The sequence below is a fragment of the Miscanthus floridulus genome, chromosome 7 (genome assembly GCF_019320115.1).
Source record: "Miscanthus floridulus cultivar M001 chromosome 7, ASM1932011v1, whole genome shotgun sequence".
NCBI lineage: Eukaryota > Viridiplantae > Streptophyta > Magnoliopsida > Poales > Poaceae > Miscanthus > Miscanthus floridulus.
The window spans coordinates 13447439-13517469 of record NC_089586.1 but is presented as its reverse complement, the minus strand read 5'-3'; the positions used below and the strand labels follow the sequence as shown (position 1 = coordinate 13517469).

General features: G+C 46.5%; 6 protein-coding genes and 1 non-coding gene across 7 annotated transcripts; 4 read left to right on the top strand and 3 right to left on the bottom strand.

Annotated features, from left to right (window-relative positions):
• Positions 1 to 19158: 19158 nt before the first annotated feature.
• Positions 19159 to 20720, bottom strand: LOC136466554 (uncharacterized). Its single transcript, XM_066464998.1, has 2 exons — positions 20528 to 20720; positions 19159 to 19802 (listed from the first exon to the last, which is right to left on the bottom strand). Exons 1-2 carry the CDS (start codon positions 20612 to 20614, stop codon positions 19437 to 19439), a joined length of 453 nt encoding a protein of 150 aa, XP_066321095.1. The 5' UTR covers positions 20615 to 20720; the 3' UTR covers positions 19159 to 19436.
• A 1330-nt stretch (positions 20721 to 22050) lies between these two features.
• On the bottom strand, positions 22051 to 23626 carry LOC136466551 (nuclear localization sequence-binding protein-like). Its single transcript, XM_066464993.1, has 2 exons — positions 23467 to 23626; positions 22051 to 22818 (listed from the first exon to the last, which is right to left on the bottom strand). The coding sequence occupies exons 1-2, from the start codon at positions 23521 to 23523 to the stop codon at positions 22309 to 22311; spliced, it is 567 nt and encodes a 188-aa protein (XP_066321090.1). The 5' UTR covers positions 23524 to 23626; the 3' UTR covers positions 22051 to 22308.
• Positions 23627 to 38258: 14632 nt separating this feature from the next.
• On the bottom strand, positions 38259 to 39470 carry LOC136466555 (DNA-directed RNA polymerase II subunit 4-like). The gene is made up of 3 exons (XM_066464999.1): positions 39225 to 39470; positions 38700 to 39096; positions 38259 to 38612 (listed from the first exon to the last, which is right to left on the bottom strand). The coding sequence occupies exons 1-2, from the start codon at positions 39271 to 39273 to the stop codon at positions 38714 to 38716; spliced, it is 432 nt and encodes a 143-aa protein (XP_066321096.1). The 5' UTR covers positions 39274 to 39470; the 3' UTR covers positions 38259 to 38612; positions 38700 to 38713.
• A 1300-nt stretch (positions 39471 to 40770) lies between these two features.
• Positions 40771 to 40843, top strand: TRNAA-CGC (transfer RNA alanine (anticodon CGC)). Its single transcript has one exon. It is a non-coding gene; the product is annotated as a tRNA-Ala (tRNA).
• A 124-nt stretch (positions 40844 to 40967) lies between these two features.
• Positions 40968 to 44705, top strand: LOC136466547 (protein LPA3-like). Its single transcript, XM_066464990.1, has 12 exons — positions 40968 to 41454; positions 41605 to 41635; positions 42277 to 42369; positions 42463 to 42525; positions 42619 to 42730; positions 43167 to 43252; positions 43351 to 43409; positions 43481 to 43583; positions 43680 to 43740; positions 43936 to 44018; positions 44146 to 44226; positions 44340 to 44705. Exons 1-12 carry the CDS (start codon positions 41096 to 41098, stop codon positions 44397 to 44399), a joined length of 1191 nt encoding a protein of 396 aa, XP_066321087.1. The 5' UTR covers positions 40968 to 41095; the 3' UTR covers positions 44400 to 44705.
• Positions 44706 to 44839: 134 nt separating this feature from the next.
• Positions 44840 to 49905, top strand: LOC136466552 (uncharacterized). The gene is made up of 9 exons (XM_066464994.1): positions 44840 to 45095; positions 45569 to 45595; positions 47315 to 47394; positions 47613 to 47685; positions 48017 to 48074; positions 48559 to 48613; positions 49036 to 49060; positions 49237 to 49328; positions 49596 to 49905. The coding sequence occupies exons 1-9, from the start codon at positions 44973 to 44975 to the stop codon at positions 49624 to 49626; spliced, it is 564 nt and encodes a 187-aa protein (XP_066321091.1). The 5' UTR covers positions 44840 to 44972; the 3' UTR covers positions 49627 to 49905.
• Positions 49906 to 51624: 1719 nt separating this feature from the next.
• Positions 51625 to 59699, top strand: LOC136466549 (signal peptide peptidase 1-like). Its single transcript, XM_066464992.1, has 12 exons — positions 51625 to 51825; positions 52792 to 52890; positions 53011 to 53126; positions 53218 to 53369; positions 53453 to 53538; positions 54092 to 54219; positions 54344 to 54394; positions 55243 to 55329; positions 55439 to 55508; positions 56113 to 56249; positions 56347 to 56424; positions 59431 to 59699. The coding sequence occupies exons 2-12, from the start codon at positions 52851 to 52853 to the stop codon at positions 59524 to 59526; spliced, it is 1041 nt and encodes a 346-aa protein (XP_066321089.1). The 5' UTR covers positions 51625 to 51825; positions 52792 to 52850; the 3' UTR covers positions 59527 to 59699.
• The last annotated feature ends 10332 nt before the right edge of the window (positions 59700 to 70031 follow it).

The following is a 70031-nucleotide window of genomic DNA, read 5'->3' as shown; positions in this document are numbered from 1 at the left end:
GAGAGGCTGGGGGCAGAGGCCGGTATTTGGAGTGCCGATATATATATGCGCGCGTTGGCGGCGCCAAGACTGAAAAATGAGAGGGAGGGAGGTGCGCTAGGGGCTAGGGCTACGGCACGCTGCTGGAATTTTTTAATATTTTATTCGTTAATTAATTACAAAAATGCTACCACAAATATGAACAATTAGAGAAATCGATTAGCAAGGAAATCCGGAGGCCAAAATTGGAGTAATCGTTCCAATGGTTAAACGACCTCTTGATTTATCTAACGGAAGCGACGGCCGCGTAGTTTGTCTCGGTCCGTTGATTTTTTTTCCTGCACGCGCACCCTACCCCGTTGTAGCGTCCGCGTGTCTGGAGGACTCGTCTCATACTCGAGCCCACCCTATCCGCCTCGATTCGAGGCTGTTCGCCCCACCCCGCACTCGCACCCCCACCCATCGCGCCTCTACCACCGGCCTCGAGCGCGCTTCGTTCGCAGGACATCGGCGCGCCGCACGCCCTCGGCCGCCGGCCCCTAGCTCGCCGCGCCTCATTCCCTGGTGGCTGGTGCCCGCGCCGTGCCACCATCACTCCCTGCGTCCCTTGACTCTCCGAACAACATGAAAGATGTGCAACATTAAACACTCGAATGCAATATATATATGCAACACATGAAACATCTGGAATATACACTTGCAACATATATGTGAAACATATACAACATCCAGATAAAAACACTTGCAACTTGCAACATGAAAACACTTACTGCAACATAAGACTCAAAAGCTGAAACATTTAGAACATATTGTTGCAACATATGTGTGCAACATATGCAAAATCCAGATCAGAACGCTTGCAACATACGTCTGGAACTGACGAAGCATTTTGAACAAACCTCTGAAATACTTCCAACATGCCTCTGAAACACTTGCAACTTATGCAACATCTCCGATCTACTTTTACAACCCATATGAAACAATTGCAACATACCTCTCAAACGTCTGAAACACTTGAAACATACGCTTGCAACATGCGCTTTCATCGTAACATCTTCTTACTGAGGTTGCACATTGCGCGACCACAGCATCGACAGCGGCACGACCTTCTGGTGGGAACGGCAACATCGGCAGCACCCCAGCAGCACCTCAGCGCACGCCGGGGATGAGGCACGATGCGCAACCGTGGGGGTGTGGCATGCAGCGAGCTGGAGCGTGCGAGGCGGGGGATGGAGCGCGGCGCGGCGATAAAGGGGCGCGGTGCGGGATGGAGCACGACACTGGATTGGGGAGCCGCGCGGTGCAAGATGGGGTGTGCAGCGGGGAAGATAGCATCAACGAGTGCACGATGCAGCAGCACACGATAAGCGAGAGGGATGGGGAGATATTTTGGGAACCCAGAGAGTAAACAAACCTCTTGGATCGGTACACGTAAGCCCGGAAAAGCGACGTCCGGACAGACGGACTGACGCCCGCTCTTGAGCATTGGCTCCGTTCGCGTGCCCTTAAATTCGGCTTGATCCACTTCTTTTTTCATCCGAAATAATATTTTTCTCTCACAAATTCCTTCAGATTCCTCTAAAATTCCTCCAAACGAACGGGGCCATTACCGTTAAACTGATTGGAGGCCAAAGCCCAAAAGTAATCGCTCCACGACAAAACGATTACTGCTTACCGTTCCACGGCAGACGATTTAGTGCTAATTGTACTACCAAGGAACGACTTTTACAGTACAACCTAACAAGTTTTGTACCATTTTTACAAGAGCTTATAAAAATCAAAAAGAAAATGCAGAAAAATCCTAAAATCTCAAAATTAGTTTTGTTAGGTTACTTATATTTATATGTATGGATGAAAAATATAAGACTGCATGTTATGATACATATGATGTTTTATTTAATTAAAAATGTTTTAACTTATCCAAAAGTCATGAAAACTGTAGAGTAAATCACATCTGTCACTAGTTATATGTGGTAAAGGTTTTATCCACAGAAGAGATAACATGAGAGTGCAGAAAATACAGATATGTCTTGTTTAATATTTTGAAAATAGAAAAGTTGTTATTAAAAATGAAAAATATGAATTCCCTGCACTGTATAAGTTCAGATTTTTCATTGAAAATAGTCATGCTATACAATGCAGGGAATGCAGGGAATGTTATACAATGCAGGAAATGCAGGGAACATATTTTTTTTGAAACGAATAATGCAGGGAACATACAAGTCCCCTGGCATGAACTGGAGTCTGGAGGTGCATCTCTTTCGGAATTAAAAAGGTGCAGGTTCAGTCGGCATCTAATCTCAGGAGTGAAGAACGATTCAGTATTACAAACCATCAAATGGCTCAACTGCAAGCAGATAGATCACTACATATAGCAGAATACCCTTGCTACAAACAGTGAGCTTAACTGTAGGATGTTACTGTCATGTGGGGCAGCCGGTCCCCGGCTGCATGCAGCCAGGACGGTATTCCAGGGGGCTGAAAGAATCAAGATGCCCAAGAAGGAGGTGAATTGGGCTAATTCTAAATTTTCTTTTGTGCCTAGAAAAGTGTTTCTATCAAACTAACGCACAAAGGACTTGCAACCTATGTTCCAAACTTACTCTAGCATGGCAATTCTATGAATGTAAATACAAGTATTGAATTGCTCAAGGTAAATACCCAAAGTAAATGCTCAAAGTAAAGAGAGAGAGGAACGCGGCGATGTTTTGCCGAGGTATCGGAGAGTCGCCACTCCCCACTAGTCCTTGTTGAAGCACCCGCACAAGGGTGTAGCTCCCCCTTGATCCGCGCAAGGATCAAGGGTTCTCTACGGGTTGATTCTTCGATACTCCGTCACGGCGAATCACCCAAAGCCGCTCACAACTTGAGTTGGGTCACCCACAAGCTCCGCCGGGTGATCACCAAGCTCCCAATCACCACCAAGCCGTCTAAGTGATGGCGATCACCAAGAGTAACAAACACGAACTCTCACTTGACCACGCGAAGCCTAATGAGAAGATGGATGCACACTTGACTACTCTTGATTCACTAATGAGGCTACTCTCTTGGATTCTCAAATCTCAATCACCTCACTAGGACCTTGCTCTTCTTGGCACTCACAAACATGTTTCTCAGCTGTTGGAATGAGCAAAAGTGACTCCACACACGAGTGGAGCTTCTATTTATAAGGCAGCTTGAAAAAAGAACCGTTATGAGCTTCTGCGGGGTGACCGGACGCTCCGGTCGTATTGACCGGACGCTCCGGTCAGTTCAACCCGTGAACCAGTGAAAATGTGTTGACCGGACGCTGGCAGGGTCCGGTCAGCACTGACCGGACGCGTCCGGTCGCATTAAACCCTTACTGAAACCTTACTGGACTCGACCGGATGCTGAACCCTCACAGTCCGGTCAGTACGGACCGGACGCGTCCGGTCGCAGATTCCCTTCTCTGGAACCTTACTGGAGTCGATCGGACACTACCTTTCAGCGTCTGGTCACTTGACCTCTCCAGCGTCCGGTCGCACCGAACGCAGACTGCTGATCAAATGAACTGACCGGACCCTGCGGCCAGCGTCCGGTCGCACCGGGGCCAGCATCCGGTCAGCATTTGACCCTCCATTCACTTCCAACTCTCGAACATATGTGAATGAAGTTTGCTCCAAATGATCTTAGGCATTCATAGGAGCTACCTAGAGCTAATTTTAACAAGTGTGCACCACACCTAACTCACTAGACTCAACTAGGTCAAGCTACCCGTCCATACCCCCCTTTATAGTACGGCCAAAGAAAAAAACAAAGTCCTAAACTACTCTAAGTGTCACTCCAACTCCAATCGACATTTAGAACTAGTCATCCTTAACCTTGTCGTCCATCCTTTGAAAACCGAAATGATTTCCATCGTAGGGGCATGACCACCTTGATTGCTGAAGGGTCGAGATGGCGGACTAGAGGGGGTGAATAGTCTTTTCTAAAATTAATCGCGTCGGCTAACCGATATAAATGCGGAATAAAAACAATCGGTCTAGCCAAGACTACACCTCTCTATATATGTTCACTAGCACCTTGCAAAGATACTAATTATGCAACTAAGGTGCCGGGCTAGCTAGAGCTCTCCTAAACAATTCTAGGAGCAAGGTCACACAAACCTATGCCACTAGTACTTTAAGCAACAAGGAAGCTCCTACACATGCTAGTAAGCAAAAGCACAAAGCCAACTAAGCTCACTAGCAAAGCTCAATAACAAGGCAACCAATGCCTAATTAGAGAGCGCAAATACTTAGCTACACAAACTAAGCAATGTGACTAACAAGGTTACTAAAACCAAATTAGCCACGCAAGGGAGCTACTTCTATGCTACACAAGCAAGAAGATAATTAGCAAGCTACACAAGCTATCTAATTATAAGAGCAACTACACAAGCTTAATATGTATAAAAGTAATTGCAAGCTTGTGTAATGGGGATGCAAACCAACGGGAAGAACAAGGTTGACACGATGATTTTTCTCCCGAGGTTCACGTGTTTGCCAACACGCTAGTCCCCGTTGTGTCGACCGCTCACTTGGTGGTTCGGCGGCTAATTAGCATCACCCGCTAAGCCCGCACGTCGGGCGCCGCAAGAACCTACCCCTTGAGTGAGGGTAGCTCAATGACACGCTTTACTAGAGTTGCTCTTCGCGGCTCCCGCGGGGCGAGCACAATGCCCCTCACAAGCACTTCTCCGGAGCGCCGCACAAGCTTCTTGCGCGCTTCGACGGAGACCACCACCAAGCCGTCTAGGAGGTGGCAACCTCCAAGAGTAACAAGCACCACCGGCTCGCAACTCGATCACCTAGTGCCACTCGATGCAACCTCACGATGCAATCGCACTAGAATCGCTCACTCACACAATCGGATGATCGCTATCAAGTATGTGTATGATGGAGGGCTCCCAAGCACTCACAAGCATGGACACTAAGTCCCTTGAGGTGCTCAGCACCAGCCATGGCCGAAGGCCACTTCTATTTATAGCCCCAAGGACTAAACTAGCCGTTACCCCTTCACTGGGCAACGGTCGGGCCGACCCAGCGTCCGGTCGCCCACAAACGGCCACGTGTCCCGGTTCTAATGGTCACTTGACTTGACCGGACGCAGCAGCTTTCAACTGACCGGACGCTGAACCCCCAGCGTCCGGTCGTTTCCAGTAAGGTACCGACCTCGACCGGACGTGTTCGGTCACACTTGATCGGACGCAGCCAGCGTCCGGTCACACTCCAGCTTCTGCGTCAACGTACGTCAGCCTGACCGGACGCAGCTTGCCAGCGTCCGGTGCATTCAGATCCAGTGTCCGGTCAGTTGACCGACGCCAGCATCTTCGCGACTAACTCGTTCCCACTTCTAACTTCTTCATCATTGCTCCAAAGAGCCAACCACCAAGAATTTGCATCCGGCGCAATAGAAAATAGGCATACCATTTTCTCGAAAGCGCCGAATCCCGAGAGGGACCCAAAACCCATCTCACCCCTGCAAACACCACCTCCTTTGTAAATGTGCCAACACCACCAAGTGTACACCATCATGTGTATGTGTGTTAGCATTTTCACAATCATTTCCCAAAGGATGTTAGCCACTCAACTTGCCACGCCACTCGATCCTAGCGACAATGCAAAGTTAGATCACTCGAGTGGCACTAGATGACCGATATGCAAATAAGTTTGCTCCTCTTGATAGTACGGCCATCTATCCTAAACCCGGTCATAAACTTCTCTACACACCTATGATCGGTGAAATAAAATGCCCTAGGTTATACCTTTGCCTTGCGCATTCCATTCCATCTCCTCCAATGTCGATGCAACACATGCACCAACACGATCAACAATGATATGATCCACTTCATATCATCACATGATCATATTGGTTCATTGATCTTGACTCTACTTGCTCTTCACCATTGCCATCGTCCATCGGTGCCAAGTCTTGCTCAAGCTTCACTGCCACGTGGTCCATCACTCCAAAGCCTTCGACTTGCCCTTCACGCTTGCAACCGGTCCATCAAGCCAAGTCTTGTCTTGATCTTCTCCACCTTGATCACATGACTCAATGTCATGTCTCATGTGCATTTAAGCTCCTTCATCATCACATGTGTGAGCTTTGCAACATCTCCGAGCCATTTTCACCTTCATGGCATATGTTGCTCATACACATGTACCTGTGGACTAATCACCTGTGTATCTCATATAAACACAATTAGTCCACCTAGGTTGTCACTCAATTACCAAAACCAACAAGGACCTTTCAATTGCCCAATCGATCTCCATTACCATGACCTAACTTAATTACATATGCAAAACACATGTTAGTCATAGTAATCTTGTATTGTCATTAATCACCGAAACCCAACTAGGGGCCTAGATGCTTTCAATCTCCCCCCTTTTTGGTGATTGATGACAATACCACCTCGAGTATGTGAAAGAGTGAGGTTTTTTACGGGCTTGGTTCATATAAGCTTTTGTCGATAAGAACAAAAGTGTTAGTCAAGCTTATATGACCCAAGCCAACACAATGTACTCAAAGGATATGAATTAAGCATGAGTACGAGTAACAAAGCTCATTTGCATCGGAGTATAAACGTGGAAGCAAAGGCAAATGAGCATAACACAAGTGATATGACATATACATAATGTAAAGTAGAGAGCACACATGTCATATATCACAATCACGTAGATAGCACTATCACATAGATATAATAATATGCATGAAAGTAAACACACGAATGCATAAGTAATAGTGTATCACACAAATAAAACTCCAAATGTATATAAGCTAATACTAGATAACTAGCTCCCCCTGAGTCTACATACTCGAACCCTCTCCCCCTTTGGCGTCAAACACCAAAATCTAAGGGTCGGTCGACGGGGCTACAGCGGATGAGTTGGGCGCTAAAGTACGTGGAGCAAGCTAGAACTAGGCACCATCATCATCTAACCCTGAACTCTGAACAGACTGCCCCTCTGTAGTAGGAAGTGTCACTAAAGCAGTCTGGGTCTGAGCTGGGGCAGATGCTGCCTGTGAAGCTGCTAGTACATTTGTCGTAGGATCTGAAGAGGCGATAGACGAGGGGAGCCTCTAAGTAGTCACTGCGACTGGGGCTGCTGTAGAAGGACCGGCGGTATGCATATGAGGCGGTGTAGGCATGCCGATCAACTCGCTGAAAGATGCTCCAAGACTCCTAGAGACTGACGTGTCAGGCACAAAAAGCGAGGGTGACTGCTCCGGTGAGAAGCCCGTGTGATATGGAGTGAACTATGGGGCAACCACTGGTGAGGACAACCACTAGGACACCTGAACTATAGGTTAAGCAAACTGAGCTGGAGGCTATCCCTGACTCTGAAGCCCACTGGGCTGTATAGCTGGAGTCGTCGAAGTGGTGGCAGGCTGAGCAAGCTGGGGCGAAGGCTATGGTAGTGGGGCCCCAAGTGTTGTCACTACATGCTGCATAAATCCCATAAGCTGCTGCTGCATGAGTAACTGCTGCTGATGCATCTGCTGCTGCTGCTGCTGGAGGAGCTGCTGCTGCCGCTGAAACTCGTCCTGATGAGCCTGAAACTATGCAAAGTTGGCAGCAGTCTCCTGTGCTTGTCGTGCCTGATCCTGCTGCATCCGCTTAAGAATGGCAATTAATGTGGGGTCCGTCTGCGGTGCTGGTGGAGCTGAGCTAGAACTACCGGCCTCTGCATCATGTCTGCGTGGAGGCATCTGAGGTATCGGCAAATAGTCATCATCCGAACTATTACTAGACTCAGTCATCCCCTGCTATGCCTCAAGCTGCTCCTCCTCTGTAGTGGCTATGCCTCTAATGATCTTGTCCTGCTGAGCTGCTGACTCTGGAACATCTAGACGACAACTGGGCTAAGCGGGTGCCTGTGGAGTGCTGTGCCTGATCCTCTGTGCCATGTTATATGCGGGAAACTCTGTGGTGGCATCCTTGTACTCTACAACCAACTCAGGGGTCCTGACCTGCACACACTTGAGTATCAAGAATGTGACCCAATGTGCATAAGGAAGCTGTCTGCGACCCTTGAAGCCCTCAGCAATAGTATCCTCCATCTCTGATAGAAGGAGGTCACAAATGTCGAACATGGTCTGCTGCATCAGGGCATTAAGGAGCCAGAGATGTAGGCGAGTTAGACCCTCTCTGTAACCCAACCTGGGAAGTAGTGTTCTCCTGATGATGGCCTCTAGCACACGAGCTGTAGGAGTCAGGTCACTGGGGTTCCTGCTCGATCCCTCACCAAAGGGCTCCTTGAAGCAATGTCACACTAGATCTGTAGGGGGCACCAACCCTCCATGAGGATGCCTGGGAGGCTCCTGCTGTCCATAACATACCTCATGCAATTTGATAGGCTGATCCTGTAGCCTCAGTATCTCCCGGGCCCTGAAACTCATCACCCTGTAATCTCTGCCATTGAATGCAAAGTGAATGAAGTTGTAATGCGGATCAACGTAGAGTGAAGCATAAAACTGCCGGACCCAAGATGTTACATATACTCCTATCCGACCAATCAGATCTGCGAGCCCTAGCAAATATGACAAGTAGGGGCGGATGTGCTCTCCAGCTACTGCCACAATCGACTCTAAACTACAGACTCTCTGAGATCTGAACACTGCCCCACTGTTGAGATAGGCATTATAGAAATCCTCCTGGAGCAGCGTGTAGAACCCCTCTGCTGCTCTCTCATCCCTCCTCGGAGGAAACCACACATCGAACTCAACAAACCTCAACCGGTGAACCTGTTTGGCTATGGTGGCCCTCAAGTCGAGGTGTACCACTGAAGGTGGACCCTGTGGTCTGGATGGTGGGTGTGAACCCCTGCGCTGTGTAGCTAGCCTCGCTGGAACTACAGCACTGGTATGACTAGAGCGGCGTAGCTGGGGTGCTGGCCCTCCTGAGTCTCCTGAGCTGACTGAGGCTCTACTAGTGGGGCTGCTGCTGTGCCTCCTGCTGGGACTCCCCCTGAGGTCGAGCCTCCTCAATAGCCAGTCGATGTCCTGCCATCATGACAGTCCCAGGTGGACCACCATGACGACGCTCAGCCTCCTCAACTGCTGCCCTCTGTGCTGGTGTGAGCTGTGGATCTGCTATGACAACACCACTACGAGCACCTCCTCTCTCGGCACACTCTGCGGCCTCTGCAACAGCTGCTGCTCTCACTGTCTCTATGTCGAGGTACTTGCGCTTCTTGGATGTCACCTGCTTCGTTGCCTTGCCTTTCGATCCTACAGGCTGGCGAGGCGGGGGCCTCCGGTCATCATCACCTGGGCCACCATCAACGTTCTTGGTGCGAGCCATCTAATCTGATAAGAGGATGAACTGCCGCTGATGAAGATCAACTGTCAAACTGACACTCCCGAGGCTTGGCCTCGATCCTTACTCACGAGCTTGGCTCCAAGTTGACTGCCAACGGTCACAAGAACCTCAACGGCACTGACTCACTGCACGATGGAATAGATGGATATACAAATAAATACGATATATCTAATAGATGCGAAAACCTAGGAAGCAAGCAATATAGGTACGAAATTGAGACGATGGGCAAGCTACCTGACGAACCGGTGATCCGAGAAAAAAGGAGAGGCATCTCGCTGGGGAACCTCAGAACTGACTAGGGTAGATCGAAAGCCCTGAATGCGATTGGAAATCAGTGCATTGCAATTGATCTAGCTCACAGGCAAATCAAATTTGGATCAAAGGTCTGGCCTTACCAACGATGGAGGAGCCAAAGGTTAGGGCTTGGATCAACGGCCTTGAGTGGCGCTCGGAGCCTGGGAGCCGATGGTCACACACACGGGCGACGACGGTGTGACGCTCGGCTGCGGCGGCGCGGTTGCGATGGAGCGCTATCGTGGGAGGCTCGGTGGTTGACAGAGCCAGGCGCATGGTCGCGGGAGACGCACAGGTCCGGCTTGAGCGCACGAGGGGGTTGCTGGCATGCGTGGCTAGCGAGGGCGCAGAGCAGGGGCGGACGGTGGTGGCGCGAGGCTGATGGCGACGCTGGCATGGGAGGTCACGGCGAGCTGCGGGGAGGCGACGGCTATGGCAATTAGGGTTAGGGGCTGAATAGATCAGCAAGGCACGGTCGATTGAAATAAATAGGTCCCCCAACGCGACAAGAAAGGAAACAGAAAAGAGTCCTGAGACCGCGCGAGATCCACTGACCAGACGCGTCCGGTGGTAGCGACCGGATGCTACCACCCAGCGTCCGGTCGATTCTAGAGAGGTCCAATTCCTCTGGAATCAGGACCGGACGCGTCCGGTGGTCCATGACCGGACGCAGGCAGGGTTCGGTCAGTACAGCCTATTCCTTCTCCAAACGACCGAACGCTGGATCCCTTCCTGACCGAATGCACAAACGCAGCGTCCGGTCACTCCTTCACCAGCAGTTCACCTCCTGTGAACTGACTGGACGCTGGACAGCAGCGTCTGGTGCAGCGTCCGGTGCACCTTTTCCAGCAAATCTTCAAAGTTCCTTCGTGCTGCCTGTTCCCAATCAAGTTCCAACTTGAATAAGATCCAAATGAACACCAATTGGGACTGATGTGAGTGACCTCTCTCAAACCCTCATATTTTTCAAAATATTTTGCCTTAGGTTATAATTCTTTTTTAGGAAAATAGGCAATAAGAGGGCAAATGGAACAAAACGACAAAACAACATCCATGTATATGCAATACTATGTAAGTAAATCTAGTTGCTTGTCAAGTTTGATCCAAGGTTAAGCTTCTTCACACGCTTTTCGACGGTTATCTTAACCATGTTAGACAAGCCCTATATGCATTGCCAAAAATTAAACATGTTGTATATTACAATGAATGCAAGGGACAACACAAGCTCAATTTTTAGTGAAGTTGCTAAAGTCAAGTACATTGAGCTCATTCCGCAATCTACAAAATGTAGCCTCATCTAGCGGTTTAGTGAAGATATCTGCTAATTGATCTTCGGTTCTTATACCTTCTAGTGATTTATCATTTTTAGCAACATGATCTCTTAGAAAGTGATGGCGGATATCTATGTGCTTGGTGCGAGAGTGTTGAACTAGATTATTTGTAAGTTTTACCGCACTTTCATTATCGCACAAAAGAGGTACCTTTTCTAGAACTACACCATAGTCTAGCAAAGTTTGTTTCATGTATAGTATTTGTGCATAACAAGCACCCGCGGCAATGTATTCCGCTTCGGTGGTGGACAAAGCTACACTATTTTGTTTCTTGGAGGACCAAAACACAAGTGATCTACCAAGCAAATGGCACCCTCTGGATGTGCTCTTTCTATCAACTTTGCAACCGGCATAATCCGAATCGGAATAGCCAACTAACTCAAATATAGCTCCTTTGGGATACCAAAGACCAATGCTTGGTGTGTGCTTAAGATACCTAAGGATTCTTTTTACGGCAATTAAATGTGTTTTCTTCGGACTAGCTTGAAATCTAGCACACATACACACACTAAACATGATGTCGGGCCTAGATGCGGTTAAATATAACAAGCTACCAATCATAGAATAGTAGAGAGTTTGATCAACCAGGTTACCTCCCTCATCTAGGTCGAGATGTCCATTGGTAGGCATTGGTGTCTTGATTGGCTTACATTCATCCATCTTGAATCTCTTGAGAAGATCTTTTATGTATTTCTCTTGAGAGATGAAGATGTCTTCTTTCATTTGCTTGACTTGAAAACTAAGAAAGAATGTAAGCTCACCAATCATGGACATCTCGAACTCCTTCGACATCAATTCACCAAATTCTTTGCATGAGTCTTCATTTGATGATCCAAAGATGATATCATCAACATATACTCGATAAATGAAGATATACCCATCAAGCTTCTTGGTGAATAGTATGGTGTCGACCTTTCCAATGGTGAAGCCCTTCTCAATGAGGAAGTCTCGAAGGTGCTCATACCAAGCTCTTGGGGCTTGCTTGAGCCCATATAGTACCTTGGACAACCTATAAACATGATTAGGATATCTAGGGTCTTCAAACCCGGGAGGTTGATCAACATAGACTAGTTCATTAATAAAGCCATTTAAAAATGCACTTTTCACATCCATTTGATATAGTTTCATTTCATGATGTGATGCATATGCAAGTAGGATACGGATGGCTTCTAATCTTGCAACCGGTGCAAAGGTCTCTACAAAATCCAAACCTTCAACTTGAGAGAACCCCTTTGCAACTAGTCTTGCCTTGTTCCTCACAACAACACCTTGATCATCTTACTTGTTGCGGAACACTCACTTTATTCCAATGACTCTTGCACCTTTTGGTCGCTCTTCAAGAGTCCAAACTTTATTGCGAGTGAAGTTGTTCAACTCTTCATACATGGTATTGATCCAATCCAGATCTTTAAGAGCTTCTTCTACCTTGGTAGGCTCATAGCAAGAGACAAAAGAGTGATGAGTAATAAATGAAGTAAGTTTTTGAGATCGAGTTATTACTCCCTTTGATGGACTCCCTATGATGAGATCTTGTGGATGATCTTGTGGGAGAGGTGTATTTCTTCTATTGACCACTTGGGGAGGAGGTTGTGGAGCATCAACATCTTATGCTTGTACCACTATTTGCTCATGGAAGATATGAGTATCTTTATTTTCTATTCTCCCATCTTTTTCACCATCTTGTGGCACACTTGATGAAGAGGGTTGGTTAATGACTTGTACATCATCTTTTGGCTTGATGTCTCCCACCGGAATATTCTTCATAGCCTCCCTCAATGGTTCATCACCTACATCATCAAGATTCTCATGTGCTCCTTGGGAGCCGTTAGATTCATTGAATTCCACATCATATGTTTCTTCAACCAAGCCGGTGGCATGATTAAATACTCTATATACTTTGGACTTCAATGAGTAACCAACAAGAAAACCAATATCACAACGTCTTTGAAACTTCCCTAGGTGTTGCCGCTTCTTATAGATATAGCATTTGCAACCAAACACCCTAAAGAAGGAGACGTCCGGCTTCTTCCCATTGAGCAACTCATAAGGTATCTTGCCAAAGAACTTTTGAAGGAATAGGCAGTTTGATGCATAGCATGCGGTGTTGATTGCTTCCGCCCATGAAGCTTCGGGGTGTTGTACTCATCTAGCATTGTTCTTACAAGAGTGATCAAAGTCCGGTTCTTCCTCTCAACTACACCATTTTATTGAGGAGTATAAGTTACGGAGACTTCATGCTTGATCCCAACTTCATCATAATAGGCTTCAATATTTGTGTTGTCAAATTCTTTCCCATTGTCACTTCTAATCTTTTTGAGCTTCACTTCAAATTCATTTTGAGCTCTCTTGGCAAACTTCTTGAAGCAAGATGCAACTTCGGATTTGTCATGAAGGAAGAATACCCATGTATACCTTGAATAGTCATCCACAATCACAAGACAATAGAGATTTCCTCCCAAACTCTTGTATGTTGTTGGTCCAAATAAATCCATGTGTAGGAGTTCTAGCACTCTTGTGGTTGACATGAAAGCTTTGGTTGGATGAGTGTTGGCAACTTGCTTGCCGGCTTGACATGCACTACAAAGCTTGTCCTTCTCAAACTTCACATCATTCAACCCTCTCACCAAATCATTCTTCATAAGCTTCTTGAGTGAGGTCATCCTAACATGAGCAAGTCTTCTATGCCATAGCCACCCAAGTGTTGTTTTGGTGAATAGGCAAGTCTTCAAATTTGCATCTTCGGAGGTAAAGTCCACTAGATATAAGTTGTTGTATCTAAATCCATTGAATATCACTTGATTGTCATCTACCTTGGATACAACAACCTCCTTCTCGGTGAACAAGCATTAGAAGCCAAGATCACACAATTGTCCAACAGATAGTAAGTTGAAGCTCAATGAGGCAACATAGAGCACATTGGAGATGGAATGATCATTTGATATTGCTACTTTGTCCAATCCTTTAACCTTGCCCTTTGAATTATCACCAAATGTTATTTTCTCTTGTCCATCTACCTCTTCATCTAGTGAGGTGAACATACGAGGGTCACCGGTCATATGTTGAGTGCAACCACTATCAATAACCCAATGACTTCCATCGGTCTTGTAGTTCACCTACACATAAGAGATTCAAGCTTTAGGAATCCAAACTTGTTGAGGACCCTTCACCTTCTCAATAAGTGACTTAGCCATCCAAATCTTCTTAGGCCTACTCTTGTTGGGGGGGCCTAAGAACATGACTTTCATCTTTCCACTAGAATCTTTTCTAAGCATGTAGTGAGCATTGAAAGCAAAGGGTCTAGCATGCTTGGGCAAGGGTTGTGGCGATGGAGTTTGACACTCATGAGCAAAGTGGCATTCTTGTCCACACTCAAAACATCTCTTTGGCTTTGGCTTTGGCTTTGATTGTTATTGTTGAGCTTGAGCCTTCTTCTTCTCTACACTTGCTACATATCCAATGCCACTTCTATCCATCTTTATGACGGTGTTCATAAGTAGCTCACTTTGGAGGTGCTTACCTCTAGCAAACTTGCTCAACCCAATCTTGAGATGCTCTTTCTCCAACTTGAGCTTCTTATTTTCTTCCTTTAGAGCATCATCTTTCTTCTCTTCCTTGAGCTTCTTGTTTTTTTCTTTGAGCTTCTTATTCTCAAGGATCAACTCTTTGTCATGATCAAGAGTTTCTAGCACAATGATATTGTGGTTTTTCATCTCTTCAAGATCTTTCATGAGCTTCTCATTATCACTCTTGAGCTTGACATACTCATCAAAGTCATTGCACTCAACCACTTGCTTGCCTTTGCTACTAGATCCATGCTCAATGCTCTCAACAATTAAATCATCACATGAAGTAGCTATATCAATCTTGACAACATGGTTAGTAGCATCATGTGGCTCATTTGGTAAAAATTCTTGAGCAATGACAAGAGTATCATGATTAATCTTAAGAGCAGTGTATTCATCTTTTAGCTTGTTGTGACTAGTGATGAGCTCAGTGTGCACCCACTCAAGTTTATCATGTTTATCTTTAAGCTCTTTCTTAGAAGATTTGAGCTCCTTGAGTTTGGATGATATAGCATCATTAGTTTCTCTAAGCTCATCATTAGCCTTTTCCAATGTATCACACTTAGCTAGGAGTGAATCATTTTTAGCATCAAGCTTATCATTTGTAGCTCTACTCTTTCTAATGATCTTAGTGTATTTTCTTAGTATTTTGACAAGATCATCATATGTAGGTGAATCATCATCATCGCTATCGCTATCATCATCACTAGCTTGCTCATCATCACTACTATCATCACTCTTAGTTACCTTGCGTTCACCCTTGGCCATAAGGCATAGGTATGTAGAGGATGATGGCGATGGTGGCGGTGAAGATGCAAGATCAATAGCAATGGCGGCCACCTTCTCATTGTCACTATAATCATCGGATGATCCACTTGATGAATCAATGTTCGTGAGCCAATCACTGACAATGTAGGTCTTTCCACTCTTCTTCTTCTTGTGGAAGTCCCTCTTCTTGCCATCTCTCTTCTTGTATGGCTTGTTCTTTTTCTTCTCATCTTCATCTTCATTGCTTGAGTCATCTTTCTTACTCTTGTTCTTGTTCTTGAACTTGTCTTTCTTGGGCTTCGTGCATTGATGAGCTAGATGGCCAAGTTCGCCACAATTGTAGCAATCCATCTCGGAGATTGGCTTTCTTCTTGAGCTAGTGAAGAACTTCTTCTTCTTGTCATCAAACTTGATGCCACTCTTGTTTAGCTTCTTTAGCATCTTGGCGGTCTTCTTCACCATGAGAGCAAGACTTTCTTCATCATCTTCTTCATCACTTGAGCTCTCATACTTAAGTCTTGCTTTGTCCTTATCTTGGCTAGCTTTGAATGCTAAGTCCTTCTCTTTCTTCTTTATGGAGGATGAGCCATCTTGTGGGGTGATGTGCATGTACATCTCATGAGCATTGATCTTTCCCAAGATTTATGTCGGTGTAGCGGCGGAAAGATCACCTTGATGTAGCACGATCACGATATGCCCATATTTGTCAATGGGGAGGACACTCAAGATCTTTCTCACAACGTCGGATGGTGACATTTGAGTAAGTCCAAGCCCATTGACTTCCTCTACAAGAATATTTAAACGAGAATACATCTCATTAGCACTTTTTTTGGGAAGCATCTCAAAAGAATTTAGCTTTTTAATTACAAGATGATAGCGTTCCTCACGCTCACTCTTGGTTCCCTCATGGAGCGCACAAACGTCCGACCATAGTGCATGGGCGTCTTTGTTGTTCCTTACATGGTTAAACACATCTTTGCAAAGGCCTCTAAAGATAGTGTTTCGAGCCTTTGCATTCCATTTTTTATAGTTAACCTCATCGCCTTGTAGGTTAGTAGCATCCCGAGGTTTTGGGAAGCCTTGTGAGGCAGCTCTAAGAATACCAATGTCTAGAGCTTCTAAGTACGCCTCCATACGGATTTTCCAATATGGAAAGTCATCTCCCTTAAAGATAGGAGGAGGTCCATCCCCGTGAGACATCTTGCTCTAAGCAGTTAAGCTTAAAAACGTGAGCACGAGGCTCTGATACCAATTGAAAGGATCAAGATCCCAAGAGGGGGGGTGAATTGGGCTAATTCTAAATTTTCTTGCAATAATCAAATCCTACGAATAGCCCAATTAACCCCTTGTGCCTAGAAAAGTGTTTCTATCAAACTAACGTACAAAGGACTTACAACCTATGTTCCAAACTTACTCTAGCATGGCAATTCTATGAATGTAAATACAAGTATTGAATTGCTCAAGGTAAATACTCAAAGTAAATGCTCAAAGTAAAGAGAGAGAGGAACGCGGCGATGTTTTGCCGAGGTATCGGAGAGTCGCCACTCCCCACTAGTCCTCGTTGGAGCACCCACGCAAGGGTGTAGCTCCCCCTTGATCCACGCAAGGATCAAGTGCTCTCTATGGGTTGATTCTTCGACACTCCGTCACGGCGAATCACCTAAAGCCGCTCACAACTTGAGTTGGGTCACCCACAAGCTCCGCCGGGTGATCACCAAGCTCCCAATCACCACCAAGCCGTCTAGGTGATGGCGATCACCAAGAGTAACAAGCACGAACTCTCACTTAACCACGCGAAACCTAATGAGAAGATGGATGCACACTTGACTACTCTTGATTCACTAATGAGGCTACTCTCTTGGATTCTCAAATCTCAATCACCTCACTAGGACCTTGCTCTTCTTGGCACTCACAAACATGTTTCTTAGCTATTGGAATGAGCAAAAGTGACTCCACACATGAGTGGAGCTTCTATTTATAAGGCAACCTAAAAAACGAACCGTTATGAGCTTCTGCGGGGTGACCGGACGCTCCGGTCGTATTGACCGGACGCTCCGATCAGTTCAACCTGCGAACCAGTGAAAATGTGTTGACCGGACGCTGGCAGGGTCTGGTCAGCACTGACCAGACGTGTCCGGTCGCATTAAACCCTTACTAGAACCTTACTGGACTCGACCGGACGCTGAACCCTCAGGGTCCGGTCAGTACGGACCGAACGCGTCTGGTCGCAGATTCCCTTCTCTGGAACCTTACTGGAGTCGACCGGACACCGCCTTTCAGTGTCCGGTCACTTGACCTCTCCAGCGTCCGGTCGCACCGAACGCAGACTGCTGATCAAATGAACTGACCGGACCATATGGCCAGCGTCCGATCACACCGGGGCCAGCGTCCGATCAGCATTTGACCCTCTATTCACTTCCAACTCTCGAACATATGTGAATAAAGTTTGCTCCAAAGGATCTTAGGCATTCATAGGAGCTACCTAGAGCTAGTTTTAATAAGTGTGCACCACACCTAACTCACTAGACTCAACTAGGTCAAGCTACCCGCCCATACCCCCCTTTATAGTACGGCCAAAGAAAAAAACAAAGTCCTAAACTACTCGAAGTGTCACTCCAACTCCAATCAATACTTAGAACTAGTCATCCTTAACCTTGTCGTCCATCCTTTGAAAACCGAAACGATTTCCATCGTAGGGGCATGACCACCTTGATTGTCCAATCGATCTCTATTACCATGACCTAACTTAATTGCATCTGCAAAACACATGTTAGTCATAGTAATCTTGTATTGTCATTAATCACCGAAACCCAACTAGGGGCCTAGATGCTTTCAGGGGCAATGGCAATTAGAGCCTGGGGAAGAGATTAGAGTTAATGATAAATTAGAGTCATTAATTGGGAGAGAAACGAGGAGCTAGAGGTTGGGTGCCTAGGGACTGGGCAGCTCTATTTATACCCTGTAATTAGCTTACGATGAATCAAGCAAGAAGAACACTATCCCGTTACCCCAAATATTCTAGTCTCCCTCCACGCCGACTTTGCTCGGCATTCATCTTGGCAATGGTTATCATCCCTATCTACGATATGAACTAAGGTTCATAGCATTTGGTATCAGCTTCCAGGCGCTCCTCTTCCACCTCTGCTCTGCCGCCAAACCCAACAGCCACCACGCCATCTGCCCCAGCCTCACCAACGACTTCCGCCGCCGCCATCAAGTGATGAGCCAATCACTGCCCTTGTTGAGGGGACTCGCCGTCTCGCAGAGGAGATGGATCGCTTCGTCAAGATGTTCAACCGCTACCGTGCTCACTTGGAGAAGTCAGAGAAACATTGCGGCAGCAAGAGCGTTCCTGGTAAGGCACACCACATGGAAGATGCGGACAGCGACCAACCATGCGCCTTCAACAATCCCATCCACCGCATCATTAGGTGTCACTGCAACACACACTGTCCATCTGGCGCTCACGACGGGTATGGTTGTGCCAACAAGCGGTAAACGTTCACCAAAATCCTCCAGACTTAATGAGTTGGATATGGCACCGCCACCAGCACCGACCGTCTCCTCTGTTCTGTCACCTGTTTTGGTGTCGCTGGACAGGCCCAGCGTATTGCTGAAGCTAGCCGTTGGGCTCTTCCCATGGGATTTAGGAGGACATAATTGTTCAAATTTGTTTCATATTTTATCAAAGGTAAGTCGAGATGTAAAAGGCTTAACCTGTGATCGCATTAAGTCTGCGGCAACTCGTGGGTGAGCTGCTCCAAAAGGGGGAGAGATGTCATGTGGGGCGGCCAGGACCGGCTGCATGCAGCTAGGACGGTATGCAGGGGGGCTGTAATCAATAGCAATTAGAGTCTAAGGAAGAGATTAGAGTTGATGAGAAATTAGAGTCATTAGAGCAAGATTAATAATACAGCCAGCAAGCTGGCTGTAAGGTTTATTGCAGCCTTCTCTCAACTCACTTATACAGTAGTTGGCTCTTTACAGTTAATACATGGTCCACTTGTCTCTCTCACAGACTTTCTTGGTTCTTGTGTCCAAGCCGGCTGTAAGCTTACAGGCCGCTTCTCCTCTCTCTCCTCCTCTCTCTCCTGCACCTCAGCATTTAGTTGGCTTACAGTCTGCTATTATACTTGCTCTAATGGGGAGAGAAACGTAAGATCTGGCTAGAGTGGATCAAGTTGAGTCCCCCACGCAGGACATGCCATTGGCGACGGTCGGCTCGGACTCAGACTCAGAGGCAGGCATAGCAGAGCTTGATGTCGCCGTCTCAGGCTCAGGCTCAGGCTCAGACTCAGAGGCAGCAGGCATAGCAGAGCTTGATGCCGTCATCGCGGAAGCCGCCTTCTCCTTCTCCTCCTTGAGCATGGCGACGCTTTTCTTTAGCTCCTTGATAGAAGTGTCCTGATTCCATTCGCCAATCAGTAACACTGACACCACGGATGGGAAGATCCCCCAGCTGAACCAATCATACAGCTCCCTGAACTCGTCAACCTTGGCCTTAACTTTCTTAAGCTCCCTGCGAAGGCTAGTCGCGGTGTCCTGCCATTGCAATGCATTAGGATCAGGCGAAGTTCAGAGCTATGACAGCCCAAACGTACCGAAAGTTAAGACAAATTTGAAGCAGAAATAGAACGGAAAGCAAGACCACCGAGACATTTATTTACGCTGTAAATTTTAACTTGACTATGGACTCCTTAATCCACCCCATCCTTTAATGTAAGTGACATCACAGTATTCCCCTATCGCATGCTACAGCCTACAGGCAAATACTCCATTTACAATTTTGCATAAACTTTGAAACTGACTACAGCCTACTTATGAACTGAAACTCCATCAATCAGACAAAAGAAACAAGGGCCGTCGTGGGGTGAAGTAGACACCAAGTGACCAAATGGTGTCCTTAATTTACTCCTACATGAAAATTTTGAGTTGACTATGGACTCCTTAATTTATCCCATCGTTTAATGAGAGTGGCATTACAGTATTCCCCTATCTGTAACTGTAAGTAACAACTACTGGCACTAAAGTAGAAGGCTGGGCATGCTACAGGCAAATACTACTCCATTTACAGATTTGCAAAAACTCGGAAATTAACTAGCCGGATTCTCGAATTGCCTCGTCCTTGCATAGCCTGGGATGGATTGATGCACGCGGACAATTTTTTTTTTTCAATTACGAACATAGACAGACCTTAAGACGGGGGGAAATAGCTCTTTCAAGGGCTAGCTAGCTACGAAATGAGAGATGGAAATCGAGGCACTCACGGGTGGAGCCGCCGTCGTCAGGGAGGGCGCCGCCCGCGGCCGCGCCAGGTGGCGGAGGAGGGCGACGGAGCGGGAGCGGATGGGCATCTCGATCGCCGGCGCCCGGAGCTCGTCGATGCGATCGATGAGGCCACTCACGGTCACGGGTGGAGCAGTCAGTCACACGGATAGTGTGCAGTAGTACTGCAGTGCGACCGCGCACTCCTCCCCAATAACCAGATGCCTGTTGCGTTTGGAACATGACAATTTTAAGTTTAAACATTTGTTTTTTTTTTCTTTTTGGGGGGAAAAGGTTAAACATTTGTTAGGTGTGATGTCCGTGGCATTCCGTTTTGAGCATGATTGACGGTGCTTTGCAACGCAAACCACAAAAATCTCACGACATTTTTTTTTGTGAGCAAATCTCACGACATATTTGGTATTGTTTGATGATCCTCGTCAAAGCCAAAATAAAAATGTGACGATTCATGTCCATGTGTTGCCAGATTTCTTCTCTACGATGGTTATTAAGAATTCTTCAAATTAAACCCTCCATTTCATGTATGCATGGGTGATTTACCTAGTGACCCAAAAAACATCTCAACCAATAAGCATGAAGAACATAGTTAAATACACGTGGCACAGTAAAAGTAGCTAGAACTGTTTATACTTGTCACAGTAAAAGTACTTGCTGTAGGAATTAAGTCATCTCCATGAATATTTTGAACAAATTAATCCATCTCCATGAATATTTCGAAAAACATATCACGGCAAAAATCAATGACAGATGCAATGTAAAGCAAAAACTTGGGTAGAAAAAGTACATGTTTCAACTTAGACGGATCATGGAACAAAAAGACCATCATGATCTCCCTTGCAACGAAATGGTTATAATGATCACCCTCGCTCCAAGTTGAAAAGGGTATGTGTACCGTTCCTACCCAACAGACTATATCCAAGTAGAACTACATCCAGTATACACATGTTTTGTACAATTTTATCAAATTTTCAATCCTTTTCACCCCCACCAGACTGACAACAACTGACATCTAGGTCCAGAGATAGCTCAGTTGTCTCTATTGCGAGGGCTTACGACTCATGAGGGTCTTCATTCTTTACAGAGAAACTGTAAGGTCCACCGTAAGGAAAAGGTTTTGTAACTCTGGTGCTGCTCTCTGCCAATATGATGTTAGCTTCAAGATCGTGTAGAATTTCAGACATTTCGTGCCGCAGAATAGGATTCATTATGTACACTACATTGGATGATCATGCCAACCGAACACTCCAGCTCAAGAATATGAAATGGACTGGCAAGCACGTTCGCTGTTTCCTGGCATGAACTAGTTGGCCCGAAAATTCATAGGAGCGAACAAGCCTGCATTCCATTGAACAAAACTGCAGAAAGAATGAGAATCTGAGGCTAGCTAGCCTGTTGGCTGTTTCCTAGCATGCATGAACTGGAGGTGCAGCTCTTTCGGAATGAATAGGTGCAGGTTCAGTCAGCCTTCTGGTCTGAGCAATGAAGAACGATTCAGTATTACAAAGGATCAAATGGCTCAACTGCAAGCAGATAGAATACTACATATAGCAGAATACCCTTACTACAATTAGTGCTCTCATGGCAACGAGCTCAACTGCAGAATGTTACTCTTCTGATAAGAGTATCAACGTACATACAGACATCAATCATCTACGTTATCATAAGACTGCCTTAACCCTTCTCAGTTGCAACCGCTAAAAATGCTGACTACGCATGTTAATTCCTCATGTTACGGGACAGAGCATACAATGGCTAGCGTGGATCAAGTTGAGCCCCCCACGCAGGACGTGCCATTGGTGACGGTCAGCTCAGACTCAGGCTCAGAGGCAGGCATAGCAGAGCTTGATGCCGTCATCGCGGAAGCCGCCTTCTCCTTCTCCTTGAGCATGGCGACGGTCGGCTCAGACTCAGCCTGAGAGGCAGGCATAGCAGAGCTTGATGCCGTCGTAGCGGAAGCCACCTTGTCCTTCTCCTCCTTGAGCATGGCGACGGTCGGCTCAGACTCAGCCTCAGAGGCAGGCATAGCAGAGCTTGATGCCATCGTCGTGGAAGCTGCCTTCTCCTTCTCCTCCTTGAGCTTGGCGACGCTCTCCTTCAGCTCCTTGATAGAAGCGTCCTGATTCGCTTCGACAAGCAGTAACACTGCCACCACGACCGGGAAGATCCTCCTGCTGAACCCATCGTACAGCCTCCTGGACTCGTCAACCTTGGCCTCAACTTTCACAAGATCCCTGAGAAGGCTAAGCTCCCTGCGAATGCTGGCCGCGGTGACCTGCCATTGCAATGCATTAGGATCAGGCGAAGTTTGGAGCTATTACAGTTCACAGCCCAAACGTACTGAACCTTAGGACCTCTGGCCAAATTTGGAGCGGAAATAGAACAGAAAGCAAGACAGCCGAGAAACACGCCACTCCTACTGACGAACTGAAACTCCCATCAATCAGACGAAAGAAACAAGGGCGAGAGCCCGGCAACTGGCTTCGCCTGACGGTTTTCAGTGTTTTGCTTGCCCGTCGTGGTGTGAAGCAGACACCAAGTGATCAGATGGTGTCAATATCATTTTTTTTATTGAAATCATGATGCAAACAACCCCCAGATGTTTATTTACTCCTACATTGTAAATTTTGAGTTGACTATGGACTCCTTAACTCAATTTAATTTATCCCATCCTTTAACAAGGTGGAATCACAGTATCTGTAAGTAACAACTGCTGGCACTAGAAGGGTGAGCATGCTACAGGCAAATACTACTCCATTTACAGATTTGCAAAAACTCGGAAATTGACTAGTCGGATTCTCGAATTGTTGCCTCGTCCTTGCATGGCCTGCGATTGATTGATTGATGCACACCGACATAAATAAAATCCCAGCTCTTTCGAAGGCTAGCAACGAAATGAGAGGAGGAAACCGAGGGCACTCACGGGTGGAGCCGTCGACGCCGCCCGCGGTCGCGCCAGGTGGCGGAGGCGCATGGGCATCTCGACCGCCGGCGCCCTGTGCTTGTCGATGCGGTCGACGGCAGCGAGACTGGAAGACGAAGGTGCCTCCTAGCCTAGGGTTTAGGAGGGAGAGCGGCCGGCGAGTGGGGGCACGGTCGTGCACTGTGTGTGCCCAGGCCAAGCCGGATCGTGCAGGGTACCCCGGTTTGTTGCAGCCACTTCAGGTGCCACGGCAGTCTTGGGAAGTGGTTTCGCTTGATTTCGTGGAAGGCCTTCCATTGTCTGGTACTTTCAGCGTCATCTTGGTTGTCGTGGATAAATTCTCCAAGTTCGTTCATTTCGTACCATTGTAACATCCTAACTCTATGACGTCTGTGGCTTGGGTTTTCCTGAATAACATATATAAACATCATGGACTTCCGGTTGCCACAATCTCTGTTCGCGATAGGGTATTTACCAGCAAGTTTTGGCAGCTGCTATTTCAACTCGCTGGTACTGATCTGGGCATGAGCACTGATTATCACCCGTAGTGATGGTCAGACGGAATGAGTTAATCAGTGCATGGAGACCTACTTGAGGTGCTTTGTTCAAGCTTGTCCTCGTCGCTGGTCTCGTTGGTTGCCACTGGCAGAGTTTTAGTATAATACCAGCTCTCATTCAACATTGGGCCGAACTCCCTTTTGAAGTGTTATGTGGCTTTCCTCCCCGTCATTTGGGTTTGGACCTTTCGGCCGCTGCTCCGATCATAGAATTATCAGAATGGCTGTAGGAGCGCGAGTTGATGCAACAGTTGGTTCGCTAACACTTACTGCGAGCCTAGGAACGAATGAAGAGGCAGGCCGATAAACACAGGGTTGAGCATCAATTTGCAGTGGGCGATATGGTTTTCCTCAAATTGCAACCTTACGTCCAGTCTTCTGTCGCTCCCCGAGCCAATCACAAGCTGGCGTTCAAGTTCTTTGGTCCATATCACATTTTGGAGCGTATCGGCAAAGTTGCCTATCGGCTTTAGTTACCGGATTCGGCGTCAGTTCACCCTGTCTTTCATGTTTCACAACTGAAGCATTCTCCAGGGAATCAGACTGTAAGTACAGCTCCTTCTGACGTGGTGAAATTTTAGATTCCTCTTCGCATTCTTCAGTGCCGATGGTCTGAGGGTGCCCATCCGGTTGAGCAAGGACCGGTTGAATGGTCTCATATGCCTGTGACTTTGGCCACTTGGGTGTCTCTGGAGCAACTGCGTTAGCAGTTTCCGCGTGCGCCGGCATGGGGGTAAGCCGCTTCTGAAGACGGGGAGAGTGTTAGCCATGCAGAGGAAGCCTCCTAGGAGCAAACCCAATCCGGCCCAGCGAGGCCCAGAAGACAAGCTCGGCCCAACAAACGTGTGAGCGGTCCGGAGTGGGTTCAGTATATGTATCTGTGATGTTGCCTGGAGAGGGGATGAATAATTTGTAACCAAACTAAAACTCTAAATTGAATCATTCGTCGTTCCCTGTCGCTAATCATTTCCTCCCCTCCAAGTTTCCTAGCTGTTCTTCCCCTTTTACTAGTTGTTGCTAACATTCTGGTATGAGACTTCGCGATCATGTCCGATTCCTTCCCCCTATGGCTTCTAGTTCATCCTGGATCCCGCTAGCCACCACCACTATACACGTTTTTAGCGATCTCGATGTAACGTCCCGCCTCTACAAGGCCAGGCCCGCTTACATCTGGTAGCTTTTCTAGGACATAGACTGCCCTCACAGACCAACACCAGTCTTTTCCGCGCACTTTGTCTTCACTCATGCGCCCCTGGGAAGAACTTCTCGGTCGGTCACCCATCGCTCCAGGCCAAGTACGCTTAACCTTGGAGTTCTTAAGAGATGGGCTTTCAGAAAAGAAGTTGCAACTTATTTGTATGAGTACCCTATTAATCCTGTTAAGCCCTGGGCCGGGATGTTACACTCGAGGAGTAATGGAACCTAACATGAAGATGTTGTTCGACGAGATCGCTCAGCTCAATCACCGTTTCGACGAGCAGGATGAGCGTTGGACCAGGTGCTTCACCGGCCAGGAGCAGAGCATCTCTAAGCGCTCGACGACGATCGTTCGCCGCATCGATGCGCTGGAGGCCTCGCACTCCTCTGCCGTCAGCGACCTCTCTCGACGCGTGGCTGACCTTGAGTCGATGCCTGTGGATCCACAGCCCCTCACCGCCACGGCCTGCATTGCCACACTTGAAGCGAACTATGTCGACCGTGATGCGGAGTTCAACAAACATCTCGCCGACCTCGAAGCTCTTTGTCACGTCACCGCCTTGGACAAGCCAGACAACCGTATGGCAACTCTAGAGGCTACAGCGGCGGACTACGTCGCGTGGCATCCAGAAGTGGATGGGCTGCTCGACGACGTCCGTATCTCGGTGCAGAAGCTAGAGACGGCCCATGCGCGTGACATGTTCGATGAATTACCGCAGTCGACCAGGCCACTTCCTGCTCCTACCAAGGCAGCCACGCAGCATGCTGCCAGAATCACCGCTGAACCGCCCGTGATGGGGCACCACGTTGATATGACTACATGGGATTTGGGATCCGGGGTCGTCACGACCTGGATCCCCATCCCGACCAATGGTACGTTGTCGGTTCCCAAAACCCTTGTTCTTCATTCACAGGCTCAGTTTCATGGTCATGCACCTATTTTTCCTCAACCTCCTCCACCAACGTTACCAATTCCACCTGACCCTTTTCGCCCTACCCACCCACAAGCCTTCTTTGGTTTTCAGCCACCCCTTTGTCCACCCTTGCCTGATCCCCATCGGCTGAACATCCCCACTGGAAAACTTCCTAAGGTCCCATTCCCTAGGTTTGATGGTGACAATCCCCATCGTTGGTGTACTCGCGCTGAAAACTACTTCAAGATGTACTTCGTGGAACCATCTCTTTGGATCAGTATCTCTAAAATGCATTTCGATGGTGCTGCATCTTTGTGGTACTAGTCTGTTGAGTCCCAGATTCCAGACTGGTCATGGGATGATTTATGTGCTCACATTCATGACCGCTTTGATCGTGACAGGCACGAGTCCTTGATTCGCCAATTGTTCCATGTTAAACAAACTACATCAGTCTCTGATTACCTTTCCCGCTTCACTGAGCTCATGGATCAGTTGAAGGCCTATTCTCCTAAGCATGACCAGCTGTTTTTCACCATGCGTTTTATTGATGGATTGCGACTTGATATTAAATCGGTCATGCTTGTTCAACGTCCTAAGGATTTGGATATTGCTGCTACCTTGGCTTTATTGCAGGAAGAAGTGGCGTCTGCATCCCCATCGAAGCCGCCTCAAGCTGGTGATTGGCATACTGGTCATTTTGCTCAAGCAAACAAAGGCCCTTTGTCTTTGCCGATTCCCCCTCGGTAGGACAAAGCTCTTTCGGCTGCTGAGGCTTGGGAGTCTTCTTCCTCTACGACCGATTCCAAGCTTGTAGCCATCGAGTCATACAGGAAGGCTCTTGGGCTCTGCTATAAGTGTCCAAGGATCATAAATGTTCTCCTAAGGTTTTGTTGGCTGTTGAAGCTGTTTGGGACTCTTTTGAGGATTCAGATGTGGTTTCAGAAGTCGATGATACAGTATCTGCTGAGCCTGCATAGTTGCTCATGGCTCTGTCCAAGGCTGCTATTGGTGCTTCTTCCTCTGCTCGAGCTATTCGACTGCATGGTATGGTTCACAGTCACTCAGTCTTGGTTCTTGAGGACTCAGGCAGTTCTGTATCTTTTATTAGCTCAACTCTTGTATCTAAACTTAATGGTATCTCATCTACTCCTACACATAGTGAGGTTCGGGTTGCTGGTGGTGGTATTTTGCTTAGCCCAGCCATTTGCCAGCAGCTTTCTTGGTCTATTGGTGATTGTACATTTCAGACTGATTTCTAGATTCGGTCGTTGAGTTCTTATGACCTTATTGTTGGTATGGACTGGCTTGAGTCTTTCAGCCCGATGCAGATACATTGGCAGCAAAAGTAGCTTATGATTCCATATCAGGGGCAGTGGGTTTTCTTACAAGGTCTCGATGCTGAGTTACCTGATAAGCTGATGCTTCAAGTCTATCAATTGTCTAATGTCACTGATGAACAGTCCATCTCATTTGTTATACATCCATTGGTGCTGTCAGTATTGGATCAGTTTCCTACAGTTTTGGCAATGCCTACCAAACTGCCTCCCTCCCAGTCTTGTAATCATTCTATTCCCTTGATTCCGGGAGCGTAGCCGGTATTTATTTGCCCCTATCGGTATCCTCCAAAACTAAAGGATGAGATTGAAGCTCAAGTCAAGGAAATGTTGGCCCAAGGATTGATTCGGCCCAGTACTAGTCCGTTTTCATCATCTGCATTGCTGGTAAAGAAGGATGGCTCATGCCGCTTATGTGTTGACTTTCGTCAGTTGAATGCAATCACTGCCAAGTCAAAATATCCTGTGCCCATTTTTTATCAGCTAGTGGATGAGCTTGCACATGCCAGTTGGTTCTCTACTCTCGATCTTAGAGCGGGTTTTCATCAGATCTTGTTGCAGCCGGGAGAAGAACCAAAGACTGCGTTTCAAACTCATGTGGGGTAGTACAAGTTTCAGGTCATGGCCTTTGGCCTCACTGGTGCGCCAGGAACTTTCCAGGGGGCGATGAATTCTACTCTTGCCCCTGGCTTGCGCAAATTTGTGGTGGTATTCTTCGATGATATCCTTGTCTACAACCGAACATTTGAAGAACATCTTGATCATTTAACTCAAGTGTTCCAGTGGCTCGCAAAAGATCAGTGGAAAATCAAGCTTTCAAAGTGTAAATTTGCTCAGCGGGAAATATTCTACTTAGGCCACATTATCAGTGAGCGTGGTATTGCCACTGACCCTGCCAAAATCCAGGCTATTTCTAGCTAGCCTGTGCCAACAAATGTCCGGGCGTTGTGAGGATTCCTTGGCTTGGCGGGCTACTACCGCAAGTTTATCAAGCATTTTGGGCTCATTGTCAAACCTCTAAATGATCTGCTCCTATAGCTGGCCATTCGGGCCGCCCCGGCCTAGCCCGGCATGGGCCCATGCCAGGCCTAGCCCAGTAGGGCACGGCATGGTAGAGCACGACGGGCCGCTGGGCCGTGCCGCCCCAGTCCACCATGCCTCTCCGATGGCCCAGGCACGGCCCGTCGAGCCACTTTCTGTGCGGGGCCGGCCCGGAAAGCACGGCCTTTTTAACAGGCCAGGCCGCCCCGAGGCCCGCATTAGCAGGGGAAGGGAGAGAGGCTAGGCTGGGCGCTACGACCGAGGTGCCCCGGGAGGAGAGCGCGGTGGAGGCCCTGACGATGAGCAGCCAGAGATCGTGGCGTCGGGGTGGAGCTCGTGGCCGGATCTGGCGTCGCGGCGGAGCTTGGGGCCAGCACGCTCGTTCCCGCGGTGGTCGAAGCGGGACTGTGGGAGGTGATGGCGGCGCTCGATGTTGGATCCCACAAGAAGAGAAGGGGATGGAGGGGATTCGGCGAGCCGCGGGGAAGCAGGAGCTCGAGCACGCCGCGCTCGCACCCAAGGCGTGGCCTCGTGGAGGGACGAGAGGAGAGGAGCCTGAGGTAGGTCACGAATGGCCGCCGTGGCGTTCTGCAGCTTGTGCACGAGGAGGAGGGGTGCGGGTGTGTGACGGCGTGGGGGAGAGGAGGTGCGCGATGGCGTGGGGGAGAGGAGGGGTGCGGGTGCGGCCGCACGAGACAGAGAGAAGGGGAATGCTGCGTGAGGAGGGGGAGGGGAAGGGACTTAGGGACTTAGGGTTCGAGGGACGGTGAAAAGTCCTAATGGCTAGAGGGGGGGTGAATAGCCTAATAAAATTTCTACAACAACACTTAACAAAACGGTTAGACAATTATGAGGTGAAGCGAGTATTGCGCTAGCCTACTTAAAATGCAAGCCACCTACCACAATTCTAGTTTAGATAGTGTCTATTCACACAATAGCAAATACACTACCCTATATTAGTGTGCTCTCAAAGACTAACTAAAGAGCTACACCAACCAAGCAAACAAGCTCTCACAACTAGTTACACTAAAGAGCTTAACAACTAGTTTGCGGTAATGTAAGGAGAGTGATCAAGAAGGTTATACCATCGTGTAGAGGAAGGAGCCAATCAATCACAAGAGAGAATTACAATGGAGACCAATCACCTCGGAATCAAATGATGAACACAATGATTTTTACCGAGGTTCACTTAGCTTGTCGGCAAGCTACTCCTCGTTGTGGCGATTCACTCACTTAGAGGTTCACGCGCTAATTGGCTTCACACGCCAAACCCTTAATAGGGTGCCACACAACCAACACAAGATGAGGATCACACAACCCACGAGCAATCCACTAGAGTACCTTTTGGCGCTCCGCCGGGGAAAGGTCAAGAACCCCTCACAATCACCATGATCGGAGCCGAAGACAATCACCACCTCCGCTCAACGATCCTCGCTGCTCCAAGCCATCTAGGTGGTGGCAACCACCAAGAGTAATAAGCGAAATCCGCAGCGAAACACGAACACCAAGTGCCTCTAGATGCAATCACTCAAGCAATGCACTTGGATCACTCCCAATCTCACTATGATGATGAATCAATGATGGAGATGAGTGGGAGGGCTTTGGCTAAGCTCATAAGGTTACTATGTCAATGAAAATGGCCAAAGATATGAGCCACAGCCGGCCATGGGGCTTAAATAGATGCCCCCACGAAATAGAGCCGTTGTACCCCTTCACTTGGTACACTGCGCTCTGACCGGACGCTCCGGTCATACTGACCGGACCCTGGACTCAGCGTCCGGTCCACTGATGGACGCCATGCGTCACTAGCTTCAAACACTGTTCGTCAGATTTCAACGGCTACGAAGCTGACCGGACGCTCCGGCAAAACTGACCGGACGATGAAGCCCCAGCGTCCGGTCGTTTCCAGTAAGCTCCCCAAGGCGTATTTCTTCGACCGGACACGTCCGGTCCACCTTGACCGGACACAGTCCAGCGTCCGGTGGTTAACCCTAGGTACTGTGTCGTCTTACCAGTCTGACCGGACGCAAGCAGCCAGCGTCCGGTGCTTTCAGACCCAGCGTCCGGTCATGAGACCGAAACGCACGTCCTCTGCTGCCACTGACCGGACGCTCCGGTCCAACCGAGGCCAGCGTCCGGTCACTTACAGTGACCTCCGTCTTTTCTGTCTAGGGCGCCGATGGCACCGTCGGACTGTCCGCACTCTACGGACGGACACTCCGCCGGTGGAGTTTCTTACCCTTGCACCTAAACTTCACCACCCTTGATCAAATGTGCCTACCACCAAGTGTATCACCTTGTGCACATGTGTTAGCATATTTTCATAAACATTTTCAAGGGTGTTAGCACTCCACTAGATCTTAAATGCATATACAATGAGTTAGAGCATTTAGTGGCACTTTGATAACTGCATTCCGATACGAGTTTCACCCCTCTTAATAGTACGGCTATCAAACCTAAATGTGATCACACTCTCTAAGTGTTTTGATCACCAAAACAAAATAGCTCCTACAAAATATACCTTTGCCTTGAGCTTTTTGTTTTTCTCTTTCTCCTTTCCAAGTCTAAGCACTTGATCATCACCATGGCATCACCATCATCATGTTATGATCTTCATTTGCTTCACCACTTGGAGTGTGCTACCTATATTATGATCACTTGATAAACTAGGTTAGCACTTAGGGTTTCATCAATTCACCAAAACCAAACTAGAGCTTTCAGACGGTGGGCTGGCCAGCTGGGCCACGGGGAGGGGAAGTGGAGTAAGAAGGGGGAGGGTGGCCGGGCCAACTGACGTAGGCCGGGCCGTGCCGAGCCAGCCCACGGGCCTGAGCAGCGGCCCAGGCACGACCTGCTCCCTCGGGCCGGGCCAGCCCAGGCCCACATGTTATCGGGCCATGCCGTGCTCGTGTCGGGCTAAAAAAGCGGGCTTCGTGCCGTGCCGTCGTGTCTCGGGCTGCATGACCAACTATATCTGCTCCGCAAGGATTCTCTGTTCATCTGGACTTCTATCCATGATAATGCATTCTCGGCTCTAAAAGCAGCCCTCAGTTCTGCACCCATACTAGGAATTCAGGATTTCTCGATTCCCTTTCACTTGGAGGCTGATGCATTTGGGTCTAGAGTTGGTGCAATATTGCTACAGAATGGTCATCCGCTGGCATTCATCAGTAAGGCATTGGGACCTCACAATCAAGGATTGTCAGTTTACGAGGAGTACCCGGCGATTCTTATGGCAGACGATCAGTGGCGGCATTACCTCATGAATTTAGAATTCATCATCCATACTAATCATCGCAGCCTGATCCACCTCAATGAGCAGCGGTTGCGTACGCCCTGGTAGCAGAAAGTGTTCTCCAAATTGTTGGGACTTCATTACAAGGTGGTTTATTGTAAAGGCTTTGAGAATCAGGCTACAGATGCTCTGTCACGCTGGGACCATCCTCAACAGTTGAATGCAGTTTCTTCACCTACTCACTTATGGCTTGATCAGCTTCGTCTTTGGTACCCAACAGATCCTGAGGCCAAAGCTTTGTTGTCACAATTGCTTTTGGATGGCTTGAGTCAGCCACCATTTCAGCTGAAGGATGGAATCATCTTATATTAGAACCGCATCTGGTTGGGCTATAATCAAGATCTTAAGCGCAAAGTGTTGACTACTCTTCATGATAGCCCTATTGGAGGGCACTCTAGAGCTTCGGCAACTTTCAGCAGACTCCGACCCTTATTCTATTGGCCAGGTATGTGTAAGGACGTTCTCCTGCATGTTTAGTCATGCACTATGTGTGCCCAGGCCAAGCGGATCACGTAGGGTACCCTGGTTTGTCGCAGCCACTTTAGGTGCCACGATAGTCTTGGGAAGTGGTTTTGCTTGATTTTGTGGAAGGCCTTCCATTGTCTGGTACTTTCAGCGTCATCTTGGTTGTCATGGATAAATTCTCCAAGTTCGCTCATTTCATACCATTGCAACATCCTTACTCTGCGGCGTCTATGTCTCGGGTTTTCTTGGATAACATATATAAACTTCATGGACTTCTGGTTGCCATAATCTTTGATCGCGATAGGGTATTTACCAGCAAGTTCTGGCAGCTGCTATTTCAACTCGCATGGTCAGACGGAATGAGTTAATCAGTGCATGGAGACCTACTTGAGATGCTTTGTTCAAGCTTGTCCTCGTCGCTGGTCTCGTTGGTTGCCACTGGCAGAGTTTTGGTATAATACCAGCTCTCATTCAGCATTGGGCCGAACTCGCTTTGAAGTGTTATATGGCTTTCCTCCTCGCCATTTGGGTTTGGACCTTTCGGCCGTTGCTCCGGTCACAGAATTATCAGAATGGCTGCAAGAGCGCGAGTTGATGCAACAGTTGGTTCGCTAACACTTACTACGAGCCTAGGAACGAATGAAGAGGCAGGCCGATAAACACATGGTGGAGCGTCAGTTTGCAGTGGGCGATATGGTGTTCCTCAAACTGCAACCTTACGTCCAGTCTTCTGTTGCTCCCCGAGCCAATCACAAGCTGGCGTTCAAGTTCTTTGGTCCATATCGCATTTTGGAGCGTATCGACAAAGTTGCCTATTGGCTTCAGTTACTAGATTCGGCGTCAGTTCACCCTGTCTTTCACCTTTCGCAACTTAAGCGTTCTCTCGGGAATCAGACTGTAAGTACAGCTCCTCCTTCTGACCTGGTGGAATTTCATATTCCTCTTCGCATTCTTCAGCGCCGATGGTCCGAGGGTGCCCATCCGGTTGAGCAAGGATTGGTTGAATGGTCTCATATGCCCGTGACTTTGACCACTTGGGAGTCTCTGGAGCAACTGCGTCAGCAGTTTCCGCGTACACTGGCTTAGGGGCAAGCCGCTTCTGAAGAAGGGGAGAGTGTTAGCCATGCAGAGGAAGCCTCCTAGGAGCAAACCCAGTCCGGCCCAGCGAGGCCCAGAAGACAAGCTCAGCCCAGCAAACGTGTGAGCGGTCTTGAGTGGGTTCAGTATATGTATCTGTGATATTGCCTAGAGAGGGGATGAACCATTTGTAACTAAACTAAAACTCCGTCGCTAATCCTTTCCTCCCCTCCAAATTTCTCTTCCCCTTTTACTAGTCGTTGCTAACACCAGGCCGGATAGTAGTTCTAGTAGCTAGTAGAGAGCTAGTGACAATAATCTGGTCACATGCCCAAGCCATGGGAGGGTACGAGTACGAACAAGAACAATGGAGCATGATTGGGACGGTGGGGCCCACAGGCAGCGAGCACACCCCAGTCAGTCCCCGCCAGGCCGCCACCACGATGCCTCGGCCGCTCCCTTCCCTTTCCCTATCCCTCACCGCACCGCCCACCTCCATGTGGGCCCAACAAGCTGGGTCCCGTGCGCGCGTGACCGGGGCGCGACGAGCTCCGCGTGAGAAAGAGTGGGGACGATGACGAGGAGAGAGAGAGGAGTGCCGGAGTGGCCGTTGCTGCCGGTGAGGTAATCACCACCTCACGCCTCGTCCTGTGGACCAGCGATTTACCGTCCTGCCCTCGGTCTCGGCGTTTGGGATACTGGCATGGGTAGTAAATCTTCGCCAACCTGGGAGGGTAGAAGAGTCATACTGGGGGTCCGGTCCGTCAAAGGGTGGTCAAAAGTACACTCACTCCCGAGCTGCACATTTAACTCACCTCGTTACTCCCTTCCTTGATCTCCTCCTCCTCTCTCTCGCCAGGAGGGCGCCGCCGCCACCCACGCGCCACGCCGCCGCAGATCTCCGCCTCCAACGCGCCGCCATGGAGTACGAGCGCATTGAGAAGCCGTTCCCCGTCCAGGTCCCTCCGCCCCTCCCTCCTTGCTGCTACCGCTGCTACATGCCTTCTCTTCCCCAGACAGATTCTCTCTGTCCGTTGGGCTCGGTCTGGTACCAGGATGAGTAATGCGGGAGCCCTGTGTCTCTCTCTCTGACTCTCTGTGTGTCGCTTGCTTTGCTGCAGCAGGGCGGCGGGTTCTCGCCCAAGCGGCTGCGCGCGATGCTGCTGGGGGTGGACAAGCGCCGCAAGGGGCAGGACGACGACGCCGAGGAGGAGGACGGCGGCGGCGACGACTATGGAGCCGTGCCCAAGGCCTACGCCAGATCCAACGCCGGCGACGGTGGGTGCTTCTGCTTCGTTCCGCCGATCTCCCCCGTTTTGATTTTTCCACCTCCCACTCCTCGCGATGGCTTGGAATGGGATGCTGCATTGGCATTGCTTGGAATTGGATAGGGCAATTTGATTTCTCCTCATAGTAACCATACCGGTAATTGCTAGTGTGCCCTTTTCTCCAAGATCAACATTTGGCATTGGTTGCTGCGAGAAGATGGATGGTACTAGTCTGGATATGCAGAGCCATCTTTTTTTTTTCTTTCTGACCTCTGTACCCAAAGGGGAAGGGGAATGGAGAATCTTCTCATACTCTGTTGTCTTCACTAGTGTACTTCGGAGGGTAGCTGAACTCAAATTGTACATGGGACAAGACAATGTGCTTGCCTGAACTTTCAGTTTATTTCAGAGTCTGAGACCGCATGGCTGTCTTCTCATGTAGGTGGTGGAGGCGCCATGTGCGAAGAATACAAGGACGTCGACGTGGTGAGCACCATCTCAGAGTCCTCATCCTCCCTGGAGACGGGGGGCGGGCACCGGTCCCGAGACACCCACCCCGTCCCCATGGGTTCCAGGATCAGGGTGCCCGAAGAGGACTCGTGCGACTCCGAGAGCGTGGCGTCCAACTTTGAGTTCCACAAGGAGCGAGGGGCCACCGCCCGGTCAGCGGCGGCATCGGTCGTCCCTCCATTGTCAAAGCCTGCCCCATCAAAGTGGGACGATGCCCAGAAGTGGATCGCCAGCCCGGCGACAAACCGTCCTACCAGGGGTGGCGGTGGGGCTCCTGTACCTAAGAAGACAGAGAAGCCTAGCGCTGGCATCGGGAGGCTGCCGGCGACCAAGGTTGTGTTGGAGGCCACAGAGGAGATAGATACTAAGAGGATTGATCCGAGCCAAGAGAAGAGGGAAATTGGGTGGCAGAAAGTGGTGAGTTGGGCGCCGCCCAACCCCTGTCCCGAAGTGGAGCCGTGTCCAAAGACTACACTTGCTGCAGAAAGTACAATGGCTGCTTCAGCTGGTAAGCGTTGTATTGCTCACTTAGCCTTCCCCTCATAATATGATTTTGTTCCCCACGGTCTCTTCTAACTGGAAAAGTAGCACTCATAGATGCAAACTTTTTTAATGAATGCAGTTACTTTTAATCGTCATGACGCATCCACCACGCTTCAAAGTGCAACAACATGCATACCTCCTCCATCAACAGTTCGGTCAGTGTCAATGAGGGATATGGGCACAGAAATGACTCCTATTGCAAGCCAAGAACCATCTCGGACAGGAACACCGGTGAGAGCAACAAGTCCAAATTGTTCTCGGCCAACAACTCCACGAAGGACGCTAGGCCCCAATGCAGTTGGTGCTGTTATCAGCCATGGGGAATGTAGCAATTCGGAATTAAGTGAACAGGAACTGCAAACAAAAACTAGGAGGGAGATAATGCTTCTTGGCACACAGCTAGGTAAGACCAATATTGCAGCATGGGCAAGCAAGAAGGAAGAGGAAAAAGATGCATCACCTTCACTGAAAACAGTGCCCATGGACCAATCAACACAGAACATAACTGCAATCCGTGCAGCTGCATGGGAAGAGGCAGAGAAGGCCAAATATTTAGCAAGGTGCTTATATTTAATTGTCTTTATATCTATGTTTGAATTCTCTGGGTGCTTGGTAACTCAATATGTTGTGCCTTTTACTCTCCAGATTCAAACGAGAAGAGATCAAGATCCAGGCTTGGGAGGATCATCAGAAAGCCCAAATAGAAGCTGAAATGAGAAAAATTGAGGTTAGCAGATTATTTCCTTTCAATTTTGCACGTCAACAGAAACATAACAATGGCAATAGATTCCTGACAAAATCTTCAAGTTACTAAGATGCATTTTCCACCCCTTGAGTTTTTTAGCATCCTTGTTTTATTCTTTTTGCCATAACATTTGCAAAATGCATATGCATACAACAATCCCTTCATGGGAAGTTTGTTCAGTTGTGAATAGTATAGTAGTTATCCTAGCTCTGTTAATAGTGCACGCCCTGGTGCAACTTGTAAAAGCTTAAAACAGAGGGAAAATATTTGCAGCCTCTCACACCACCTGCAGCTACTATTTATCTGAATCCAATGCCATTTCCCTTTAGGCTGCAGTTATCTGTATATTTGGTCACTCCCGATGAAGATGCGATGCTTTCTCTAGTCTTTCTTTTGAAATTTAGCACGAGATAATACTTCGGCATAGCAGTTGGTCTTGGTATCCATTTGGATATGACATAGCAATGACAAGTTTTCTAGGTTAGTCAACGGCGTTGTGCCACTACTCTTATTCAGTTCTTTTCTTCAGTTTGCTATAGTTGTTCAGGTTCAGAACATGTAAAGCCAAAGAGTACAAAGTTCAGATATGTTTGTCACTGTGTTTGTGGATACTGCATTGTTTGTATCAATAATTTTAATCATGATTTGTGATTTGTGTTCCTGAAGGTTGAGGTGGAGCGGATGCGTGCCCGTGCGCAAGACAAGCTGATGACCCAGCTCGCTTCGGCAAGGCACAATGCAGATGAGAAGCGTGCTGCCGCAGAGCTGAAAAGGAACCGTGCAGTCGCAAGGACGGCCGAACAGGCAGAGCACATCAGGAGAACCGGCCGGGTGCCGCCTTCATTTGGCTGCTGGAACTGGTGCTCGTAGGGAGAAGAAAACAAAACATAGCAAGCGAGCTCTCTTCCCTGCCATGAAGCGCCCACGTCTACAAGTACGAGCTAATGATATGAATCATGGCCTCGTAGATATGTGTGACACAAGAATGAGTCACTTGTAAGTTGTAGCTGTATACATATATATGTAAGATGTGAGCTCCATGTGTCCTGTGCTGTGTAGTTACTGTAAGTGTCACAGATGTACCAAATTCAAGGTCGTGTGGTTCAGAGCTAGGCTCAGCTTGGATTCCTAGTCCATATATGTGATAAACTTTACACCAAGAGTCCTCCATGCTAGCTGTGCCTGGATAGGATTTGTGCTCTTCTATCTATACTTGATGGTCATACTTACAGTCCGCACTATAATAGAGGTAGCAATGATAATGAACTTTACAGAACAGGAAGTCAAGCACCTCTCTAACCGACTAATATAAGGTGATATCAAGCTCAGGAAAGAACCTTTGCTAAACATCAATCAACCATACATATGGAACTTAACCATGTTTGAGAAGGTAATGAACTTGACTTACATGGACCAACAAGGTTCCATTAATTCATACATCAAGATTGGGGAGCAGATGAAGATAACTTGAACCTGAGTACTAGTAAGAAATTTTGGACATCATTTTCTATTTTATGTGCATTTCTCTTGAAGGAGTACTACATACAGCTGGAGGAACTGAAGAACATAACAGGGCAAGGGTAGCAATCATACTGAATTTTTGTTCATTTCTCTCTTAAAGGAGTCCTACAGCAGGAGGAACTGAAGAGCAGAACAGGCCATGGGTAGCAGCGACACTGAATGTGAAGTGTACAGAAATCCAAGCACTTGTCTCATTGTCTGTTCTCACCTAGAGAAGACCAGGAAAGGGTGCTTTCCATCAAAGGCCTTCTACTATTCGGTTCAATCCACATCATGGAGGCATTTCGTGTAGAAAGAAAAAAAAAACTAGAAACAACTTCAGATATAGCTCAACCACACATGTGCTAGTAAGTAGTAACTTGAATTATCAAGCAACAAGGTTGCATTAATCCATTCATACATGACTATAGAGAGCAGATGAAGATAATGTGAACCTGAACAATAGCAAAGGATCAGTACATTTTGTTTGATCTTTGAACTCTCTCGAGTACAAGAGTCCTACTGGTACAGCTGGAAGAACTGAAGAACAGAACAGGGCCTGGCCATGGCTTTTCGTGTAGAATTTCAGACAGATCATCAACCACACATGTATTACTAGTAGTATCTTGAATTATCGACCAACAAGGTTGCATCAATAAATCACGATGGAGATCGAGCAGCACATCAAGTTAGCGTGAACCTGAACAAGTAGTAAGAAAAAATTTAGTAGTACATCTTGATGTTGAATTCTCTCGATGATATTCGAAGAGAAGAGGGGGGCACGGACCCTGGGGGCTAACTCTACTCGAACTTCTTGATGAGGGAGAGGTCGTTGAGCATCTTCTCGATCTTCTCGTCCCCGGCGTCGCCGACGAACCTGCCGCCGGACTTGAGGGAGGGGACGAGCGCGGTGGCCTCGCCGCTGGTGTCGGGGCAGAGGTTGCCGAGCGTGCAGAGCTCGAACTCGGCGAGGCCGTAGCGGCTGAGCGTCTCGCGGACCTGGCGCACGGAGTCGGGGTTCTTGTAGCGGCTGAAGCGCTTCACGTACTGCAGCGACTTCTCGAACACCTGGGACACCTGCGACGTCGGGTCCGACTCCGACGAGTGCTGCTGGATCTGCTCGTACTTGTGCTCCAGGATGATCGCCACCTCGCAGTTCATCAGGCACTTGGCCTTGAGGAACTCTGCAGCCACAGGCTTACGGGTGAGTCGAGTTTGAGAGGGACGAAACCCTAGCCGCCCGCCCAAGGACTGGACGGTGGTTGAGAGGGGAAGAGGGGGAGGAGGGAGGGCGGCGTGGAAGAGAGCGGACCCTCGCCGATCTTCAGCTCCGCAGCGTTCTCCTCCTCCTCGCCGGACATCCTGCCGCCGCCCTGGCGCTTCCGACCGGAGCTAAATCACTCACTGTAGTCGACGAGGTTGGGGGAACTTGGAATCGGAATTGCGATTGGAGTCGACGGCAGCGGGGAAACCAGGGGGATCGAGGAAGGGATGATGGCGGCGCCGGAGCGGGAGGGCTATGCGTTGGGCCGGATCGCCATGGGCTCTGATCGAGAACTTCTAGAGTGGGGTGGGCCTCGGAATAAACTGACCCCGTCCACTCACTCCGTTGGTGCTTTTAACCCACATCAACTTTTACAATAGTCCATTGAATTACTGATTCTCAAGTCAAAAATATATATGTAATTGGATTAGTAACATCCCTTAACTTTTAAACTTAATTGTCTTGCATTCCAAGAGTAACTCCAATAGTATCTTTATAAATACTTTTTAACAAGCATACACCAAAATAAATCTATAACTAAGTTACACATGATCCAATGAGTATGAAATTTTTACTACAGTTCAAGCATACAATAATTAGCCTACCATAAAAAAAATTCACCACAAATGGACCATAAAACTGCGGCTATGAATTAATTATAGAAAAGCATAGATCTAAAGCTACAACAAAAAAATTGTACTAAAGCATACCATATTATATGCTCACTGTGTAGATCTACTCACGTGGAGTCCAACAAAATTGGACTTTCCATTTTATGATTTTTCTATGATTTACTATAATTTTTTCAAAGATTTAGCCAAAATAAATAATAAATAAAAAAGAAAAAGATAAAACCGCCTTTGAAAACCATTTATAACCAGTCAGGTAGGTAAAACGAACGGTTCTAAAAGTTCAGGGAGGTGGTTTACTTGGTTTTAGAGTTCTGGGAGGAAAAACAGACTTTCGTAAAACTTAAGGGAGGTAATGTGGACTTTTTCCTAGCCTGATTACCCCTCAACTTTTACAATAGCCTGCTCGGTGTCGATTAATAACATTCCTTAACTTTTAAACTTATTTGTTTTGCATTCCAAGAGTAACTCAAATAGTATCTTTATATCTTTCTTTACTAATATGAATAAATAGTTTGGTGAAAAAAATACACTCCAACAACTTATTTAACTAGATCTTCAAATATTACCGTTTTCTATTACGGATTTCTCGTTAGCCAAAGATAAAAAAAAGCAAACTGACGCTCTAGAGCGTACAAGATATAAAAAGACTACTGGATGATAAAAAAGATTTAGAAAAAAAATCTTATTCAAATAGCTCTCTAAATAACGATTTAGAGGTTGAATTTAGAAAAGTTTTTTTTAAAGATGCCCTAAGTATTTTTAGATGGTGACTTTATGTGATGTGGCACCACGATAACCTAGAGAGCGTTTTTTTGGGTCCCCTTCCACGGGGTTATTCGCTTGTCAGCCATGCTTTTGCCCAAGTCCGCAACCAATCAAATTTAGAGGAATTGTAATTGTCAAATTGGTGCCACATGAAATAAAAGGATAATTAGTCTCGTTTCCATATGAGAGCATCATCCGGGGGTGTAGCTCATATGGTAGAGCGCTCGCTTCGCATGCGAGAGGCACGTGGTTCGATTCCCCGCACCTCCATCACCTATTTATATTTTTCTTATTTTTTGCTCGCTTCACTTACTAAGCATGGTCCCACCTGCCACTGAGGCGAGAGGTTACTCTTGGGCCCACCTGGCAGTAGACTCGATTGGTCCCGTCGCCCCTTCGCCTCGCGGCAGCGTGCGGCTGTGCCGTCGACCCGTCGTCTCTTTCCCTCCTCCACACTCTCCTCTCCTCGTCGCAGGCGACAGACGACGCTGCCGCCCGGCCTGTCGAAGCGCGCGCGCGGCCATGGCCATGGCCGCCCCGCCGCCCACGGCTCTCTGCGCCCGCCACTTCCGGCTCCACTTCCCCTACTCCTCCCCCTCTCCGCCCCGCCTGTCCACGGCCGCCGCCGCCGCCACCACCTCTGCCTCCTCTTCTTCACCGCTCCGGCGCCGCCGCCGGATCGCCGTCTCCCCGCGCGGGGAAGCTGGGACGGGGACGGGGACGGGGACGGGGACGGGGACCGGGACCGGGGACGTGGAGGCGCTCAGGGCCGGGGTGTCCGTGTACAAGCCGCGGTCCTACGACGTGCTCGTCACCGACGCCGCGCGCTCCCTCGCCTGCGCCATCGACGACGGCAAGACCCGGCTCGAGATCGAGTTCCCGTGAGCTAACCTCGCTCCCTTCGCTGCTGCAATTGCTGCCACCGTTCCTGCATTATCTTCTCACCGTTCGTTTCCTTGTTGCTTCGTGCCTTCTTCCTGGCCTGGACGACTCCTGCTTCTGTATTGTGACGATATGTGTTATATATCAAGGCCTCTGCCAAGCAGCATCTCTTCGTACAAGGTTCATCTATCTACTCATCGCTTTATGTCCATGCATCACTATCTTTTTTTTAGAGAAAAAGAAAAGGTTTCCCCCGCTTTATATTGATCATAAAGCGTTCAAGACAGTTAAGTTTCAGCGTATTGGCGCGCCAGCCACAAACAGAAAAGGCCTTCAAACCCAACAGCACCACTACCCGAATACATTTTTGTTACTTTGTGTCACCATCGAGTCTTCATTCGTGTGACGAGGAGAATCCAAACAGCCCCGTCGTCAAAAACGATTTTTTCCCCATTTCGTCCAACCTTCCATTCCAATGCCCGTTTGAGTAGCCTGTATAGCCCACATCACCCCTTTCCAAAAGGGGAAGTCATATTATCAGCACAGCACAGAACATTTGGTCTGTTAGTCCTATACTTATGGTCTACAATCTTAGTCCAAATAGAATTGGATTGTAAATGATACCTAAAGATCCAGGAATTCAACAACGCCAGACTTCTTAAATCAGGTATCCCATGACCCCCAAACTCAACAGTTGCCGAAAGAAAACCAATGGCCATTACTTAATTATTACTGTATTAGGGAGAGGGTTATAGGCCACTGCTCTATTCTCTGTCTATCTCAGCTGCTCTGTTTCTGATCATCCTGCTGGACTCCTGCAGGGCTCCTCAGATGAATTCATCGATGCCAACATCCAGCTTGCTCTTGTTGTTGCTAGGAAGCTCAAAGAACTCAAGGGGACTAGGTCCTGTATAGTAAGTTCAAGCTTCACACGCTATCCTCCCTGATGCAGACACGCTCCATGCCTGCAAAACTGTGCTCATTTGCTTTCTTCTAGTTGATTTCAGGTGTTTCCTGATCAACCTGAAAAGCGTAGGGCGTCACAGTTGTTCAAGACAGCTATAGACACGGTAAATGATGTGTCAATTTTTTTTCTTAATCAACCTCTGGTACAATTTTCTTCATTATTACAGTGGCACTTAATTTAATTGACACATCTTTAGATTGAGGGTGTAACTATCAGTTCCCTGGATGATGTACCCACCGACCCTGTCAACAGCTTCTTCAAATCGATAAGAAATACTCTGGATTTTGACTTCTCAGATGACAATGAAGGTAAAATATATTGATCCAAATGTAGTAATGAAGGCAATAGCCATGCGACTCCAAGTCTAAAATGACATTGTTCATGATATTATTTTATCAAAGAGTTCATGACACTCTTTTGCGTGGAATGATGGAAGCCATCTTCTTAGAGGAGCTAACTGGATGGCAAACACTTTATGCCAATTTGCCAAGGCCGCGAGCTAACGATACATGTTAATTCTTTACAATTTTTTAGTAAATAGCAAGCCTTTTCGTGTTGATGAATTATCACAATTTGAAAAATGGAAATGAAATGACCGATTAGTGTGTATAAATCAAGCATAAGTTCCCTTTCCACCATCGAATAACAAACATCAGTCAGTTTTGATGCTATTATTATGAGATAATTCTCATATAAATACCCATGAATAATTTCTTCATAACCAGTTGCCTGGTGTGGATACAGATAGATGGAAATCTGATGAACCACCATCATTATATATCTTCATCAACAGCAGCACACGTGACCTTGCTTCTATAGAGAAGTATGTGGTATGTCTAGAATATAATGCTTCATTTGCTGGTGATGTGCATGTAGGTGTTATTTGCACATCCAGTTGATTCTTTCTTCGTGCTTTTGCTAATTTCAGGAAAAGTTTGCCACATCTGTTCCAGCCCTTCTATTCAATCTTGAACTAGATACATTGCGGTATATCTCATATACCCCAAACCATAGCCTGTTGCTTTATGAGGCAGTGACTTACGCAATTCACCGTGCAGTTCTGACTTGGGGCTTCTGGGATTTCCCCCAAAAGATCTGCACTACCGATTCCTTTCTCAATTCACCCCAGTATTTTATATCAGACAGCGTGACTACTCCAAGGTATTCATTTGTCTTACTTTTATCCATCTACACATATCCTTTTTGTTTATGGCTTCCTGTACCATCTGTGACTACTTTCCCTTCTTAACCGTGTAGACAATCACAGTCGCTCCATACGTAGTGAATTACAGTGGAGCTGTATTCCGCCAATACCCAGGTAAATACTGGAGAGCTTATTTGGATTTCTTCACTAGAAAAGATTACAGTTTGGAAGATAGATCTGGTGTGCTGGGTATGCAATAGAAGATCAAACTAAATAATTTATTATGCAAAGTCAATCTTTTGGTGGGCAATGTCATCCCTATTTATCAGCATCGTCAGCTACTGACCTTCTGGTTTACTGTTTGTTCAGGCCCCTGGCAGGTCATGCTGAAGCAGGCTGATGGCTCCTATGCATGTGTTGCAGAGAGCGAAGCTCGGTTCACTTTGGGACAGGTCATACCATTAGTTACTCGAATACATTTGCTCTACTTTGTTTGTGCTCTCTTGTGTGTTTGGGGGAAATAAAATACTAACTTCGTTCAAGCTTGTTGGGCCTGCCATGCAATTTCTCTTCTATCAGGCGAAAGAAGAACTATTGAGAGTTATTGGTTTACAAGAAGAAGAGGGAAGCTCACTTGAATTTCTCAGAAGAGGATACAAGGTTCATCTCATCCTAGTCAAACAGTTGGTTGCAGCTTCAAAGCGCCTGCTTGGATAAACTGCATTTCACTATAGCACATCATGAGGTTTAGTAACTGAGTTTCTGTGATGCAGAATGCTACTTGGTGGGAAGAGAACGTTGATCAGGAGACGTCGGCTGCGTGGCGAACTTGAGATGCTGCAGCTGCTGGCTGAATGCTTTTTCTGACCTGGGAGTGGAAAATAGGCCAAACGAGCGTCCATGTCTTCTTGTATGTAATTGAAAAATCTGAAATTACAGAGAGAGAAGTCCATGTACAGCGTAATAACATTGCTTGTGCTGATATCGTAGCATTATTATCATGTGAGCATGTGAGCACCAAGAATGTTTTCTTTTTCTTAACGGCGACTGTACATTTGTTCTGTTTGTGCTTTGTGTCCTTGGGCTCTTCAGCTTGAAGGTGCTAAAATGCAGGGGACTCAACCAAAACATTTCAGTCTTGCTACTTGTGTTTCAGTCTTGCATTTCATTTGCCAAGCTTATGGCTGTGAATTTTTTCTTGGACGCATGCCAAAGTGGAGTGGTAGTCGTTAGGAGAGAATTGACCCAATTCCAGAAACTTCTATAGCAACTGAAACAGTACGGACGTATTTAAACATGTGCAAGATCTCGAGGTCATATCTGTAAAATGACCACCACGCCCAGGCGGAAGCGGGACTGGAAATCAGGAGGGAGACCAGAGACGAGACCCCGCGAGATCGCCGGAGATGGAGCCGAGAGCTGCAATCCACAGATCCGGCGCCCTCCTACTCCTCGCCGCCATTCTCGCAGCGGCTGTCACCGCCGCATCCGCCATCGGTGACAAGTGCGCCGCCTGCAAGGCCGTTGCTGTAAGTTCCTCTTCTCTTCGCCTTTCTCTACTCCCATTATCGGAGCACCCTATTAAGTGTGTCTTGGAAGCGTTTTACGTCAGCGAAGTCAAGAAATTAGCTTCGATCTTTTCCGCTCGTCGTGAAGCTGTAGTCCAAGATAGATCGTGGCCTGGATCATGTAGCGTTCTCTGAATAATTTCGATGCTGGTGGAGTCAAAGTTTGAACTTTTGCAGATACAGGGCCCTGACTAGCACTGTTGTGTTGATAAATTGAAATTGCTGAATGGATTAACGAGATGTTGCACTGAGCTAGTGTGAATACACCATTTTGTTGGAAAGACTCAATTTTGAGTTCCAGTGACATATGCTAGTACCTCTTAGTGCCTCTCTACTGTCACCAAATGGGATTTGTGTTTCATATGCTGCATTTTGTTCCAGCAATTTGGGATGTACACTATACATTCTGATGTGTCTCTTTATCTTCTTTCCAGGCGGAGCTAGAGATTGGAATTTCGAGTGTAAGTGAATCAATAGCTTCTCCTTCAGTTGCCTTTAATTTAGTGATCCGAGTTTCCAATCATTCTTTACAATGCTGATTACGGTTTTATTTTTATTAAATACTATCTCCATTCCAAATTGTAAGATGTTTTGGCTTTTATATATTTGTAGCTTTTGCTATGCATTTAGATATACACTATGTCTAGATACATAATAAAAACAATGTATTTAGAAAAGCTAAAACGTCTTATAATTTGGAATGGAGGGAGTAGTATCTTTATCTTTCTCAAGTGTACAGAGCGGGACACCTCACTCTAGTAACTTCTGTCCTCTCCTCCATGCCAACCTACCACCTCACAGTGTTTCCCTTGGCGGCATGGGCTAAGAAAAAGATCGACAAAATCAGGAGATCTTTCTTGTGGAATGGGGAAGAGAATGCCAATGGCGGACACTGCCTGGTTAACTGGCCAACAGTTACCAGACCGAAAGACCTTGGTGGTTTAGGCGTTCCTGACCTTGATAGATTTGGGGGAGCCCTCCGGTTGCGCTTGCTTTAGCAAGAATGGGTGGACGACTCCAAGTCTTGGAGCGGCTCAGAGCTTCCATGTACTGATGATGATCGTCTCCTCTTCAACTCCTCAATCATTATAACTTTGGGGGATGGTGCAAAGACTAAGTTTTGGCACCATAATTGGCTTGATGGACAAGCTCCTAGGTACCTAGCCCCGAACTTGTTTCGCCTTGTTTCAAGGAGAAACCGAACGGTGCAACAAGAGCTCCGGAACAACAATTGGATGCGCTCGCTAGGAAGGAAAATCACCTCGGCTGTCCACATAGAGGAGTTTGTGTCCCTTTGGATACGAATACAGGATGTGCACCTACAACAGGGCGTCCAGGACACCATCATCTAGCGATGGACCCAGGATGGGATTTACTCCACCCGCTCAGCTTACAGAATTCAATTCAAAGGCTCGCTCGTCCCCTTCCGTACGGAATTGATTTGGAAAGCGCACGTGGAGAACAGATGCAAGATCTTCGCCTGGATTTTAGTGCAAGATAAAATTCTTATGACGCAAAACCTACAAAAGAGAGGGTGGCCACACCAACAACACTGCGTGCTGTGCAACGGTCCCTTAGAAACCGGCCTCCACCTATGCCTATGTTGCCCTTTTGCTAAGGCGGTTTGGGATCAAATCCTCTCTTGGGAAAACTTCACTCAACTGCAACAGCAACCCCAGGCAGACCCCATCCATATCAGGGCATGGTGGGAAGAGGCGGCAAGGAAAGTGCCAAGATCTGAACATAGACGACTTAACGGGGTAGTAATCTACACCTTTTGGAATATTTGGAAAGAGAGAAATAGGAGAATTTTCAACAACAAGATAGAAACGGTGCCGCAAGTAGCCGCAAGGATAAAGGAAGACATAGAGCAAAGGAAGAGAGCACTCGCTTATGTTTAGCTGTTGTTCCCTCATTGGGGTGTGTGTTTCCCTCCTTTACCTGCTTCGGGGGGCTTGAAACCCTCATCTGGAGTGTCCTTGCTTGTACATAAAACTATCTTTCCCTATCTTAATTGAAAGACAGAGCTCCTGCCATTGCGTTCAAAAAAATCTTTCTTAAGTGTGAATTTTTTTTTTACAATTAACAAAGCAATCAATCCATAATCTTAGTAGTGTATTATCATATTAGTTTTTTGGAACCATTTGGTCAATTTTTTGTTCCTGGATCCTGTAATGCAGGAGAAGCCAAGAAATCACTTGGACTTGCGCAACCGCTTAAATTCTAAAGGTCAGAGGGAGGGGAAGGTCATTGATTACAGGTAAAAGAAGACAGCATGAGCACATACATTTTTTAATGACAAAATTGATGTATACTTGAAAAATATTTAGTGGAATAATCCTTGATTTAACATTCCACATGGAGACCATTCAATCTTGACAAGCATCGTTTGGCCTCACATACTTGTAGCAATTTATGGACACATTTTGTCACTTACTTTTGTAATGTTATGTACTTGGTTCTGTATACATGGTGCAGGGTCAGTGAGCTTCGGGTTGTAGAACTTCTGGATGGCCTATGTGATAAGATGCAAGATTATACCTTAAAGAAGGTAGGAAATAAAGATTTATAATTGTTTTAGAATTTGCACTTAACACTATATTATTGATGCTGCGTCCCTTTTCTACATCCTCTGCCCCATATTATAGGTAGTTTTGGCTTTTCTAGGTACATAGCTTTTGCTATGCTCCTAGATATACGATATGTCTAGATACATAATAAAAGTTATGTATCTAGAAAAGCCAAAACGACCTATAAATTGGAATGGAGGGAGTATGTATCAAGTGTTATAAACATGCCATAAATATGAACTAGGTTTTCACTTTTTAGTGTACTTTGAATATGCTAAGCATTTATCCACCTAACATATTTTTTGTATGCAGTTGGAATCAGGTGAAAAGGGATGGGTTAAAGTAACAGACTGGAATAGCTTTCAAACTGGTAATTTTTACCAACTTTGTGGCTCCTGTTTACTCTTCTGATGGCCTGTTACTATATTGAAACTGAGAGCCCGAAGTGCAATGTCAATCCATAGTTTCTCAATTATGCTAATGCATTCTTTCTGCTTAATCATTCTCTTACATGCATCATCCCAGAAAAATGCAGGCACCAGGTTTAGAACTGTGTTTTTGATAGTTACTGTATGTGCTTACATGATAGTCTTATTACAAGCAAATTCTGATTCAGTGATGTAAATATATAATCTTGGAGGATAGTACAAAAAGAAATGGCCCTAGTAATTGATCCAAGACAAGGAAATGAACTTGCATTTTCTTATGGTAAATCAAAATGCTGAATGCTTGCCAAGCAAAGAACAAGCACTGCCTTTGGGTTTGTTTTGCTTCATTGTAATAAAAATTTATCTGTGTATAAGGACTGTTTCTAAATATCTGACATTTATTGCTTATTGTCGTTCTTTTTGCAGAAAAGAAGGCAGCAGCACGAGCGCATTCGAAAAATTTGTCCACCTTCTGTGGAAGGTACAATATTTTCCCAGTTATTTAAAAAAAAAATTGACGTATAGAATAGGCAGCATATATTGTTTGAAATTTTCATTAATTTTTTTTAATATTTAGCTGGCAGAACATAGAATGTACGCATAATCTTGTTCTCATTTGTGTGGATACAAAATTTGTATGTGTCTTGGTCAATTACATCCCCCTCCCTCCCAAACATGTTATGCATGCCTTTTCCTAATTGCTTATTATTTTTTTATTACCTGTTAAGTTTCACTCTTGATTACTTGACTTAAAGGCAAGTCTAAACAAACTCTTCAGTCACCATGTGCTTTAAAGCATAACTTTATTGGTTGTGTAAAGATAATATTGGCTTTCTGTGATTTCTGTAAGAATCATATCAACTATTTGAGTGGATGAGCTAACCAGCTTCACTTACTACACAGGCTACTGGAGGAAACAGAGGATGAGGTAGGCTTGTGTTGGGTGAAATTGACTACAGTTTTGTTTTAGCAAATACGGAGTTACACCTAATCTTTAGCATGCTTAATAGCTGCATTCAATGTTTTGAATCATATGGTTTTCATGCATTTAGTCGGGACATGATCTTATATGGATTTTGATTCTTTTTTCTGGTTCATCTGCAGCTTGCTGAGTGGATAAAAACAAGCTCCACAGAATCAGAAAATGTAAGCAAGGCCCTTTGTGAAGATATTAGCAAACACTGTCAATCCACAAGGTATTTACAGCTGATAATGGTATTTGTGCCTGCATATAAATAATCGCAGTGAGCATGCATGTCAATGTGGTGATTCCAAAAAATGATCCTTTCCTTTCAGCCAAATTTCAAAACAACATTTTGTCACAATGCCATGGCAGCTGATAGATTCTTTTAACACACTTGTAAAATAACAATGCAGGCATGTTTTACATTCACAGATCGCACACACTTTTCTCCTAATTTAATTGCTCTAAAATATGCCTTTCCGTTTCTTTTTCCTTCCAGTTCTACCATCCAGATCGATGATGAACTATGACATGCCGGCAGATCGTTGTTTGGCAAAGCAAAACAAGCGACAGGCTGGGAAATGTCAAGGAACAAAGCTCTAGTAGTCCTTGACGCCATTTAGAGAGACATGAAGCTGCCAATTCTGATTGTTTGTGTTTCACTCGTATTTCTTGTAAACGGGACATGTAATTCGTGCCATATGATATTCTTGGTCAAAAGCTTAGACTGATCTGTAGAGAAAGCAACTGGACATCAAATTTTGTTTACTGATGAACTACAGTTAAAAACGGCCGGTTGAACTATCCTGTCAGGGGCTATTGGAAATCTGAATGTTCTATTCTAAGGTTTTGTTGCTGAGTAGGTTTGATGATGACTGCATGTAGGTCAATGGTATCATCACCGAGGATTATATGCATTATTTTTATGAAAAGATTATATGCATTTTAGATAGAAGATCACCGAAGATCATATGCATTTTAGATCGAAGATCACAGATCATATGCATTTAGATAGAAGATCATTACCAAAGATCATATGCATTTTTGATAGAAGATCACCGAAGATTATATGCATTTTAGTTTGAAGACGCAATTTGCTAATACAGTTGGATTGCCATAAATAACAAGTTAGAAATTTGTGGACGCAATTTGCTAAATAAAGCTGAACTGCCATATCCTTTTTTTTCCAAGTGCACTTGAAGATCTCAATATCTTCTTTCCAATAAATGAACATCTTAATACCCTGTGCTCGTCTTCTTTGCTGTACGGTATCTTCTTTGCTGTACGACGTCATCAAATGCACCAATTATACCCCAAGATACCCCTTATTCGCAAAGTGTTGTGCGCTCGTTGACATCGCCAATTTGTCATCACAAACCATTCCTTTTAAACTGTTGATTTTCTTTTCTTTCATATATCGCGCACGTTGCTGCGGGGCTTCTTTAAAAATTAAATTATTGCATATATAAGTTGAATATATATGTTCTTGTACCCATTCTTATTAAAATTGGACAAGGCAATTGAAAACATCTAATAAAAAACTGATATAATTAGATCAAATTAATGGAATGGCAAAACAAATATCAATATATGAATGTCTTCTATATTTCTTTATATATTGAAAGTAGTAATTATTCTTACCGATGATACTGATAGGAGTTTGGAAGTTAGTGTGACGATATGACTATTATGGATAGCTTGCATTTTGAGATAAAACTACAGTGGGAATTAACTTTATAAGAGATATAGATATAGACATAGATATAGATGGATGATAGATAGATATAGATTCCTATATCCATATCTACCATAGTCCATAGAACTCTTATTTTCAAAATTGTTACCCCCAAAGATAAAAAAATAGTACATGTCAGTTGTCACATTTTATTTTGCACGATTTTGAAGCATACATTTAACCACTATTTTATTCTACTAGATGTCTAGATAGAACGTATTTTTCAGAATCATTCAAAATTTTGTTATTTAACAAGTATTTTCAATAAAAATTCACACATAGGCTCCGTTCGGATCGTTGAATCTTGGCTGAAACTGGTTGAAAAACATTGTTCTGGCTGAATTGTTGTGAGAGAAAACACTGTTCCGGCTGAAAAAACAAGCCGAATATGGGGTAAGCCGAACGGGGCCATATAATTATATTTTGAAACCAAGCAATCTAAAAATTAAAATTTATTTCCTACTCCCTCTGTTCTAAATTATAAATTTTTTTGGATTTTATACGTACACTATTTTTGTCATGCATCTAGGCATAGCGTATATTTAAGTATATATAGCAATATAAAATGTCTTATATAATTTAGAATGAGAAAGTAATGTTTTAGCGTGATGGTTTGACAAAACTTTATTCTGAGCTTAGTATACATTTTTTAATTATAGGAGGTAATTTAATTTTGATCAACTTTACCTGTTCGTCACAAGTACCTTGTGTTGGTGGGCCACACCACACTGACCCGCAAGAAAAAAAACGCAGACAGACACACCCCCATAACTCCCGCCATTCCCCTCCTCCCTTCCGCTCATCCCCAAATTCTTCCTCCTCCCACCCGTGCAGCCGGCCTCACAGCCGGCGACGGAACGCGGAGACTGGGGCTTCCCCCACCGTCCGCCGTGCTCTTCCCTTCCTTCGTCGCCCCCGCCAAAACCTTCCTCTGCCGGGGCTGCACGGGGTCAACAGCAGCTCGAGATCCGGTGACTGATCTCTTCGTTCCTCGGTGAGTAAACCCTAGTCGCTCTACGTTCTGCGGCTTCGTTTCGTGCGGCGAGATCTCCCCATCATTTCTCTGCTGCGGCTGCGGGTTTCATTCATATTACTGTCCGCGTCAGTACAGTTAGTTTCGTGCTGTGTTTGTTTTGCTGCGGCCTGCCGATTGCTGTGATCACTGTTCGATTATCCTCCTCTACGGCTCGCTGTGTCGATCCCAGTTGCCTCCCTGATGCCTTGAAAATCTCAGTTGACCCCGTAGGACTTGGTAATCCCAGTTGACGGGTCTTATATTCATATATGTTAATAATAAAAAAAAAGAAACTATGCCTCTGGGTTTTGCAAACCAGACCTTTGGGAGTCACTTCTCTTAAGTTGATTTTCAGGAGAAATTGATTCAGTTAATCTTGTGGAAAACTTGGTAATTGAGTTGTGAGATGAAAGACATCAGAACCAGGACAACTTGCTATTGTATTACTGCATGATTTTACTTAGGAACTTTGTATCCTTTATGCTGTCGTAGGCTCGTAGCTCCCAAGTTTTGCTTGCTGGACTTGTGGGTTTCAGTGTGAATAGCTGAAGCATTCTTTGACATTACATTACTGCTGAACAAAACTCTCAGCTTTTGGATTGTGGAATGCAAATGGAAAACAAATTGGATAAAATTACATCTGTTCTACCGTTAGATATTTCTTCCACCGTTAGCCTTACTGATTATTCGATCAAAAACTTCCAAACTAGCTGCTTCAGATCAGAACTTGCTCAGCTAACTCATTATTTGTATGTCGCCGGGGATAACACCTCTTGTGCAGTTTAGAGTTCGGTTAAGTTGTGTTGAGAGTCGAGTTAAACTCTGTGCTCCAATTATAAGCTGGTATCACCAGCCTCGGATCTTGGGCATTCGTTAAGCTTTAAATAACGCTGGGTGAATGCCTTCGATCTAAAAAACACCTCTTGTGCATCATCATCTTCGCAGGTTCAATTTGATATTCCAACAAAGGGCACCTTGCTAGTCTCCCAGATTGTTTCCTAACAATGAGGACGCATGAACGTGCTGCCAATTTGGCTCTTGCCGGTATGTTAATTATGCAGTTGAGCCATGACTGCCTTTACATCGCTCCTTTCCTTCTTCCTTTCCCTTTGATATAATAAACCCGTGCTGACCTCAGCAGCATATGTATTTTACAATATGCAGGTCTGAGCTTGGCGCCACTTGTTGTTAACGTAAACCCAAATGTGAATGTGGTATTGACAGCATGCCTTACTGTCTATGTGGGTTGCTACCGTTCTGTCAAGCCAACTCCACCCTCTGTAAGTAACACGTCGATGTATCTGCTGGCTATTATTGTGACTTGTAACTCATGCGACCAACTGAATTATTTTTGCATTTGTTATTATGCAGGAGACCATGTCCAAGGAGCATGCTATGCGGTTCCCCTTATTTGGAAGTGCTATGCTTTTATCACTGTTCCTTCTATTCAAGTTTCTCTCAAAAGACTTGGTCAACGCTGTGCTCACTGCCTACTTTTTCATTCTAGGCATTGTTGCTCTCTCGTAAGTCCATTTTTTCTTCTAACAGCTTTTGCAGACATGTTAAGCTGTTGATGTGCTGTACTTATGAGGCCCTTCTTATGCAGTGCAACACTCCTTCCTTCTATAAAACATTTTCTTCCAAAAGAGTGGAATGATAATCCCATTGTCTGGCGGGCTCCATTTTTCCACTGTATGATCCCGACTCCCTTTCTTTTGTGCTTAGTCTTGTTGATCCAGTTATGCAGATCTTGAAATATTACTACACCTATGTTTTCAGTGCTATTTTAGAGCACTATTTGATTGTATTTTAAGTACTGCTGCGCATTTTTCGTACTGAATGATATATTATCTTTTGTACTGAATGAACTCGAGCTTTTTCACCATTGAATCTTTTAACCTTGCTACGGACAAAATGATATTTCTCCATGTGGATATGGAAGCTTCCATTTTTTGACATTAGAAATCTAAATACTGGCATGGATGTATATTCTTTGTTTACAACATTTTTGTGGATATGGAAGCTTCCATTTCTCCCTCTGAAACAGACGCATTATAAGATTTCAGTTACAATGGCTGTCATCGTGAACTTTTAATACAACCTTTGCATTTGATTGACTTCTTATGAGGCTTAGACTCTTAATTCAGAACAAGGACATGTAGTACTGGATTTAACTATGCCAGTAGCCTCCCTTTGCAATCTTTATTCTTGAAGATGATTTAAGTCCATGAATTTCTTATTTTAGCACTCTCAGTGGAGTTCACAAAGTCCCAGATTGTTGCTTCAATACCTGGATTTTTCTTTTGCTTGTGGTATGCGTCAAAGAAGCATTGGCTTGCAAACAATGTTCTGGGATTGGCTTTCTGTATTCAGGTTTGTTTGTACGGTTAACATTCATATACATTACTAAAGATTATGGAATAAAACCTAAAATCGTTTGATTTATTTTACGCACCAGTTTTTTGTTGACCAGAACCTTAACACTTCAATTTTGCAGGGGATTGAGATGCTGTCATTGGGATCATTTAAAACTAGAGCCATTCTCTTGGTAAGGGTTTTCCCAATGTTTGCTTGATTTGGCCTGAACATTATATATTTCTATTTTATGTCATAACTTCTAAGAGAACATCCTCATTGTTTCAGTCACAAACCTGTCCTTATTTTATTATCTCTGCACTATCATAATCACCACTGAAATATTTTATATATCTATGGTTCATTACGGATCATCTGGTCTCAATATATCTTGACTTTATTTGTCTATCAAAGGAATTATCTCCTATGCACCATAGGAAGCTAAAAGTATTGCTTCTTGTCTGTTTGTGGATTCAAATGTGTACAATTTCTTATTCTTGTCAAATTGTATTGTGCTCCAATCTTCATAACAGTTCAATATATTTTCTAACACTTCACTAAGTGTATTTAAGAATCAAAATTCAGATCATGCTTTCTGTTGTTCCCCCCCCCCCCCCCTGTATTGACTAAAACATTTGTTTGACTGCAATATTTGTCCTAGCAGTGTCACCATGTTGGTAAATTTAATTTAATTCGATGCCTTGGGGTGTTTTTAGCGTGCACTTTGTCATATACTTATTAAACTTTGAAAAAAAGTAGTTTTTCTTGGCAAGCTTTGAAGTGTGATCATATTAATCATGAATATTAAAATATCGAACCTTTGTCTGATGTATAATAGATTAATAGTTCTGATTTCTGGAGTAATTTGGGCTGGGCCCTTGCATTTTTTACTGCACTATTTCTGAAAATAATTTTTACAACCATTTCATCACTTTTGACTGAATTGATTTCTTCTGTTTGTTTCAACATAGTGCCACTGAATCATTCTCTGTTCTTTTATTACATTCATATCTAAATGCATTTTTCCTTTTTCATTTCCAGGGTGGACTCTTTGTGTATGACATTTTCTGGGTGTTCTTCACTCCAGTTATGGTCAGTGTGGCTAAATCTTTTGATGCTTCGATAAAGGTCAGTGCTCTTTCCTACTGAACTTGGTCTTTGTTAATACCATTGTCAGTTAGTTCCATTTTCTCATCTTGATGCTTCAGCTGATCTGGCTTTGCTTGGTTATGTACAGCTTCTGTTTCCAACTGCAGATGCTGCACGGCCATTCTCCATGCTTGGCCTTGGTGACATTGTAATACCTGGTTAGTAATAAAAATTTCTCTCCTTGTGCTATGTTATATTCTACTTTGCAGTGACGCAGACTTTAACCCTTATTGAATGGTAATATCAGCCTCTGTAGGAGTGTCAAGTGCCAACTTTGTTCTACATGATTAGGTTATCTGTACAGAACTGCTATATATTGGAACATTGTTAGAATGTCATTTACTGATATGCTGTATCAATGGAGCTCTTGCTTTTGTTGATTCATGGGGATTGATCATAATTTTAGATTTATGATATGGCTACTTTTGGTATCTATATATTCTTTGTAGCACTTGACAGAGAATCAATGTTGTAACTAGAATTGGTCCTGCTGGATTTAGATCATGCTCTGCACCATATTGCTACAACCATGCTCAAACACACTTTTAGGCCATCTCGTTGCATGCAGCCTTAAGTTATTGCCAATACAACCAATATTTGTGTCCATTCCTGGCCCCTGGAGGACCACACAATATGTATCAACAGAAACAAATTATAATTTCAATTGATTCAAGTTGCAAAAAAAATGTGGAATTTGAATATGAATTTAGGCAGTTTCGAAGACATTCAGCACATAATATGTATTTGTACTTATGCTTCCAGGTATATTTGTTGCACTTGCCTTGCGCTTTGATGTCTCAAGAGGTATCAAGAACCGTTACTTTAACAGTGCATTTTTCGGATACGCTGTGGGTATGACGGTGACCATCATTGTAATGAACTGGTTTCAAGCTGCACAGGTGAGTTCTGTTACTCAGGTTTATATTGTCTTGTTTCCCCTTGTTTCTGTCATCCCTGTAATATTAATACTATAATTATTTTTGGGGCTTATTGCAGCCTGCTCTACTATACCTTGTTCCTGGTGTGGTCGGTTTCGTCACTGTTCCCTGTCTGTGGTTTGGAGAGGTGAAACAGGTCAGATTTTGAATACTTACTGCAGCTACCATTCGAAAGATTTTTTTTGTATAGCCTCGTAACGCATCCTTTGCCTTGAACTTTGAGTAGCATAAAAGTTTAATAAAAGATGAACTGTTAGACACAGTAAATATGCTTCTTTGGATGGGCCTAATTCTGTTCCTGAATTTTCTGCTTGGTTGATGCTTGTCTCTTTACTGTTACTACAAAAACCATGTCACATCTTTAAAACTAGTGTTGCGCATGCAAGAAAAGGATTTCATGTCAAAAGTAACTGTAGAAAGATGAAGTTGGGGCAATTAGCCACACTCTCAATGGGAGAGGGGCGCCTGTATTATAGGGCAGCTGCTGCTGCTATATATGGCAGTTTATAAATACAAGGAAAGGAATAAACCTCTGATCCTAATTGACCACCTTGCCTAAATATACAATATACAATCTCCTATTGCCTAATACCCGCCCGCAGCCGAAGCAGGAGGCTTGCGGACGCACAGGCTGGTTCTAAAATCTGTAAACAGTGGCGTTGGGAGCCCTTTTGTCATAATGTCAGCGAACTGATGAGATGAAGGAACATGAAGGACCCGAATCTCGCCAAGGGCCACCTTCTCGCGCACAAAGTGAATGTCAATCTCAATATGCTTCGTGCGCTTGTGGTGGACCGGATTGGCCGTCATGTAGACGGCGCTGACGTTGTCGCAGAAGACCACCGTAGCCTAGGACAGCTGAAGATGGAGCTCCTGAAGGAGTTGCCGCAGCCAACAGCACTCGGCCACAACGTGAGCCACAACACGGTATTCTGCCTCAGCACTAGAGCGGGAGACCGTGGCCTGGCGTTTGGAGGACCAGGAGACCAGGTTGTCGCCGAGATAGACGCAGAAGCCAGAAGTGGACTGCCTGGAGTCAGGGCAACCAGCCCAGTCAGCATCAGAGTATGCGGTCAGCGTCTGGATGGAACCGGCGCCAATGTGAAGACCGGAGGATAGCGTGCCCTTCACATAGTGCAGAATGCGCTTGATCAGCGCACGGTGGGGCTCCCTCGGGGCGTGCATGAAGAGACACACCTGTTGAACTACATAAGCCAGACCAGGACGCGTCAGAGTCAGGTACTGAAGAGCCCCTGCTATGCTCCTGTACTCTGAGCTGTCCTTGTCTGACAGTTTGTTGCCTTCATGGGCGGAGAGCTTGGCCTGAGTGTCAACAGGGGTTGCCGTAGGATGACACTCAGCCATGCCCGCCCGCTGGAGGAGATCGGCGGCGTACTATCACTGCGACAGGAACAGTCCGTCGGAGGTGTGGGTGACGGCGACGCCGAGGAAGTGGTGAAGAGCACCCAAGTCGGTCATGGCGAACTCAGACTAGAGTCGGGCCATGAGTCGCTGCAGAAGAGCGGGAGTCGAGGCGGTAAGGATGATGTCGTCGACGTAGAGCAGCAAGTAGGCGAGACTCGTCCCCTCGGTGAGAACAAATAGGGACGTATCGGATGTGGAGGTGACGAAGCCGAGCTGTTGAAGGAAGGCCGCAAACCGCTGGTACCAAGCTCGCGGGGCCTGCTTCAGTCCATACAGGGACTTCTGCAGGAGGCACACGTGATCTGTAGCGGCAGGGTCGACGAAACCTGGTGGCTGCTGGCAGTAGACCGTCTCGTCGAGGTGGCCATGAAGAAAGGCATTCTTCACGTCCAGCTAGTGGATCGGCCAGGCGCGGGAGACGGCAATGCTGAGAACGGTCCGAATGGTGGCCTGTTTGACCACCGGACTGAAGGTCTCGTCGTAGTCAATGCCTTCGTGTTGAGAAAACCCGCGGACCACCCAGCGGGCCTTGTGACGAGCGAGGGACCCATCGGCATGGATTTTGTGCCGGAAAATCCACTTGCCCATCACAACATTCGCGCCAGAAGGGCACGGAACAAGACGCCAGGTGTTGTTGTCGACGAGTGCCTGGTACTCATCCATCATCGCAGCCCGCCAGTTGGCATCGGCCAGGGCGCTGCGGTAGTTCGCCGGTAGAGGCGATGGTGAGGGCGAGGAGGTGGCAGCGAGCCCCTCGTAGCTCACACGCGGGAGGGCGCCGGTCCTGGTGCGCGTGAGCGGCGGAGATGGGGTTGCAGCCACGGACGCAGCCTGGGGCGCCGGTGCAGCCTAGGGTGCCGGTGCTGTAGGGGCAGCCGATGGCGCAGGCACCGGCTGGGGTCGTCGACTGTAGGTCTGTGGGAATGGAGCCACAGGAAGGCCAGGCGGGGGCACGTGACCACACCCGCCCGGTGGTGGAGAAGCCGAACTGGGGCCAGGGGCGCGCCCCCCAGGCAGGAGAAGAGCCGGGTCCGGCTCATCATCAGGGGGCGACTGCACAACGTCCAAGGTGGACGGAGCAACCGTGGTCGTCGAGGAGGGACCTACCATGTAGAAAGATGAAGTTGGGGCAATTAGCCACACTCTCAATGGGAGAGGGGCGCCTGTATTATAGGGCAGCTGCTGCTGCTATATATGGCAGTTTACAAATACAAGGAAAGGAATAAACCTCTGATCCTAAACCTCTGATCCTAATTGACCACCTTGCCTAAATATACAATATACAATCTCCTATTGCCTAATAGTAACTTTCTTAGTACAGTTACTACAGTTTAGTATTGGGTGTAAACTAGTGTCTTTTAAAGAATACAAATAACTTTTGTTTTGCATTCTGATTGCTTCACTTGGAGTATCCGACTGACTCAGGCACCTTATGGCCCTTTCATCTGTACATTTGGGTACCTATACTTATCACTCTATCAGTACTACTGTTAGTCATGAAGAACCTATCCTTATGCTGAGTTGGTATTAACTACTACTATTACACTTGTTGATGATTGAACTCAAAGAACGTTGATGGCGATGCATATCATCTTTATTTTTTTTGGGGGTGGGGGGAGGTGTGCTTTTCTTTTTGTTTCCCACAAAAGTAGGCATGTTATAAAATATGTATAAGAACGCAGGACCTGAGTTCTGACCACATCTCTTACAAATGCAGCTGCTGGAGTTTGACGAGTCAAAAGTTGAGGCAGAGGAAGGCGGTGCAGAAGAGCAAGATTACGATAGTTCCAAAGTCAACAAAAAGGTGGACTAGCATTCTAGCAGGATTTAGATCTGGAGGAAAACATGACAGGAAGACAGTTTTCGTGTAAGGTCGTCTGGTAGCTAAATAGGCTTGATGACCTCTAATACCGGGTCGGCTTACTTAAGAACTTAGAAATGGTTCAACATGATACAATTTTTTTTTTGCTTTGAGGATTATTTGGCCTGGACTGGAGAGTGGAAGATGAGGGAAAAATAGATGCTGTCACTTGTGATGTCCTGACGTGCACCTGATTTGTTAAGGAATTCACCAGAACTCTGATTGGGCCGACACATTCATGCATCATATTAGCTTTGTTTTTTTTGCAGGCAAGAATTTAATTAGGGATTTTACAGGTCGAATCAGCTCAGGGAAAACAACTCAGGTCTTAGAGCATGGGCTTGAAGAGCGAGTGATTTTTACCGACCGTGCTTAATCATATCGTCATGACTCATAATTGTTACTTTACTTGGGGCAAATTGTTTCCTTGTTATATGAGGGTTGTTGACAAACCCAGAATGGGTTGATGGCCTACGTTACTTTAGGCTTATTAGGGGTGACGAACTCGTGAGGCAGAATGGGCTTACCCAGAACTCATGAAGCAACAATCATGCCTCCTGTATATCATTAATGTGGCCCGTAGTGATGGCATAGGCAATATACTATTCAACAAAGAGATGGATGTTAGCACTCGGTAAAGAGATGCTTTATTAATTCCCGTGTTGATATGGCTATATTCTTCCTTGCATCACAATTTTTTTTGTTTCAAGCTGCTAGGGCAATTTATGTTCTAGCAGATTACCACATTATGTAGAACAATTAATGGTCAGGATAGCAGATGTTAGTGACATGTCCTCATAGATGATTATTGCTTGTAGCATTAAAATATTTAGTGCTGATGCTTTATTAGCTTTATTTATTGCCCTTATCGTAAATTTTAGAATGTACCTTTTCAGAAGTAGATGTCTAATTTATGCCAAAACCAGAGCTTGGCCAATATAACCAAGTTCTGAAATATTGATGATGGAACTTTTACAGGCTTTTGCTACGATGGGTTGGCGTCTTGGTTTCCTCGCAGCCCCTAAACATTTTGTTGCAGCATGTGGAATTATCCAAAGCCAGGTGATGATGGTTTTGCTGCCTCTCTCGCTTCTTCTTTCTGTCCACTAGCTTGTGATGAGGATTTCAATGAAATAAGCAAACAAACAAGATGTGATGATGAGAATTTCAATGAAACAAGCAAACAAACAAGATCTGCAGCTTTGTATTATTAATTGATTAATTTGTTAGTTACATGCCTTTTGTAAGTTGTTCAGTATGATCAATTAGCTTTGCACTTGATGTGGCCCCGTAGCATTTTTTTTAGGAAAGTGGCCCCATAGCGTTAGCACGAGCAATATATACTAGTTATGTGTATGTTCTTGATAACTACACAGGTTAGTTATTATAATTGGTCGTGTGCGAAGCATCAAATCCGCAGATATCGCACCATCACACAGCTAGGTACCAAAGCAAGAATGACTATACTGTATATATATATTCTGCCATGTATGTCAAAATGTTCGGCTACGCGCTGCATGGAAGAAGCATGCTACGTTTCCATTCCATTTGCAGCTTAACTGGGCGATGTCACGGCTCCTCACCTAAGCCAACCCAAGGAAGCCCAACAAGAATGACTATACTGTATATATATATTCTGCCATGTATGTCAAAATGTTCGGCTACGCGCTGCATGGAAGAAGCATGCTACGTTTCCATTCCATTTGCAGCTTAACTGGGCGATGTCACGGCTCCTCACCTAAGCCAACCCAAGGAAGCCCAACAACCGAGAAGAAGCAAGCGGGCCCGTCGCAAGAGTTCCAAGGTACATGGCCCACAATGGGCTTGCGTCCAGTGCGCCCCAACGGAGTAGTTAAGAGAGGCAGAGAGCTAGAGAGGGGAATCATCCAATTACTTGTAACAGAATTCTTAGCTACTCTGTAACCCGGGACCTCGTCGGCCTAAGGCACTGTTCTTCTTCCCCGCATCTGATCTCGTTCTGATCGGGTCGCTAACATACCTGGTATCAGAGCCGTCGAGCCGGGGGCACCGGTGGAGCTCTGGAGTCGGCGTCGGTCTCCCATGAGCACTTCACCAGGCTGCAGCGTGCAAGGGGAGCGATGGATCCCGTCGTCTCCAAGACGTTCGACGAAATGCTCAAGAAGATGGAGGAGTTTGACGCGCGCTCCGCCGAACGCTGGGAGCGCCTGGAGAAGCGCTTCGAGGACGTGTCTTCCGCCGTCCAGGAGCGTGAGGAAGCCGTCGATGCCCGCTTCGCCTCCCTAGAGAGCTTCGCTTTTTCCCAGTACACCGCCGCCATCGTCGTCGACAACTGGGGGTCCCATTTCGACTCACGCGTCTCGGATCTAGAGCAGCGCATGGCGGATCTTGAACTCATCAGGCTGGCTGAGATCCGTGACAAGCGAGATGACCGTGTAGAGGTGTTGGAGGGCGCCGTTGGGGAGCTGCAGTCGTGGCGTCAGGAGGTCAACGGCCACATCGACGACATCCGCTACGAGCTTCGCCGCTTCCCCAAGCCTACTACGACGCTGACCCGGCAACCCTTGCTGATGGCGTGTCAGGAGTCGGCTGCCGCCGAGCAACATCCTGGCGGGAGCACGGTTGACTAGCCCAACGGGCACCGCATCACCATGACTACACAGGTGCCGACCTATGGCTCGGTCACGACCATAGTGCCGTCCCCGGCCAATGGTACGTCCTTCCCTCCCAATCTCGACACTCCTGTTACCAATTCCCGATTCCACCCATCTCAGTTCATCCCCCATCCTCCACCCCCAAATTCACCACCACAGATCGCACCCAATCCCCCACCACCTAACCCACCACCTCAATTTGTTCCCAATTCTCAAATTACCCACCCACCACCACCTCATCCTCCTCCTCCAGTCCACTCGACCGCCCTTGGCCATCTTCCCAAAATGCACTTCCCTAAGTTCGACGGCGATGACCCTCGATACTGGATGATGTGTGCTCGTAATTATTTTGATCTGTATGCCGTCAATCTCTCCATGTGGGTCAAGTGTTCAACCATGCAGTTCACTGGTGCCGCTCGCCATCGGCTCCAATCAGTTGAGCGCCAAGTAGCCGGTCTGGATTGTCCATCCTTCTGTCGTCTGATCCGTGAATGCTTCTGCCGCGTCCAGCATGAACTACTGATTCGTCAATTATTCCACATTAAGCAAACCACCTCTGTTCAGGATTATGTCGATCGGTTTGTCGATCTGATCGAGCAACTCTCAGCCTATACACCTAACCCTGATCATCTATCCTACACTACCTGATTCATTGATGGCCTTCGAGATGATATTCACGCTATTATTCTTGTACAACATCCCAAGGATTTGGATACTGCGTGTACTCTGGCTCTCTTGCAGGAGGAAGCATTGGAGCTTGGGCGTCGTTGAGATGTTCGGAAGAGTGAGGGGTCTCCCTTCCCCAAGCAGCAGGCCGTGAAGGGCGCTCTGCCTCTTCCGTCGCCTCCTGTACGTGCTGGTGCGCCACCACAGGCCGATGACAAGAAGCAGCAAGAGGACCGCCCTACCCACCCAGGAACACACCTGTGGATGACAAGCTGCAAACCTTGCGATCTTACCACAAAGCCCAAGGACTATGTGTTTGCTGTGGTGAACGTTGGCAGCCGGGTCACAAATGTGCACCAATTATTTAGTTGCATGCTCTCCAAGAAGTTTGGAATCTTTGCCAAGGCGCGTTTGAAATCGAAGAAGAAGAAACGGGTACTGATGATACAGCTGAGGTTGCAGTTCCCCAACAGCAACTCTTCCTTCTCCTATCCACAGCAGCAGTCTCTGGTCACCTTTCCAACAGAACTATGCAGTTCAAAGGAACTATACAAGGCTAGGACATTCTTATTCTGATTGATTCAGGTAGCAGTCATTCTTTCATCAGTAGTACTGTTGCTACAAAGCTCCTGGATATTCGTCCATTGTCATCTCCTGTTTCTGTCCAAGTGGCCGATGGCGGTTCTATACTTTGTTCTCAGGAGATACCTCTAGTAGAATGGATAATCCAGGGGTATACTTTTCACTCCAGGCTCAAGGTCATTCCGTTGGGGTCTTATGATTTGTTTATTGGGATGGACTGGCTCGAAGCCTTCTCGCCTATGAAGGTCCATTGAGCTCATAAATGGATGATGATACCCTATGGTTCAATTCAGATCTTACTCCAAGGTCAGCTGCCAGAGACTGAAACTTGTTCTCTGGTTCAGTTATTTCACATTGCCAGCGACTCTCCATCAGTGGCATCTCCTCCACTTGATCCTGCAGTTCAGGCTATCCTCAATGAGTTTGCGGCTATTTTTGCTGAGCCTGTCGGCCTACCTCCTAGGCGTTCATGTGACCATACCATTCCCCTGGTACAGGGCGCTCATCCACTATTGGTTTGGCCCTACCATTATGCACCTGCTCTGAAATCAGAAATTGAGGCTCAAGTCACGGATGTGAAGATTCAGAGGCACTAGAAGCTTGGTGGAACGCCAGAGGCCGTCGGGCTTGGCATGTGCGTGTTAATCCTTCACAAGGAACAGCCCCTTGCGTGGCCTTTTACATAGGAACGAGTCAGGAGAGCCGGTGCATGGATAGGTCTTAGCTGTTAGGTTGTTACACAAGATATGATCTCTAGAAGATACACCAACAAACCTTAACAACCTCCAATCTCATGCACCGCACAAGTCCAGGCTCGTTAGTTTAGATTCATGATAACAAACTCTAACACTCCCCCTCAATCAAAACTTCCTAAGTTTAGATTGTCCTTAAACATTTCTAAACTACGAACAGTCAAAGGCTTTGTAAATCCATCTGCTATTTGATCTCGTGTTGAGATATATTCTATGTCAAGAAGTTTCCTTGTTACTCGTTCTCGTACAAAATGATAATCAACCTCAATATGCTTTGTTCTAGCATGAAACACTGGATTGGCCGAAAGATATTTTGCTCCAATGTTGTCACACCATAACTTAGCTGCTCTAGGCGCTAAAATATTTAACTCACATAATAGAGTTTGAATCCACATTACCTCTGCTGTTGCATTGGCAACTGCCTTGCATTCAGCTTCTGTACTTGATCTTGATACAGTAGCTTGCTTCCTTGCACTCCATGAAACAAGATTGGATCCTAAGAAAACTGCAAATCCCCCTGTAGACCGTCTATCATCTTGATCTCCTGCCCAATCTGCATCAGAGAAGGCACTAACAAGAAGAGATGATGATTTGCATATTTTAAGTCCAATTCTCAATGTATGCATGCACCGCACAAGTCCAGGCTCGTTAGTTTAGATTCATGATAACAAACTCTAACACCCCCCCTCAATCAAAACTTTCTAAGTTTAGATTGTCCTTAAACATTTCTAAACTACGAACAGTCAAAGGCTTTGTAAATCCATCTGCTATTTGATCTCGTGTTGAGATATATTCTATGTCAAGAAGTTTCCTTGTTACTCGTTCTCGTACAAAATGATAATCAACCTCAATATGCTTTGTTCTAGCATGAAACACTGGATTGGCCGAAAGATATTTTGCTCCAATGTTGTCACACCATAACTTAGCTGCTCTAGGCGCTAAAATATTTAACTCACATAATAGAGTTTGAATCCACATTACCTCTGCTGTTGCATTGGCAACTGCCTTGTATTCAGCTTCTGTACTTGATCTTGATACAGTAGCTTGCTTCCTTGCATTCCATGAAACAAGATTGGATCCTAAGAAAACTACAAATCCCCCTGTAGACCGTCTATCATCTTGATCTCCTGCCCAATCTGCATCAGAGAAGGCACTAACAAGAAGAGATGATGATTTGCATATTTTAAGTCCAATTCTCAATGTATGCTTAAGATATCTCAATATCCTTTTTACCGCAGCCCAATGAGTAGTTGTAGGTGCATGTAAATACTGACATACTTTATTAACAGAGAATGAAATATCTGGCCGTGTCAGAGTCAAATATTGTAGACCGCCTACAATACTCCTGTAAGCTGTGGCATCTTTCGGCCCCAAAGGAGCTCCCTCATGTGTAGACAATTTTTCCGAGGTGGACATGGGTGACGCAACAGGTTTGCACGCCATCATGTTAGCTCGCTGCAGAACATCTTTTGCATACTTCTCTTGAGACAACAGAATACCATCATTTATTTTCTTTACCTCAATGCCAAGGAAATAGTGCAACTCCCCTAGATCTTTGAGTGCAAACTCCTTCCTCAGATCCTGTAGCAAACGAGTTGTAGCTTCCTGGGTAGAACTAGCAACAATTATGTCATCCACATAAATAAGAACAAACACAACAACAGACCCCTTCTGATAATAAAACAAGGAAGTATCAGCTTTGGATGCCTTAAAACCCAGTTGGCACAACTTACTGCTCAGCCGTGAGTACCATGCTCTCGGAGCCTGTTTTAGCCCATACAAAGCCTTGTCAAGTTTGCAAATATAACCCTTCCTTGACTTATCCTCATACCCAGGGGGCTGCCTCATATATACCTCTTCTTCTAAAAAACCATGCAAGAAAGCATTCTGTACATCTAACTGACGTAAACTCCAGCCTCTAGAGACAGCAACAGATAGCACAACTCTGATAGTGGCTGGTTTGACAACTGGACTGAAGGTATCTTCATAATCAATGCCATATCGTTGTCTAAACCCTTTTGCTACTAGCCTGGCTTTATATCTATCCAATGATCCATCAGATTTCCTCTTAATTTTGTACACCCATTTACAATCTATAACATTAATCCCTTTCTTAGGTGGAACTAGATGCCAAGTTTTATTGTCAATTAAAGCATTATACTCAGCATCCATAGCTAGTTTCCAATCCTTATGATGCAATGCTTCATCTAATGACTGTGGTTCTCCTGATGATGTAAAACATCCATACCTGACCGTGCCATCAGTATAGACCTTGGGCTTTCGAATACCGGCCTGAAGACGAGTCTGATGGCGCACTTCTTGCTGCGCTGCTGATGGAGATGCATCTGCTGCAGAGGATCCTGCAGCCGCTGATGCCGTGCCGGTTGCCGCAGAGGATCTCGCAGCCGCCGATGCCGCGCCTGTCGGAGCAGTGGAAGCAGGCAGAGTTGCCTCCCCCGCGCCTGCAGCCGATGGGGATTGGGCGGGAGCACGAGGAGACGTCGGCAGGTCGGGCGGCGTGGCCTCCGTGGACTGGCGCGAAGGGGAGGGCGGGGTAGGGTCGACTGCAGGCAGCGACGTGTCGGCCACTGGAGGCACGGAGTCCTGAGGGGATGCGCCGGGACTCATCGGGGGGACAGCGCCTTGCGTGGCCTTTTACATAGGAACGAGTCAGGAGAGCCAGTGCATGGATAGGTCTCAGCTGTTAGGTTGTTACACAAGATATGATCTCTAGAAGATACACCAACAAACCTTAACAACCTCCAATCTCATGCACCGCACAAGTCCAGGCTCGTTAGTTTAGATTCATGATAACAAACTCTAACAACGGATATGTTGTAGTCTGGATTGATTCAGCCAAGCACAAGCGCCTTCTCTTCCCCAGTGTTGCTGGTCTGCAAAAAAGATGGAGGTTGGAGATTCTGCGTGGATTACCACATGCTTAATGCTCTCACAATCAAGCCCAAATTCCCAATTCCGGTTATTGATGAACTTGATGAACTCTCGGGTGCTTCCTGGTTTTCAATTTTGGACTTACGAGCAGGCTTTAACCAAATTCGTTTGGCTCCGGGGGAAGAACACAAGATGGCTTTCCAAACCCATTGGGGTCACTTTGAATTCACCGTCATGTCATTTGGATTGACTGGTGCTCCAAACACATTCCAGGGCACCATGAATACAACACTGCACCCTCTTCTTTGCCGTTGTGTTATTGTTTTCTTTGATAACATCCTAGTTTATAGTAAGACACTGGAAGAACATCTGCAGCAAGTGCTATCACTTCTGGCCAAAGATCAGTGGCAGGTCAAGCTCTCCAAGTGCCGATTTGCACAGCAAAGCATCTCATATCTGGGCCATGTTGTCAGCTATGCTGGTGTTGCAACAGATCCTAGCAAAGTCCAGTCCATCAAAGATTGGCCGACTCCTCAACATGTGAAACAATTACAGAGTTTCCTCGGTCTCGCGGCTTACTACCGCAAGTTTGTGCGCCATTTTGCAATCATAGCTTGACCTCTTACAGACCTGCTCAAGAAAGGGGCCCTGTTTATTTGGACACCATCTCATCAGTCGGCCTTCGAGGCACTACAACAAGCTCTTATGTCGGCTCCGGTCTTAGCCTTACCAGATTTCACCAAGCCATTCTAGATCTAGATGGATGCAAGCGATTATGGTGTGGGTGCAGTATTACTTCAAGACGGCCACCCTCTGGCCTTCGTCAGTAAGGCCCTTGGACCAAGAACACATGGACTTTCAACCTATGAGAAGGAGTACCTGGCCATGCTGGTAGCGTCGAACAATGGCGTGTGTATCTTCCACATGGAGAGTTCATCATCTTCACTGACCAACGGAGCTTGGTACACATCACAGAACAAAGGCTCCATAATCCGTGGCAACTTAAGCTTTACACTAAGCTGGTGGGATTGCAGTACAAGATTGTGTACAAACCAGGAGCATCTAACCAGGCCGCTGATACGCGATCCCGTCATCCGTCTCCATCTGCTCAGGTCCATGCTTTATCATCTGTTACACCGACCTTAATGATGTGGTGGCTGGGTATGACAAGGATCCTGCAGCTTTGAAGCTTATACAAGAGCTGAGTTTGGCCCCTGACTCGCACCCACCCTATACTCTGACTGATGGCATCCTCCGACTGCGTGATCGTATCTGGATTGGGAACAACACTCCTCTCCAACAGCGCCTCATGTCTGCTATGCATACCAGCGCCGTGGGAGGCCACTCTGGGTTTCCCGTTACATTCAACAAGATTAAGAAACTGTTTGCCTAGCGCGGTATGAAGACGGATGTCAAGAATTTTGTGGCTACTTGCTCAATTTGTGTGCAGGCCAAACCTGATCGTGCACACTACCCTGGCCAGTTGGCACCACTACCGGTCCCAACTGAATCCTGGCAAGTCCTATCTATGGATTTCATCGAAGGCCTCCCAAGATCCGGTGCTGCAAACCACTTGATGGTCGTCGTGGACAGGTTTAGCAAGTTTGCACATTTCATTCCACTCTTACATCCGTTCAATGCACAGCAGGTGGCTCAAGCATTCCTGGACAATGTATACCGACTTCATGGGCTCCCAACACACATCATCAGTGACCATGATCGCATATTCACCAGTGTGTTCTGGCGCGAGCTCTTTCGCCTTGCCCAGATCACACTGTCCATGCTCGGCATACCACCCACAGACAGACGGCCAAATAGAGCGCGTCAACCAATGTTTCACGATGTACCTCCGCTGCTTCGTCCATTCATGTCCATGACAATGGCTGAAGTGGATTCCGCTAGCAGAGTTCTGGTACAACACCAGTCTGCATTCCTCCATCAATAGATCACCATTCGAGGAACTTTATGGTCATCCTACCCTCCACTTCAGTATCTCAGCATCTTCAGTTTCCTCTGTACCCGAGGTGGATGACTTACTCTCTGAACGTGCTACCATGATGGCGTCTGTGTGTCAACACCTTCATCGAGCTCAACAACGCATGAAGGCGCAAGCAGACAAGTGCCGGTCCGAGCGCACCTTCGCCGTCGGCGACTTCGTCTACTTGAAGCTGTAGCCGTACGTGCAGTCCTCATTGGCGCCGTAAGCCCATCAGAAGCTCTCCTTCCTCTACTTCGGCCCCTACAAGGTGATCAACTGCATCGGCTCCGTCACCTACAAGCTTGAACTTCCTCCTTCTTCGTCGATTCATCCGGTCTTCCACGTGTCGCTCCTCAAGCCGGCATCCTCGACGAAGTACATCGTCTCGCAGTCGCTTCCTGACATCGACGACAACCTACAAGTGCCTGAAGCAGTACTCCAACGTCGTCTTCAGAAGCAGCGTGAAGGCTCAGTACCCCAGCTCCTCAAGTGGTCAGGCCTCGACCCTTCACTGGCAACATGGGAAGACGCAGAAGCCATCCATCAGCAGTTCCCACAAGCTCCGGCCTAGGGACATGCCGGTTCCCAAGGGGAAGGGGAGGGGGATGTCACGGCTCCTCACCTAAGCCAACCCAAGGAAGCCCAACAATCGAGAAGAAGCAAGCAGGCCCATCGCAAGAGCTCCAAGGTACACGGCCCACAATGGGCTTGCGTCCAGTGCGCCCCAGTGGAGTAGTAGTTAAGAGAGGCAGAGAGCTAAAGAGGGGAATCATCCAATTACTTGTAACAAAATTCTTAGCTACTTTGTCGTCGGCCCGAGGCACTGCTCTTCTTCCCCGCGTCCGATCTCGTCCCGATCGGGTCGCTAACAGGCGAGTGGCAAACATGTTTAGGCTTGATATTCTTCTCACACACATGCATGCACATACACCGGTGGACCCAGATATCAAGTGA

Bases quoted from the DNA above. Each gene is read 5' to 3' on its own strand.
- LOC136466554 (XM_066464998.1), bottom strand. From the start codon at position 20,614: ATGCCCATCCGCTCCCGCTCCGTCGCCCTCCTCCGCCACCTGGCGCGG. The intron at 19,803-20,527 runs GTGAGTGCCTCG...TTGCAATGGCAG, and splicing joins TGACGACGGCGGCTCCACCC to GACACCGCGACTAGCCTTCG.
- LOC136466551 (XM_066464993.1), bottom strand. From the start codon at position 23,523: ATGCCCATGCGCCTCCGCCACCTGGCGCGACCGCGGGCGGCGTCGACG. The intron at 22,819-23,466 runs GTGAGTGCCCTC...TTGCAATGGCAG, and splicing joins CGGCGTCGACGGCTCCACCC to GTCACCGCGGCCAGCATTCG.
- LOC136466555 (XM_066464999.1), bottom strand. From the start codon at position 39,273: ATGTCCGGCGAGGAGGAGGAGAACGCTGCGGAGCTGAAGATCGGCGAG. The intron at 39,097-39,224 runs GTCCGCTCTCTT...CTGTGGCTGCAG, and splicing joins GGAGCTGAAGATCGGCGAGG to AGTTCCTCAAGGCCAAGTGC.
- LOC136466547 (XM_066464990.1), top strand. From the start codon at position 41,096: ATGGCCATGGCCGCCCCGCCGCCCACGGCTCTCTGCGCCCGCCACTTC. The intron at 43,410-43,480 runs GTATATCTCATA...TTCACCGTGCAG, and splicing joins CTTGAACTAGATACATTGCG to TTCTGACTTGGGGCTTCTGG. The intron at 43,741-43,935 runs GTAAATACTGGA...CTGTTTGTTCAG, and splicing joins TGTATTCCGCCAATACCCAG to GCCCCTGGCAGGTCATGCTG.
- LOC136466552 (XM_066464994.1), top strand. From the start codon at position 44,973: ATGGAGCCGAGAGCTGCAATCCACAGATCCGGCGCCCTCCTACTCCTC. The intron at 47,395-47,612 runs GTAAAAGAAGAC...TACATGGTGCAG, and splicing joins GGGAAGGTCATTGATTACAG to GGTCAGTGAGCTTCGGGTTG. The intron at 48,614-49,035 runs GTACAATATTTT...CTTACTACACAG, and splicing joins TTGTCCACCTTCTGTGGAAG to GCTACTGGAGGAAACAGAGG.
- LOC136466549 (XM_066464992.1), top strand. From the start codon at position 52,851: ATGAGGACGCATGAACGTGCTGCCAATTTGGCTCTTGCCG. The intron at 53,127-53,217 runs GTAAGTAACACG...GTTATTATGCAG, and splicing joins TCAAGCCAACTCCACCCTCT to GAGACCATGTCCAAGGAGCA. The intron at 55,330-55,438 runs GTCAGTGCTCTT...GGTTATGTACAG, and splicing joins CTTTTGATGCTTCGATAAAG to CTTCTGTTTCCAACTGCAGA.